We start from the raw sequence: 66,610 nt of genomic DNA on the forward strand, positions 1-66,610 counted from the left end.
ATTTTTGCGCTTACAAAAATCAATGTCCTGTTCCAATAATTAATGTCCTATTCCAATAAATTTATTTTTTTACAATTTACATCCTGGAGACTTTGTTTACAGTCAGTAATATATCTGCTCTCACTGGGTTTATTAAATTCAAAAATAAAACATTACTATCCTCTAACAAATTAAGATTTGTTTGATGAATGAGAAATCTGTTTATTGAAATATTTCTTGCCAGTATATTATTTTTGTCAAACTTTACAATCAATATATGAGCTGCGTCACGACAAAACCAACATAATGGGTTTGCGACCAGCATGGATCCAGACCAGCCTGTGCATCCGTGCAGTCTGATCAGGATCCAAGCTGTTCGCTATCAGTTTCTTCACTTGTAAGAGGCTGGTCTGGATCCATGCTGGTTGCCAACGCACTATGTTGGTTTTGTCGTGACGTGGCTCAATTATGAATACATTCACATACAGTGAAAAGTTTTATTTTTATAATGGTCTTAATTCAGAGGGAATTATTCAACACAGGGATGCCGGTACCTTTTTTTAAAATAATTTCTAAATTAAAGTAAATAAAACTTTATGAAAATACTCATACAATTCAACTAATTAAAGGTAACATAAATCCAGAGTCATGGCCCTTTTTTGTACAAAGTAGAATAAATCTAGAGTTATGACCCTTTTTAACAAGTTCAGCATAAACCTAGAGTCACACCCCATTTTTGAAGAAAGCATCAATCAAGTTATTAAACCATTTTTAACAGAAATTTAGTATAAATATAGATGCATGACCCTTTTTAAAAGAATTCATAATAAATTCAGAGTCATGACCCTTTTTAAAACAGATTCATAATAAATTTAGAGTCATGGCCCTTTTTTTAAACTATCAATGTGATAAACTACAAACAACCCATGTATATAATACATGTTATATAATAATTTATAAACAATCACTGAACAAGCACTATATCTTGCTTTTACCTTTAGTTTCATTAACAAAATACATATAACACAACTTTTCAATTTGAAATTCTCTGTTAAACAACAAATATTACAAATAAATATATAGGTTTGTCATTTATTACAACCGAATAAAAAACATATGTAAGAAATATATGTATCATTTCCCTACTTTGTTAACGCACATCCATGATTATTTAGAGGATATTTGTTTGTTTTGCATGTAAGATTGAAATATAATTTCACTGAGTGAACACCAGATGCAATATTTTCACAAGTGGCGTAGCCACGAGTGAAAATATAATAGCTGATGTTCACGAATGAAATATATTTCAATCTTATATGCAAATCAAATAACTTTTCCTTTTATTTCATGCTTTTTAATTGATTTTAAGTATTATTTACTGATTTTGCCACTTAATGTCGCGCATTTCTTTTGACGTCATCACATCATGACGTCACATCATCAATTTTAAATTGTAGTTCTGTTAAATTTCTCTTACTTTGTTACATTTTTAACATGATGTATGGTGACATCGCCTTTATTTTCTTAAAGAAGCAAAATTTACGTATGACGGCATTTATTTCTGCCTGTTATTCCATTTAGTTTGATTTTCTTTTCATCCGCAGGCTACAGTGAAAATTATATTTTATAAATTTCACTAGTGGTTTATCAGAATATAATTATCTGATATATTACAATAAAACACTGGAAAGCATGAAATAAATGGTATTAACTGAACACAAATCAATTGAAAAATTGGTAAGAATAAACTTTGACCTTTGCTAAATTTATGTTAATAATTTGCTAATTTTAAATCAGACCCGCACTGAATAAGTCTCAGTGTTAAGGTTTTGTTAGATTTTATGTCAGACTCACATCATGTAAGTATTATTATGATGATTTTTCTAGCTTGATTGGCAGAGGAAGACCTTAGGTGCCACTTTTGGCGCCACTTTGTGCATTATTCATGGCATAAGCAGGCATCGGATTAGAATTATTGACCTTCAATAGGACAGCTCAATATCTTCCTCAAATGAAGGAATTCTAAATACCTGACATGATTCAAACCAACAGTGGTGAATTAGGGCAAATGTTTTGAAGTCAGTGAAATATCCATGAAGGCCCCCAGATTTGTTATGCCCCATTATGCACCTCCCTGTCCTATGGACACATTTTTTTAGTTCTTAGTTCTTCATTGAAATAAATCTGTACATGCACATCATTTATAAGGGATATCAATATCAGAATTTGCAAATTATGTTATATCTTGTAGTTCAGGTTTAAAAAGAAATATCACAGAGTTTAAGAAACGTACCTATTTCACAATATGTTCAATCAAATTCTTTCTTTGAAAATCTAAATGTAAACCCCTGCTCTATACCATATGTTCTTCAATAAATTAACATCACTTAGCTGCCTCTTCAGTATATTAAGCAATTTATATCAAACATTCAAAAATTATTCTTGAAATACATTTATTCATAGTTAATTGGGCAACAAAATATAACGTAACATCATAACTATTAAGTTCATAAAATTATTTACTCTGCATAAACATGTTCCTTTAACATAACATTCTAGACTATTATACAAATATATGACCATCTAAATATATGTGTAATGAAAAGGTTTAGAATGTGCAATTAAATGTTTTCTTTTCATGAAACTAAATTCAACACAGTGTCTTTCCTTGAAATCAACCTATCATCCTTTTCCAATGTAATTATTGTCTAAAATTTTCTAAATATACATAATAATTACGGTGTTGAAAGTCCTTTATTTCATACATGTATAGCTTACTGCAGTTTGCGGTCAACCCTCTTTAAATAATATATATTCATGTTGTTGCTGAAAACCTCTCCCTCTATATACATTAAAAAAAAAAAAAAAAAAAAACCCATTAAGCTTTTATTCTATGAAATGGAATGATACAAATGCATATGGAATGTAATTCATGCAACCTAGAATGCAAACAAAATACAAGTATATTATTATGGCATTTATTGCGACAAAAAATGTATTAAATAAAGCACCCTATAGTTTGTGTCAACCTAATATATAATTAACAAAATACCACGGTTAAAAGAAGCTATGGTAAACTATTTATTTGCTGTTCACCTGATACTTTACTGAGACTTTAAAGCTGAACAAAAGCAAAACAAGTCTTAAAAAATCAAAACTAAAGTCTTAAAAAAATCAAAACTTAAGTCTTAAAAAATCAAAACTTAAGTCTTAAAAAACCAAAACCTAAGTCTGAAAAAACCAAAACTTAAGTCTGAAAAAATCAAATCTTAAGAAAAATATATCAGAAACATTGAGAAAATTATATATATTCAAAATCCATGTAACATTTTCCATCCAAAACACGCCAAATTTACTATTTCTCTCATCATCAATCTATCCTTTTCCAAATGGAGAAAGGGATACTTCTGCATATCTTAAAACATTTGAGTAAAAAATAGAGAAAGGGATACTTTTGCATTTGTTAAAACATTTGAATAATTTATATGGATTGATAGTGCCTTATGTTAAAATTACTGAATTTGTTCACTTGATATTAATATCACTTAATATTTTCACGATTATAATAATAAGACACTATAAATACCACAAGTATACTTTCATTAAAAATATGAAGTAGCAAGTACCTGGAGATGAGCTGCTTTAAGGTTATATAATTTAAAATATATACCGGGGTATATCAAGATATTATATCACTTCCTTGTTCATTTAGAAACCTGCAGCTATTTTAATGTTTAACATTGGTTATCATATACCAAATTGAAAAATAAATATACTAGCCATTCATCATGTCTTTTATTCACTTTTCATAAAATGAGCCGCATCACGACAAAACCAACATAGTGCGTTTGTGACCAGCATGGATCCAGACCAGCCTGCGCATCCGCACAGTCTGATCAGGATCCATGCTGTTCGCTATCAGTTTCTCTACTTCTAATAGAGTTGGTAAACGAACAGCATGGATCCTATCAGACTGCACGGATGCACAGCTGGTCTAGATCCATGCTGGTGGCAAACGCACTATGTTGGTTTTGTCGTGACATGGCTCAAATAACAAAAGCCAAAACATAAAGTAGAGGTTACATTTTGATATGTTTTCTTATGTAAAACCTTATTTACAGATCTATTTTTCAAATAATATAAAAATAAATAAATCATAAACAATTTATCTCTAATAAATCACAGGTTTATAAACACCAATCAATTAACTATATCATAAACATAACAAGAGGAAAAATACATGAGCAAATATCAGCAAAAACAAAAACATTTGATTTCACAAAACTATTTTGAATATTTGTAAAAAAGGCAACCCATTCCACCAAATAGCAATCTTTAATTTTACTACTGAATATTAGCAAATTGGCAATCTTTGATTGAATGAAACTATTGAATTTTAGCAAAAAAAACCTTACTTTATACAACCTATTAACACAAGAGCTGTCCGTAAGACAGCGCGCTCGACTTTTTTATTGCTTGCCAATAAAAAAAGTTTTTGCAGTAAAAGGCAATACAAGAATCTCTGTATTTTTAAAGTGAACAATGGCCATGAGCATTAAGATATTTAGTGAAGAATTATTTTACTGAATTGTGTGATACCCTTGAACACTGCAGCAAAGTTTGAAATGTTTAAGTCAAAAGAGGGCTGGTAAGAAAGAAAAAAAAACTGAGTTGAGCCTTAAATAAATTTAATAGTATTAAACCCACTTTGAGAGAATAAGGTATTTTTACGTCACTCAGAACACCTTGGTAAATGACATAATAACATAATTTTTCAAGAAATCTATGCCAAGGAAGCAGTATATTTTTGTACAATCAGCATAATATATAGATTTGACAGAATTACCTTCTCCTGGACATGTTTGGGAATCATGATTGTAAACAAGTATTCCAACTTTCAAATTAATATCTCAAACAGTTCAGTCAAAAAGTGGACTGGTACTAAAAACTTAACCAAGATTCTAAGTCGATAAAAGGCCTTAATTTTTAAAACAAATCCTTGACAGAGTTACCTTCTCTTGTGTACAGATGGGGGTAATGATGTGAAATAGCATTAAAAGTTTCAAAGCAATATCTCAAAGGGTTAAGGCAATAAGTGGATTTTACCCATATTCAATGTATTTTCTAAGTCAAAAAGGGGCATAATTCTGTCAAAAACCTTGACAGAGTTATGTCCTCTTGTCTGTTGATGAAGGTCGTGATGGTAAACAAGTATGGTCAGTTTCAAAGCAATACCTCCAATGGTTTTGAAATAAAGTGAGGTGGTACAAAAAACTTAACCAAGCTCAATACACTTTCTAAGTCAAAAAAGGGCCATAATTCTGTCAAAAACCTTGACAGAGTTATGTACTCTTGTCTGTAGATGGAGGTTATGATGGTGAACAAGTATGGTAAGTTTCAAAGCCATACTTGTAATACTTCTGAAATAAAGTGGGGTGGTACGAAAAACTTAACCAAGGTGTGACGCCAACGCCGACGCCGACGCCGACGCCGGGGCGAGTAGGATAGCTCCCCTTTTCATAGAAAAGTCGAGCTAAAAATGTAAAAGACAACCCTTACACTCATTAAACAATTCAATATTAGCACACAGGCCACCTTTGCTTTAACCAAATATAAGCAAATACTTTAACCAAAATACTGAATATAAGCAAAAAAGTAAACTGAAATAGATTTATCTTTTTATTTGACCAATCAGTAGTTCAAATATAAGAGTGACAACACATTGCACTATTTGATATAATTTAGCTTGCACAATGGGTTTAAATTTTTTTTTATAGTAAATGTTTTTTTTTTTGGCATTTTTATAATCACACATGCAGCAGTCTATAATTAAGTAAATACTGGAAACTGTAGCATAACATGCTTGCATATTCATTTATAATAAAAAATCAATTCATATTTCTTTATTATAAATGAAACAGATTCTATACTTTGATAATGGTAAAAAAAAACAGTATTGACAATATGTAAAAAACAAACACAGTTAAAATTTCTTCTTCTTTGTCATAATACAATGAAAATTCAAATACATTCATCTCGGTGGGGGGGAGAGCAATTTTTATTTGTATTGAACAGTCTAAAAACATGTTTTATTATCTTGCTAAAAGAGTAAATACACTTTTTTCCATATACAAATCATCAAGGCTTGACTTAACGTCTCCGTTCTGAGTAAATCATTCAATATTAAACATCAAGGCTACGAAAAAAAAACAAAAAAACTTAAAAACAAGAACACCACAGCCAATGTTTAACTCATCAGCATTAATTCTGAAACATATAAAAAGTCATGCCATTTACTGAAAATCTTGGGATGGCTAAAAAACTGTCTACCGTGAACTGGTAATATAAAATGACCGAGTAAATCAGCTATAACACTAACTTGTCTCGTAAGAAAGTAGACACAATGGTAGAACTTGATGGGCATCAAATATGATATACTCTTGGTTCATTGATGCGTCACCTTGACCAAGCATATGAGTCAAACGACCTGGTGTCTGGAAATAAAAATAAATTTCAAAATGAACATGTATATAAAGAGTTGTCTGAGAAGACATGATTTTTCATAGCTCAACTATAACTCAATAAATGAGCCACGCCATGACAAAGGCAACATAATGCGTTTGCGACCAGCATGGATCCAGACCCTGCGCATCCGCGTAGTCTGATAAGGATCCATGCTGTTCGCTTACAAACCCTAATACAAGTAGAGAAACTGATAGCAAACAGCATGGATCCTGATCAGACTGCGCGGATGCGCAGGCTGGTCTGGATCCATGGTATTCGCAAACGTACTATGTTGGTTTTGTCATTGTGCGGCTCAAATCTAACTGATTAAATATAGGTAAATATTTACTTTTTATTAAGAGTTTGAAGTATTCAATATGTTTCATTAAGAAATTTTTAGAAAAAAGTGGCAATTCAGACAATATTTGGTAAATCAAACAATATAAATGCAAATGAACTTCTATAGCAAAGGGGAGTAACCTAAAACTTACTATGATGCTATCAAATCCTTGTGATGGCACAGTTCTTGTTCTATCAGCCTTGACAACAGTTTCTACATTGCCAATGGCAACCTCAACTTTCAGAAGATTTCCAATCTGTAAAAATATCATAATTGAAATAAACTGATGTTGTTTTTTTCTGAATGATTTACTTGTCATTAAAATCTAGAACTGCAGAATAATAGAAAAATCAACCAATTGAATTGTGATGCAGTAATGGATTATCACTAGAATGTTAACCAATAAGAATCTTACGCTGACTGCCGGTACAGACCAGAATATCTAGCTCAAGGGTATCTGTTTACAGTGGCAATGAGGCTCTGCCGAGTTTCCACTAAACGGTTACCTGAGGGCTAGATATTACGGTATGTACCGACAACCTGTGTTTGATTCTTTTTCTTGCATATTACATATCAATTATTTTCAGAACAGAAATTACGAAAAACTGATATTCTCATTACGCACTTTTTTCTTATAGTAGCGTATGAACTTACAACTTTATTCATAACCGTAAAATGACGTCATGCTAAGAACGCAATTCATTCATTGTGGGCAATGACATCATTTAAAGCTAGCAACTTGTCTTACATGGGAGGTTGTAAGACAGGGTTTTCTAGCACCGGTGTAAACGGTAGATAACCCTGTCTGACATGCAAGAAAATACAATACATAACATGATAAAATCATTGGTCATAGAGTGTTTTTTTGTAGACCAATCAAATAGTCTAATTTAATGAATTTGACATACCTTGGAGAATTGAGCAGCTTTGAAAGGGTATTTTGAGAAATATAATCCTTTCCCATAATCACCACAAGTGAAGTCTGTAAATATAAATTTAGAATAACTTCAGTTATAATATTACAAATATATCAATAAACTAGAATAACATGAAAACAAGAGCGATCAGTGATCACAAGTGTCGCCTCATGATGGCCAATTTCATGTTTGGAAAAGTTTTGTGACAGATGAGCAGACAGATGGACAGTGCACAACTAGACTTGGTACTGATCATTCCTATAAAGTTTGGATAAAATTGCACCAGTAGTTTATGAGGAGTAGTCCGGACAAGCTTTTGTGTATCTGGCAACACACAGAAAAAAACACCTTTTTATCAAAGGGCAATAACTCGGCCAAAAATTATTCAACCGGAAAACCTGTGCAATATGCTCAAAACAAAACCAGAGTTCTGCATGGAATTAAATTCTTTGAACAATTTTTAAAGGTGACCACCAAAGGAACATTCCTGTGAAGTTTGGATGAAATTGGCCGAGTGGTTTATGAGGAGATGTCATTTAAAGTAAAAGTTTACGAATGACGGACGGACGACGGACGAAAAGCGATCACAAAAGCTCACCCTGTCACTTTGTGACAGGTGAGCTAAAAACACCTTTTTATCAAAGGGCCATAACTCTGCCAAAAATCATTCAACCGGAAAACCCGTGCAATATGCGCAATGACTTCAGCTACAGATCAATCCTGAAAAGTTTCATTGAAATTGCATTAGCGGTATAAGAGAAGTAGTCCGGACAAACTTTAAAAATAAAAATTATTAAAGGGCCATAACTCTGACAAAAATCATTGAACCTGAAAATGCTGATAATATGCACAACTAGACTTGGTACTGATCATTCCTGTAAAGTTTGGATGAAATTGCACCAGTAGTTTATGAGGAGTATTCCGGACAAGTTTTGTGATGGACGGACAGACAGACAGACAGACGACGGAGAAGTGATCCCTATATGTCGCCATTACTCCATAGAGGCGACACAAAAATGTAGGCTTTTTAACTGCCAAAAGTCATTTTTCTTTGTCAAATAGCATTTGAAGTGTTTAGACTTCTGTGACATTTAAGGACTCAACTGAGGCCAAACAGGCCTAAAAGATAAAAATTGAGTTTCTTACACACATCAACAGGGGCACTTAAAATGTTAAAATATGCAAAAGATAATGATGAAATATGCTCAGAATTGAATTAAACAAGAGCTGTCCGTAAGACAGCGCGCTCGACTTTTTTAGTGCTTGCCTATAATACAAAACATTGACAGTTAAGGGCCATAATTCAAATAAAATCTTTGACAGAATTACCTTCTCCTGGACATGTTTGGGAATCATGATTGTAAACAAGTATTCCAACTTTCAAATTAATATCTCAAACAGTTCAGTCAAAAAGTGGACTGGTACTAAAAACTTAACCAAGATTCTAAGTCGATAAAAGGCCTTAATTTTTAAAACAAATCCTTGACAGAGTTACCTTCTCTTGCGTACAGATGGGGGTAATGATGTGAAATAGCATTAAAAGTTTCAAAGCAATATGTCAAAGGGTTAAGGCAATAAGTGGATTTTACCCATATTCAATGTATTTTCTAAGTCAAAAAGGGGCATAATTCTGTCAAAAACCTTGACAGAGTTATGTCCTCTTGTCTGTTGATGAAGGTCGTGATGGTAAACAAGTATGGTCAGTTTCAAAGCAATACCTCCAATGGTTTTGAAATAAAGTGAGGTGGTACAAAAAACTTAACCAAGCTCAATACACTTTCTAAGTCAAAAAAGGGCCATAATTCTGTCAAAAACCTTGACAGAGTTATGTACTCTTGTCTGTAGATGGAGGTTATGATGGTGAACAAGTATGGTAAGTTTCAAAGCCATACTTGTAATACTTCTGAAATAAAGTGGGGTGGTACGAAAAACTTAACCAAGGTGTGACGCCAACGCTAACGCTAACGCCGACGCCGACGCCGGGGCGAGTAGGATAGCTCCCCTTTTCATAGAAAAGTCGAGCTAAAAATCATAGTTTTTATGCTATTCTTACCTTGATTTGAGTTAAAAGTGTTCAAACTCTTCATTTCAGGGTTATATTTAACAATTAATATTCTGAAAACACAGACCAAGTGAATGATCTGGAATTTTGCACAAAAGTTATTGGTCATCAAACAGTACATAAAGTTCAAAAATATAATTTCAAGTCATGCCATGTTAAAACTTAACCTGAGTGGAGTCCCTTTATCTCAACTTGACCATGGCGACCTAGACCTGTGACCAACCAACAAGTAAACATGAAAGAACAGTTGCTGACTTAAAACAAAATCTGTTTTATGTTTATAAGATAACTTTGGTTATTGTGCTGAAACTGTCCTAGGAACACACATGTGGCAGTTTGTACCAGTTCAGTTTCATTTTTCAAGTTCTCAGATATTTATTGTCTAAAACCACATGTCACTGTGACCCTGATATTTTGACTCTCAGAACAAATAAGAAGTTAAGTGAATAAAGCAAGGGCAAAAAGCCTATCAAGATTGGCAACTGAAGGCCAATATTGGCAATTATTAAGCACAAATTAATTCAAATAAAAGGTCTACTTTAACACTGATTTTAATTCAATGCCCCGATTATACAGACTGCAGGAAATGCATGTAAATCTTGAAATATTTGGTAAATGCCACTATTACTTTTTGTGACCTTGTCCAATAATATTACCTTATTAGGGACAGTGTTAGGTCTAACAACCTTGGATATATACAAGTCCTAAGCAAGACTGACATGACAAATTTTTGTTTGGAATTTATGTCACTCTGACACTGTTAAGGTCATATGGAAATTTTCCAGTTTTATTGGTAAAGAAACAAGGGTCCATTCATTAATCATTTCTGACATAGTTTCAAGTTTAACTGGTGGAGGAACAGATGTCCTTTCATTAGCTATTTCTGACACAAGATGACATCTGAGTAGAACCACAGACATTTTGTGTGAGCTAGTTCAGATAGCTTCTTCACATAAAGGAATCAAAGCCACGGATGGAATTCAAACCCACAGCAGTAAGTGACAAGTGGATTTAATGTAAGCAACCTTTGCTCCTCTGTGATTGAGAAGTAGTAATGATATATTTGAGCCATTGTCCTCCTCTGTTTATATGAGCCGCGTCACGACAAAACCAACATAGTGCGTTTGCGACCAGCAGGGATCCAGACCAGCCTGCGCATCCGCGCAGTCTGATCAGGATCCATGCTGTTTCCTGTCAGTTTCTCCACTTGTAAAAGAGTTAGTAAGCGAACAGCATGGATCCTGATCAGACTGCGCGGATGCGCAGGCTGGTCTGGATCCATGCTGGTCGCAAACACACTATGTTGGTTTTGTTTTGACGCGGCTCATATGTTTTATGGTAGGAGACAGACAGTTACATTTAGATAGAACAGAAAGGAATCGGTAAAATATGAAAAACATGCTAAACAAGGAAGGATGGTGTTCAATGAATGCAACTCCTACAAGACCCAGCAATGCAGAACCATCGGCAAGGACCCCAGCAGGACACCAAACAATAACGGGAAAGGGCACAAGGCAAAGTATGGACCTAAGTAACTGCCAGACTGGTGTATACTAAAATACTGTTTATTGGTGTTAAACAGAACAAAACATACAAACAAACAAAACAGGTGATTTTGTGGATATAATTTTCAGTTATTGGGGGTCACTTCTTTTCTGAAAGAAATCTTTCTCTGAACACAATAACATAATGACATTTTCAAACTCAATACGAAATTTCTCCAATTGTTGCAACAAAATGTACCCTCCAAGAAATATGAAAAGCTTTATAGCCTCCCTTCCTTAAAGGAGGGTATTTTCAATACTTCTTTCCATTGAAATCTGACAATTTTCTTTTAATATATCAAAATGTCTTGCTAATATTGGTGAATAAATGTTATTAAAGTATTAGATTTCAATGATTCAATGATCTTTTGACACTTCAACTCACTATCAATATCTAAATCTTTTATATTACCTATTTAAATAAGTGACTATTATCATATTTTTTATTAATAAAGTAGGCTTCAAGTTCAGTATAAAATAAAATATGAAATATTAATGGCCTATTTAAATTTCAATTGTCCCTGCACGTAACTAGAACTAGATATATACCAGTGAAATCTTTTCAATCATATTTATAACTTTAAACTTAAAACCTCCCAGATTTCTTTCCCTAAAAATGTTATTTGAATTAATGTTACCGCAGTGCCAGTATTGTTCATTCCTAAGCCTTTGACGTTTCATAAACTACCTACTACATTACTATATTATATGAATATATATGGGAGAATTATGAAAAGTCTGTGCAATGTTTACGTAAACTATTGCCCCAGTTTTTTTGTGTTTTTTTTTTACAAAAGATCTGAAGTTTTTAGCAAGCTTCTAGTGGTAGAATATTCACTTCAATATCAAAAGGTCTCTACATGTAGTTCAAGTCCTTTCAAAAGCAATGCTTATTCCCTTCAGCAAGAAATTTATCCCACACTGCTGATGAAAGGGTGGAATATCTACAAAATGCTTATTAAAGAATGTGTGTTGCCACAGGCAGAGTGAAAGAAAATCTATCCTTTGATGAACACTTAATTTGTATTTTTTTAAAGAAAATTTGTATTGACACTCCACATAAAGGTTGAAGTCTAAAATTCAAGGTACCATCAGATAAAATATTGCATTGGGAGGGAGGGAGGGAGGAAAATATTGCATTGGGAGGGAGGGAGGGGAGGGAGGGAGGAAGGAAGGAAGGAAGGAAGGAAGGAAGGAAGGAAGGAAGGAAGGAAGGAAGGAAGGAAGGAAGGAAGGAAGGAAGGAAGGAAGGAAGGAAGGAAGGAAGGAAGGAAGGAAGGAAGGAAGGAAGGAAGGAAGGAAGGAAGGGAGGGAGGGAGGGAGGGAAGGAAGGGAGGAAGGCAGGGAGGAAGAAGGGAAGGGAGGGAGAAGAAGGGAAGGGAGGGAGGAAGAAGGGAAGGGAGGGACAGAGGGAGGGAGGGACAGAAGGAGGAAGGACAAGGAAAAGAAGGAAGGGCAAGAATGAAGGAAGGACAAAGAAGGAAGGACAAGAAGGAAGGCCAAGTAGGAAGGAAGGTCAAGAAGGAAGGAAGGCGAAGAAGGAAGGCCAGAAAGGAAGGAAAGCCAGGAAGGAAGAAAGGCTGAAAGGAACAAGAAAGGCCAGGAACTATATGACCAATCAAAATGATTTAGGTCAGCAAAAACAATGAAACATACAAATTAAAGATGAAAAAACTTCCTGTGAAAGATTTAAAAAATCAGGGAAACATTGAAAAATGACTTTGAATATTTAAAAGAAACTAATTTCAATCAATTAAGAAACTTTAACATTAAATTCTTAAAAAAATCCAAAATCACAAAATTTTATGAAATAAATACAAAGGCACAAATAGAAAGAATTATTTATAAACTTATCAGTAAGAACATAGCTAATTTTCAGTTTGAATAAGTGATATCAATTTTCAGAGAAAAAGCGTTTTTACAAAGTGTAATAGGTTCACACTACATTGAAGACTCAAAAATTTAGTCTTTGATGAATTTCTGTCTGTCACGAGTATTTTAATTATTCACAAAAAACCTTTTAATAGATGTAAAGAAGTGAACATATCAGATAACAATCTTCATACGCAATGTCATACATCATACATTTATGTTCTAAAAACTCTCAAAAAAACACAAAATTGATCTGGCATCCATGGGAGTCCCAAGGCTGTAATTTTAACATAACTTATAGTTTGTGTGGGGTTTTATAGGTAAAAATTGAAAAATTTTGTAATTTTTTTAAAAGTTATTTTAGTACAATAAATGGACATACAAGACTAAAGGCCATACTTCACCCTATATCCCTAGAAAAAATGGAGTTGGACATTAATAGGAAAACAGACTTTAAAATTTTCAGCACATTAAAATTGACTGATTCAATTATTGGAAAAAGATATGTATAACTAAGTCTAGGAAATATAGAAATAAATAATATAAAAGTAAACGGAAAATAAAAGTAACTGTGACATTGTGCCGAGAATAGTTAGGGAGTGGGTTGACAAGTGATAGATCTAATTTATTACCAAATTATAGTAATTTACGAACTTAGACCTCAAATCATCAATCATTTAAAAAATGAAATGTAAATGTCATCCTAACTTGATATGCATCCATGCAAAACTATAAATAAAAGGATTATTACAAAACATCAGTGTAAGTATGCACCCTAAATGTAAACAATGTTTTTTCCGATTCATAATGGCATGCTGATAAGTAATAAATCATACTTGACTTGTTATTAAAAGGTAACTTTCTATCACAGCATGATCAGGTAAGCTCCTCTTACAAGTGACTTCGTAAATTCAGGAACTACCTTGGTACCATCCACCAAATTACCGGTATTGAAATACGACATTATAACATACTGGTAGGACAGGTACATTGTAAATTGGGATTTTTATAGCAAAGTGACAATTTATTACATTTATCATTTTCCTTCTTTCTCTATGTAAAATATTGAATTTCCCCTTTCCTCTGAAAAAAATAGGGGGGAATTCTCAAAAATATTAGTAAATCCCCCCATCCCCCCTTCTAGAATAGAAACTGGGTTTGTCTACAATTCTAAGAGTTACTGGGCTACAAGTACTGTTTAGGCCATACAAAGTTTTGTGATCATTTTGGTAATACACTAAAGTTAAATGACTTACCACTGCCATAAGTAAATAGATTTAAGAGTTTGGCGCTGGTACCAGCCGTTCAATCTACTGGTACCTGCGTGGTACTTTACACTCTGACTGTTGATAATTCAGTTTTAGTATATTAATACTCAGACATCCCTTAATCTAATAATAGACTGTTGTAAATTTAAATCAGGGAGAGTTCATTGTAATAATCAAGGGAGGTAAAAGTATTGTGATGAGACCAATGGTTAAAGTGGGTTTAAATTGTCAGAAATTACGGTCATAAAACCTGAAAAGATTCCAGCAAGGAAAAACAAGAAATATTTTCCCTTTTCCAAGACTATAAATCACATTATATAATGAAAACAATGATGAACTTGTGTTGTTAACTGTGTCTTTAAACAGGATTTCAGGTTTTGAAATCAAGGAAAAATTCAATAGGCTTTAAATGCAACACCCTTAAATTACAAGCAATAGTTATCTTTTATTATCTACTGCAAAAACTGACTTTGAAGTACATCCTTTGAACAATTCAACTCAACCATAAACTACTTCATACAACAAAACGCGTTTTCCTGTTAAATAAATATTTATTTTCTATAAATATGTTTTTCAATCTGATTTGCCATTGAACTTTCATATTACGTGTTCATTCAAGATCTTAACCACCAAGTGTAGATTTTTTGGTTGGAATTTTATTTAGTCAGTATTGAAAAGAAAATATGACAAATCTCTTTCTTTACACATTTAACAAGGCCTCCTTTTGTGCATTATTTTAGGTTTTAGGAACCAAAGTAGAGCTACTTGTTACCAAAATTAGGAACCAGCTGGATAACTTCCTCACTTGTAAGAAGCTCATGTCCGAATAAATACCCTACACACAGATTCCACATAGACATGGCGGAATAAATACCCTACACACAGATTCCACATAGACATGGCGGAATAAATACCCTACACACAGATTCCACATAGACATAATTATACCAACTGCTTATCATTTTTACTTAAATTTGAATATAAATTTTTGTTGTACCGAAAAATAAACATTATTTCAAAATTCACCATGTGCCATATGAACTTTACAGTGTTGCGGCGAGGCAACCCCCAACCCCCGTAAAAATAAGTAATAAATGACACAAACACACTTTAATAGTTTTCTGTAACTTTTACAAAACTGCTACATCATTAAGTAATAATGATAAGAAAGAGATAGTCATCAAGCTATAATTGTATCAATTGGACTTTTAATCTGCAACTTTTCAAAAAGACATTTGATCATGTCAAGTACCATTACATACAATTAAGCCACCTTCTTTAACTCCTACATAATAAATAAACACCACAACAAAATAAATATACACCACAACAAAGTAACAATCACATTATAATGAGCATCTTTATTATTGAAGTGCCTTGGTTTTATAGACATAAGTCAAAATAATTTGCATTAGCAAACAAATAAATCAATTATTGATGCTGTAAAATGAAACTAGAAGATTTTTTTGCCACAAAAACATCATATTATCATCAATAAGGTGACAATATGTCTCCCCCATATGTACTATTAGGATGGGACAGCTACAAGGTTTTGGCAAGCCTGGTGAAAATACAAATGCAAGTTGCAGTTAGTTTTGACAACTTAAATAGATGAAGTGATTAGGTAATGAAAAAATATTTCATGTTTTATAATCAGAAAGTAAAGATACTGGTTATCTATGGACAAATGGCATTGAATATAAGTCTTCAGAGGTAGTTTATCCTATCAAACACATATTGATTCGGCCTTATGAATTTTTGCCTTCTTTATTCTTAGTAAATCTGTCATATTTAGGGCTAAATTTTGAAATCCACAATCCCTGTTGAGAAACATACTGTCCACAGCTATAAACAACAAAACTATCCACCTCAAATGAGGCCCAAAATATAATACATTAGCCATCTACTTGTTTTAGAATCTTTATTGTCCTGTGTCACCATAAAAATTCTATGTATGATATGGTACTGATCACTCCTGAACTCTGAACAAGATTTTGCTATTTATAGAACTGGCGGCCAATGTGTGGAGCAAGCAGAACAAGTCAATGATTGGGCCACAGTTATCTCAAAAACCATTGAATCAAAAAGCCCTTTCAATATGAATCAGGGCACTAAGTGACAAATGTTCTGTAAAAATTTGTTTGAAAAATCCATATGAAATGTAGGAAGAGTATTTTCCTTTTCAATAACATATGAAAACAAACTACAAAAGGGCCATAATTTCCTCAAAAATGAGATTCACTTTTTATAAAAACAAGAACTGTCGGAGGACAGAAATGCTCGACTATTCGAAAATTTGTCACAAGGGTGTTTCATTGAGTATAATAATGCTTACCTATATGAATACATAAAATTGTCCGAAAAGGTACAAACCCTTCAAGTTTCAATACATTCCCTTCAGTAGTTATGGAGATACAAGCTTACACACAAAAACTTAACCAAGAATTTATGAATCGAAAAAGGGGCATTATTATGCGAAAAAGTAAATCCGAGTTATGGGACTTGTGCCAATCATCTTAGATAATCACAGACAACAAGAGTGTGAAGTTTCAATCCATTCCCTTCAGTAGTTATGGAGATACCAGCTAACACGCAAAAACTTAACCAAGAAATTCTAAGTCGAAAAAGGGGCATAATTATGTAAAAAAGCAAATCAGAGTTATGGGACTTGTGTCAATCATCTTAGATAATCACAGAGAACAAGTGTGTGAAGTTTCAATCCATTCCCTTTAGTAGTTATGGAGATACCAGCTTACACGCAAAAACTTAACCAAGAATTTCTAAGTCGAAAAAGGGGCATTATTATGTAAAAAAGCAAATCAGAGTTATGGGACTTGTGCCAATCATCTAAGATAATCACAGAGAACAAGTGTGTAAATTTTCAATCCATTCCCTTCAGTAGTTATGGAGATACCAGCTTACAACCAAAAACTTAACCAAGAATTTCTAAGTCGAAAAAGAGGCATTATTATGTGAAAAAGCAAACCAGAGTTATGGGACTTGTGCCAATCATCTGAGATAATCTCAGACATGTCAGAGAACAAGTGTGTGAATTTTCAATCCATTCCCTTCAGTAGTTATGGAGACACCAGCTTACACACAAAAACTTAACCAAGAATTTCATAGTCGAAAAAAGGGCATGCGTATAATTATGTAAAATAGCAAACCTGAGTGCTATTATGGGACTTGTGCCAATCATCTTAGATAATCACAGAGAACAAGTGTGTGAAGTTTCAATCCATTTCCTTCAGTAGGTATGGAGAAACCAGCAAACACAAAAACTTAACCACAGGGACGCCGACAAATGGGTGACTGCATTAGCTCGATTATTTCTGCGAATAGTCGAGCTAAAAAACCTGACAATAAGCAGGAATTGGAAGGGGGGTTGAAATTTATTTAGAAACACAGGATGTGCATAATAATAAGCATATTTTTCTACTTATTTAAACAAGAGGGCCATGATGGCCCTGAGGTCGCTCACCTGTATATAGGCCCCCCAACCCCCACCCCCCCCCCAAACGTTGCAAGGCCAATTTAACCAAAGGGCTTTTATTTGCACAAACTTGGTAGACACCCATAAGAAGCTATTTAAAAGAAGATTTTTTTTTAAGTTTTTTACTATACACATATAGTTAAAAAACAATGACACCCCTGGGGCCGGGCCAGTTATGACCCCAGGGTTTTTATTTGAACAAACTTTGTAGACACTTACTAGAATATGTTTCATGCTTAATATCTAAACTCTAGCTATTTGGGTTTTTTTCAAAGAAGATTTTAAGTTTTTGCTATACACATATAAGGAAAATCAATGACCCCGGGGCGGGGCCAATTTTGACCCCAGGTCTTTTATTTGAACAAACTTTGTAGACACTCACTAAAAGATGTTTCATGCTTAATATCTTAACTCTAGCTATTTGGGTTTTTTCAAAAAAGATTTTTTAAGTTTTTGCTATACACATATAAGGAAAATCAATGACCCCCTGGGGCGGGGCCAATTTTGACCCCAGGGCTTTTATTTGAACAAACTTGGTAGACACCTATTAGAACATGTTTGATGCTAAATATCTTAACCATAGCTCTTTGAGTTCTTTAAAAGAAGATTTTTTTAAGTTTTTACTATATGCATATATAGGGAAAATCAATGACCCCCGGGGCGGGGTCAATTTTGACCCCAGGGCTTTTATTTGAACAAACTTGGTAGACACTTATTAGAACATGTTTCATGCTAAATATCTTAGCTCTAACTCTTTTGGTTCTTTAAAAAAGAAATTTTTTAAGTTTTTACTATATGCATATAGGGAAAATCAATGACCCCCTGGGGCGGGGCCAATTTTGACCCCAGGGCTTTTCTTTGAACAAACTTGGTAGACACCTATTAGAACATGTTTGATGCTCAATATCTTAGCCATAGCTCTTTGAGTTCTTTAAAAGAAGATTTTTTAAGTTTTTACTATATGAATATAGGGAAAATCAATGACCCCCCGGGGCGGGGCCAATTTTGACCCCAGGGCTTTTATTTGAACAAACTTGGTAGACACTCACTAGAAGATGTTTCATGCCAAATATCTAAGCTCTAGCTCTTATGGTTTTTTAAAAGAAGATATTTAAAGTTTTTTCTTTCGGTTGCCATGGCAACCAGAGTTCTGCATGGAATTAAATTCTTTGAACAATTTTTAAAGGTGACCACCAAAGGAACATTCCTGTGAAGTTTGGATGAAATTGGCCTTGTGGTTTATGAGGAGATGTCATTTAAAGTAAAAGTTTACGGACGACAGACGGACGACGGACGACGGACGAAAAGCGATCACAAAAGCTCACCCTGTCACTTTGTGACAGGTGAGCTAAAAAGTAAAGAAAAAAACAAAGGGCTATAACTCTGAAAAAAAATATCAAGTTAAAAAACTCTGACAATATGTACAAGTTACACTTAGTAATAATATTTCCTTGAAATCTTAGTTGAAATTTATTGAAAAATGTATGAGATGTTTATCTTCCACCCACCTGCAAACATTCACCAATTTAATTACATGTAATAATTCAGTGTTTCTTTCAGAAAACCTGATTAAAACATAAACTTTCCAAGAAGAACTGTTTATTTTACAGTATAATAAAGCTGTCAACCATCCTGTTGACGATGTAACCAAAAACCTCCACCATACAATATCAAGATTAAAGTATACCTCCATCGTAATTTCAAAAAACATTTCTTCAAAAAATTGCCTACCATTCATTTCTCATAACAATATAATTTGATAACTCAAATACAGACATAACTTCAACTTTCTGAATTATTGCAAAAAAGGAATATCTTTTATGATGAAATAGCGAAGACTCTATCGAGTTACAGTCTAAGATTTATTACTATAATTATATCTACAACAAAAAGTTATCAAATTCTGACAGGTTTATCCATTACCAGCTACATTTAACATCATTAACAATTTGGATTTTGCAGAATGTGACGGGATTGTCAAAATAAATAACTATGTTTCAAATTTCTCTAAAATGAATATAAAATTCTTTAGATAAATAACCACAATTCATATGCTTTTTGTTTTGTTTCTTGATTTCACTTGCAGTAGGCGCAAATTAAACGTTATGTTGAAGTTATTTTATAACCGTACAGTATAGTTTATGTTTTTGTTATTTTTTGGAAGGAGGTGACATGGGTTAGCTGATGGGGAAGGTAAGGTAGGTTTTCAAGTCTCACAGAGATTTTTCACTCGTGGAAAAAAATAACTGTATCCCTGCATTTACTATTTCTGACTGTGACTGTGACTGTGTTAGGTACCTAGGTAGCACCCACGACTTTCCAGACACCTCATTAAAGCTTAATACATCACCAAATACACCTACATACCATCTCTGTATATCAACAAACACATATGCCATTTTCATACATCAACAAACACACCAACAAGTCATCTTTTTTTTTTATTGAGTTTTACATCACACCAACACTTTAAAGATCATATGGCGACTTTCCAGTTTAACTGGAGGAGGAAGACCTCAGGTGCCTCTCTGTGTCTTATTACAGGGCAAAAAACAGGCACCTTAGTAATCATCCATGTTCAGTAAGCTAGCTGGATAGCTACCTCTGATGAAAGAATTCAATGTCCCTTGTGGGATTCAAACCCACAGCAATGAGGGCAAGTGGTTGTAAGGTCTTAAGACCTTTTAGCTACCACTGTAAATCTACAAAGACACCTGCTTGTCACCACTGTAAATCTACAAGTCACCAATAGGCTGCCTCTGTAGTACTGTACTTAGACACCAATAGGCTGCCTCTGTAGTACTGTTCTTAGACACCAATAGGCTGCCTCTGTAGTACTGTACTTAGACACCAATAGGCTGCCTCTGTAGTACTGTACTTAGACACCAATAGGCTGCCTCTGTAGTACTGTACTTAGACACCAATAGGCTGCCTCTGTAGTACTGTTCTTAGACACCAATAGGCTGCCTCTGTAGTACTGTACTTAGACACCAATAGGCTGCCTCTGTAGTACTGTTCTTAGACACCAATAGGCTGCCTCTGTATTACTGTACATAAACAAAGACATCAACATGCCCCCTTAACACCAACCTGCCACCACTGTAAAACTGCTTTAAATCAACTAAGACACCTACATGTCACCTTTGTACATAAACAAAGACAACAAAATGTCAACATCAGCAAATACACCTCCATGCAACCACCCACAATCTTAAGCTTCTTATGTAAAGACTGTACTTTAGTTGCGAGTATACTATACATGGGATTAAAACTTTGGATTTGTTGTCAGACAGTGTTACCAATGAACCACAGCAGCACCCACTCAATGAAATGCAATTTGTTTTCTTTATTATCTATAGATGACTACCAATATTCATTAACCAACTTTATGTGCCCTTAAGGAATTAGATAATTATGTAATTTCAATGCATGGTTAATCAATATCTTAGTACTTAATCTCTAATGTACTTCATTGAACACCTTGCATAAACAACTGACTAATCATCTGTCATCTGTGTTATAATTAGCACAATTTAATTCAACACTCTGTTAGTAATTGTATAGGATCCCATAATAGGTTGTCTGATAACCAAAGACTGGATTGTGCTAGAAATTGGCATGGTGCCAAAAGTTTCACATGCAGCCGGAAGTTTGGCAGGGTAACTGTATGTATGTCGCAACACACAAACTTTGGTCCAAACCAAATGATTTTTCAAAGATAACATGACATCATTTAAGGAAGTTTGGCAATTAAATCCTCTCAGATAATGGATCAGGAACTGATTTCAGGAACTGATTTAACTCTGATTATCTAATTAAACTGACCTGTGCACAATGAAGGTCATACAATTACAAATGGTATCCATCCTACAAAATTTATTTTATTTATGAATTCATTCTACAAAGTGGAAATATTTTCAGACATAGTTCACTTTAACCTTAGTAACCATTCCAAAGGATAAACATTTAATGTGAAACTGGGTCTAGACTTTATAAAGAGGTTTGATCCTAATCAAATTTAATTGGCATACAAAGCCTAAAAAGTTATTTTCTAGCTTTCACTTTTAAATACAAATATCTTTGTAACATAAAAGACAATTCCAACACAAATTTTCCCAAATTTAAAGATCAAAATGTCCATGAAGCAACTTAATTCTATTAGCACTTCTTGGCAGTACTTTTTTCTTGCAAAAATGTTTAATGATACAAAATTAATATACTTGGCATTAGATAACAAGATAATATTGATCTGAAATTATCCTTTTATGTATTTAAATAGTTATTATAATTTGAATGTTTTACATAAAGGGACACAATTAATATTACAACACTTCTTCTTTTTTGATCAGTCTCCAAAGAGTTACTTCCCTTCCTGTAATTTTGTCCACATCAACAATAATTCTACTTTACATTGGCTTATATTTTCCTAGAAGAAAAAACAAATGAGTAATTCCTACCTCTTTCTGTAAAACCTTCTTTGAGAATTTCTTTAATTCTTTCTGGGTGTTCCAGAGTTCCACAGAAATATAAATCAAGCACCATGAGGGGATCTTTCAAACTCTGCACCTTGGCTCTGTAGGCCTTCTTTGTTTTTTCTGGTACCAATGCCTGTATAAAATAAACAGAGAAATAATAACCCAACCATCCCTATGTCATTACATAAGTTAACAAGAAGATATCCAATACAGTTCATACTAACCATTCCCCAGAGGAATTTATGTAATGGGCTTGACCCTGTTTTGAATTTGGAACAGTCCATTTGAGTAATATTAATATTAGGTGAACTGAACTATATGGACAACAGATGGACAGATGGGCAGACAGACAAGGCAGGGACTATATGCTCTGGCATGGAACATCATAAAGGAATAAAAGTGAAATAGGAAAGTTATATCTACTGTCAGCATTAATCTTTTGCCTGCAAATGGCAACATATTTTACAAATAAAAAGGACTAAAGTCCTCCCATCTAAAAACAAGAAACATGGCAATGCCATGAAACCAGGTTTTCAATTATCACCATTGTAGATAAATATGTTGTATTTGAAATACAAATGCACGCAACAAACAATGTAACTATGTGCAATGTAAAACATGAATAATGTAGGAGGAATTGCCACTGAAGAAGTGTTCACTATATATTCTGTATAAGGAAAAAAGAAAGGGCCATAATTAGGTCAAAAATTATCCAATCACAAAACCCCGACAATATGTGCCAGGGAAAGGGCCATAATTAGGTCAAAAATTATCCAATCACAAAACCCCGCCAATATGTGCCAGGCCGCTTGGTGACAAAGCTTCTGTGAAAGTTTGAACAAAATCCGTTGAGAAATGTAGGATGAGTTCAGCACAGAAGAATTTGTTCACTATATATTGATAATTCTGTATAAGGAAAAAAAACAAAGGGCCATAATTAGGTCAACTATTATCCAATCACAAAACCCAGACAATATGCGCCAGGCCACTTGATAACAAAGCTTCTGTGAAAGTTTGGTCAAAATCCGTCAGGAAATGTAGGAGAAGTTGCGCACGATAGAAATTGTTCACTATATATTCTGTATAAGGAAAAAAAAAGGGCCATAATTAAGTCAAATATAATCCAATCACAAAACCCTGACAATATGCGCCAGGGCACATGATGACAAAGCTTCTGTGAAAGTTTGAACAAAATCCCTTGAGAATTGTAGAGGGAGTTCAGCACAGAAGAAATTGTTCACTATATATTCTATATAAGGAAAAAAACAAAGGGCAATAATTAGGTCAAATATTATCCAATCAAAAAAACCCGACAATATGCCCCAGGGCACTTGGTGACAAAGGTTCTGTGAAAGTTTGGTCAAAATCCGTGGAGAAATGTAGGAGGAGTTGCGCACAGAAGAAATTGTTCACTATATATTCTTTATAAGGAAAAAAAACAAAGGGCCGTAAAAAGGTCAAATATTATCCGATCGCAAAACCCCGACAATATGCCCCAGGGCACTTGATGACAAAGCTTCCGTGAAAGTTTTGTCAAAATCCGTTGAGAAATGTAGAAGGAGTTGCGCACAGAAGAAATTGTTCACTATATATTCTATATAAGGTAAAAAAACAAAGGGCCATAATTAGGTCAAATATTATCCAATCGCAAAACCCCGACAATATGCGCCAGGGCACTTGATGACAAAGCTTCTGTGAAAGTTTGGTCAAAATCCATTGAGAAATGTAGAAGGAGTTGGGCACAGAAGAAATTGTTTACGCCCGCCCGCCCGCCGACATACCTCAATCTAATAACCAGTTTTTTCCTTCGGAAAACCTGGTTAATAAAATAGTGGACAACAGCCCTCCCATGAATTTGATATTTGCTATTGGTCCTGCCTGTAAATTCATGGGAGGGCTGTTGTCCATTATGTCATTTTTAAATGGTAGGGTTTTTGTCCTGCATGAGAAGTTCATGAGAGGACTATTGTCCACTAAGCCATTATTAGATGGGAGGGCTTTTGTCCTGCCCTTAAATTTCATGGAAAGGCTATTGTCCACTATGTCTTTCTTAAATGGGCGGGCTTTTGTCCTGCCTGTACAGTTCATGAGAGGACTATTGTCCACTATGTCATTATTAAATGGGCGGGCTTTTGTCCTGCCTGTAAGTTTCATGGAAAGGCTATTGTCCACTATGTTATTATTAGATGGGAGGGCTTTTGTCCTGCCTGTAAAAATATTATGGAAAGGCTATTGTCCACAGCCATCGTTTTACAATATAAACATTGTAAATTTATTAGGGTAAAAGGCCCTTGGTATAAAGCCATTGGTTATACAAAAAATGTAAAATTTGTTGGGGTATAAACATTTGTAATAGGTCCTTGGTTAGCCACTGGTTATATTAAAATTAAAAATTACTTTAAACTATCTCATTGTCCTGCAGAGTTGGTGCTTTTACTAAGTATACAATTATCTTTAAAAGTCCTCACTATTCCTAAGCAGATATGGGGCAAGTTTATACTTGACTGGTGCTTTCTGGTAAATATCTCAGGGTTTTTTTGTTTTTGTTTATAACCAGACATTTAATTTACCTTAGATATTGAGGAGACTTCACATTTCTTGCAGGCCTGTGTGTCAAGCATCATCTCTGTCTTGAACTGTTCTGTAACATCATAGAAGAATGCCGAATCTTTAATATGATCGTAAGGTTCCTCTTGCCCGTTACCTTCGTGTTTACTGAATGCCATGTAACGACTCTCATCTGAAATTTGTAAAAATGTATTTAAAGGGACTACCACTGAGGGTTTTTTGACATAAAGGGACTAGAAATATTTTTCCAAGATTTGTGAACCATTTGATGTAGGTCTAGACCAATCAAAACTTTTGTTTAAATTCTCAGATCATTCTCTGAGTCTTTTCCTGTTTTTCAAGAATCTTTATTTTTACTTGCAAAATAAACCAAAAAATGAAAAGCTTTGCAATGCTTTGACTCAAATTGGTCTAAAAAGCGCACAAAAAAAAAATCAATTTTCAATTCAGTTTTGAGCATATTTCTATATTATTATCCTTTGCATATTTTCTAATTTAATATTGCTAGCTTAACCTACAACTATGATCTCATTGTTATCAAAGCTTGTTAATGTTTTTTTAAGGGAGCTTTCAAGTGAATTTTTTTTATAACTGGTTAAACAAATGAATAAAAATAAAGTTAATTAAAACAAGAGCCACAAGACAGACAATACATTCAACTTTTTACTGTGCTCCATTATGACTGTTTAACAAGAGTTGTTCATAAGAAAGTGCACTTGACTTTTCTCAGTGCAGCTGCTTGACAGTAAGAGAAGGGGCACAACTCTGTTAAAATGTAACTCAGAGTTAAAGGACCTGTATCCATTATTTAAGATAATAACAGAGAACAAATGTGTGGAGTTTCCATCCATTGCCTTCAGTAGTTTTGGAGATTCCAGCTTCACATTAAAACATCACCAAAATTTGACTGTGAAGATAGTCGAGCTGAAAAGGGATCATAAAAGAATTGCCAAAGTTTAAAAACTGGGATAATTTCAAAAGAATTTATGTTCAACTTATGGGTCTATGCTAGTGACCTATTGCTTCCAGGATAATGCCCCTTGTCTTATAACTGCAGCTTGTCATGAAAAGCAAGCATTTTTATTTTCGTGTTAATAACTTTCAACTAATGATTACATAATGGGCTACATTAATGTTTTTGCAAGACTTCAACTTCAACGCAGGGAATATAATTGCTGGACTATTTCTTTGAAACAGTCAAGCTAAAAATGCTTATATAAAATGGACCACAAACATGCAATGCAATAAAACTAAGGATGGGTTTGACTACCAGTATATTAATACCATACATGCCATACCTTGTATTTCACAATAAGTTAATGATATGTTAAAGTATGTCAATGTTAGTAATATGTTAAGAAGGATGTATGTTACCTATGACAGTAAATGATCCGTTAGATTTGTTACTTAGTGACTCCATTAGATCCCGGGAAGAAGTACGTTTGTGTTTCAACTTTAAATCCATCCTATCAACTTGCCGTTGTAATGTGTCTATAAGTTCTTTGGTAGTTCTTTCATCCTCATCTAGACATGGGTAAAAATACTTCAGTGAATAACCTTACTATGTCATAGTTACCCTAAAACACCTCTAAATATCTTAAATGGACTTGTCCATCTTTCAATCAGGACAAATCCATTTATCTGTTTTACGGGGAAATTTTGAAATTGTGAAATTAACCCCTCTAAAGATCTTTAAAAGACTCGTCCATCTTTAAATCCGGACAAATACATTAATCTTTTTAGAGAAAATTTAAAAATTGTACTATTGTATAACAACCGGTGCAGACCATGATCAGATGGCACTGATGTGACGGCTGATCTTTAAGTCTGCGCTGGTCACATGGGTAGAACCTGTTGCACACAGCAGACAAATTTTAGGTTAACAGTAAAAGCATTAATTTTATCATCAGGCCTAAGGTTATTATATTTATATAGAAATTTTTTTTTTCACAAATTGATAAATGTTTTTTTTTCATGTTGGATTTAAGTCACACTTATACTGTAAAGGTAATATGGCAACTTTCCAGCTTTGAAGGTATAGGAAGACCTCAATTAGACCTTAATTATTTATAATTTATTCTGACAGGTTTGCCAATATATGAAAACATTTCAGTACCCTTTTTTAATTTAATGCAGAATAATTAGCAGAGTAGAGAATGTGTTTTTTTTTTAAATACTTCCCCTTTAACACCGAACAGTAAATGAAGAAGAAAATAGTATATTTTTGTACTTTTTGACTTAATAAATCTTAACTTTCTACATATTTATCTATTATGAAAGCAGATATTTTTTGTTTGACCCCCATATCAAATTCTGTACTTTCAATGACATTTCAGTCAAAACTTTATTCATGTATTAATAATGACTTAAATAGTATATGACAATTATACAATACTTGATTTGATAATTAGATCACTTTTTTATTGGCATTTAAACAATCTCATTTAATCCGGGTATTTAGGTCAGAAAAATGAAGAACTGATTTACTTAACACTTAAATATTTTAAAAATTTAAACTGTTTAAAACAAATGATTTAAAAAAGACCAACCATACATATTTTGAATATTTATTATTATTCAAAAGAGGTATGATTATGCAAAATAAATAACCCAATAGATAATATTTCCTCTTCTTTGACTAAATTCAAGTTTACCTCAAAATTAGTTTAACATACAACATATTTGAGTAAATTAGAGTTCTCCTCAAAATTAATGACACATAAAACCCGAGTATAAATAATCCTTGACAAAAAAAACCCCCAAATATCCTATAGAATAAATCCAAACTAAGTTTAAAATCCAGCCTCACTTTCTGTACCCAACACACTATAATGTCAACTTTGAATATAATAGCTCTCCTACTAAAAATTACTGTACTGAATTACCTACAATAATCAATCAATTAATCAATCAACCTTATTAAATCAAAAATCAATTAAGAAAAGCCCATGAAAATAACCAACATAAACAAACAATATAATGGTCATAACCTGTTTTTCTTTACAGATTTTAATTAAAATCACACCTTTTATTTCTGTTCAATAATTCAGCTTTCATGCACTTCTACTACTGTGAAATTAATTTGTTGTATGGAAATTGGTAAGTAAAATCATAATAACACATGGACGAATGAGTCTGTACAGAATTCAATAAGACGCGTGAAGTGAAACATGACATTAATTGATACGAACCAATCAAATGTCACTATATTATATTTACAGGAGATGAGCGGAAAAAACGCCAAATTTTGGGAGTGTGGGCTTAACAAAAAACTGATTATTTATAATGGTTATCAATTACATAAATTTCCGTTTCTTTTATTAAGAATAATATCTTATTTTATAATGTCCATTTTAACATTTCATAACGTTTTTTAATGGATTAGGAATTTTTTTGACATTAATACAATACATAAAAATATTACACAAACAAAAATGATGAACAAAATATACATGTACACAGAACTTGTATTCACTCATTTTTATCGCAGTACCTTGCTATATCAAATAGAATCAGGGCATTGGTTTCTGCTTTCAAACCAAAGTTTTTGTGTTCAAGCAACATAAATGTCACACCTATGTTTTTTTCATGGATAATCTAAACCAGATAATCCAAGAAGCATACACTTAATACACTTAAGGATTTCAATGATTTTACAAGATTTTTGTAGTGCATCAGTGCAAATGCACTTAAATTTAAAAATCAAAAGTCCTTATATGATTAAGGTTCTATTAGTGCCAATATTGGGAAGAATATCAGTGAGGCAAATAAACCAGTAACATACACATCATCACCTTAGTGCAGTAACAGGTTAAGTCTTTCTTAATTTAAAAAAAGTTAACCAGTTATTGCACTAAGTAGACAAAATATAGTATTTACCTCATAAAAATCAAAAGTGATTTAAAGAAGTTAAACTTATTTTACCATCAAGTCTAAATAAATAATTATGTTTAAATCAAACAACACTAAGACTTTTCACATTTTTTTTTTCAAAGCCTGTAAAATTTCAATTGGTTTCTTTTACCTTCAAAATTTTTAATTATCAAACGGTCATTATACATCAGCAAGTTTTGGCTTTTTTTCCCCCAATTTCTATAAGAGATCTTCTAAACTAAATAAAAGTATTTACTCTTATTTAAATCATGTGAGAAACTGCAAACAGTTTATAGAATAAGATAATCAATTAATAAAAAGAAGTAACTTTTATAACTTGAATTCATATATGCTCAGAGTCCTACAAATTGAATGAAAGGGGTCTAAACTAATTTAAACAAGAGGGCCATGATGGCCCTGGATCGCTCACCTGACACAACCGCATCCAAGCAATGTCTTAAACAAGCATCATGACCAAGTTTGATGCGACTGAGTCAAACATGTGACCTCTAGTGTGTTATAAAGATTTTTCCATATTTGGGCAATGTGACCTAATTTTTGACTGGACACGACCCATATTCAAACTTGACCTAGAAATCATCAAAACAACCTTCCTGACCAATTTCCAGGAAATTTGGATCAAAACAGCAGCCACTAGAGTGTTAAAAAGATTTTTCTATTTTTAGCTCCTGTGACCTAGTTTTTGACCAGACATGACCAATCTTAGCACTTGACCCAGAAAACATCAAAAACAACATTCTTGACAAATTTCCTGAATATTTGAATAAAAACTGCAGCCACTAGAGTGTAAACAAGCTTTTTCTATTTTTAACTCCTGTGACCTAGTTTTTGACCTGAGATGGCCCATCTTCGAACTTGACCTAGAAATCATCAAAACAACCTTCCTGACAAATTTCCAGAATATTTGAATCAATACTGCAGCCACTAGAGTGTTAACAAGCTTTTTCTATGTTCAGCTCCTGTGACCTAGTTTTTGACCGGAGATAACCCATCTTCGAACTTGACCTAGACATCATCAAAACAACCTTCCTGACAAATTTCAAGAATATTTGGATGAAAACTGCAGCCCCTAATGTGTTAACAAGCTTTTCTATTTTTAGCTCCTGTGACCTAGTTTTTGACCGGAGATGACCCATCTTCGAACTTGACTTAGATATCATCAAAACAACCTTCTTGACAAATTTCCAGAACATTTAGATGAAAACTGCAGCGATTAGAGTGTTAACAAGCTTTTTCTATTTTTAGCTCCTGTGACCTAGTTTTTGACCTGAGATGACCCATCTTCGAACTTGACCTAGAAATCATCAAAACAACCTTTCTGACAAATTTCCAGAATGTTTGGATGAAAACTGCAACCATTAGAGTGTTAACAAGCTTTTTCTATTTTTAGCTCCTGTGGCCTAGTTTTTGACCAGACATGACCCATCTTCGAACTTGACCTAGAAATCATTAAAACAACCTTCCTGACAAATTTCCAGAATATTTTAATCAAAACTGCAGCCACTAGAGTGTTAACAAGCTTTTTCTATTTTTAGCTCCTGTGACCTAGTTTTTGACCAGAGATGACCCATCTTCGAACTTGACCTGAAAATCATCAAAACAACCTTCCTGACAAATTTCCAAAATATTTGGATGAAAACTGCAGCCACTAGAGTGTTAACAAGCTTTTTTCTATTTTTAGCACCTGTGACCTAGTTTTTGACCGGACATGACCCATCTTCCAACTTGACCTAGATATCATCAAAACAACCTTCCTGACAAATTTCCAGAATATTTGGATGAGAACTGCAGCCACTAGAGTGTTAACAAGCTTTTTCTATTTTTAGCTCCTGTGACCTAGTTTTTTGACCGGACATTACCCATCTTCCAACTTGACCTAGATATCATCAAAACAACCTTCCTGACAAATTACCAGAATATTTGGATGAAAACTGCAGCCACTAGAGTGTTAACAAACTTTTTCTATTTTTAGCTAAATGTGACCTAGTTTTTGACCGGAGATGACCCATCTTCGAACTTGACCTAAATATTATCTAAGCAACCTTCCTGACAAATTTCCAGAATATTTGGATGAAAACTGCAGCCACTAGAGTGTTAACAAGCTTTTTCTATTTTTAGCTCCTGTGACCTAGTTTTTGACCAGACATGATCCATCTTTAAACTTGACCTAGATATTATCTAAACAACCTTCCTGACAAATTTCCAGAAATATTGGATGAAAACTGCAGCCTATAGAGTGTTAACAAGCTTTTTCTATTTTAAGCTCCTGTGACCTAGTTTTTGACCAGACATGACCCATCTTCGAACTTGACCTAGATAAAATCAAAACAACCTTCCTGACAAATTTCCCAAAAATATTTGGATGAAAATTGCAGCCACTAGAGTGTTAACAAGCTTTTTCTATTTTTAGCTCCTGTGACCTAGTTTTTGACCAGACATGATCCATCTTCAAACTTGACCTAGATATCATCTAAACAACCTTCCTGACAAATTTCCAGAATATTTGGATGAAAACTGCAGCCTATAGAGTGTTAACAAGCTTTTTCTATTTTTAGCTCCTGTGACCTAGTTTTTGACCGGAGATGACCCATCTTTGAACTTGACCTAGAAACCATCAAAACAACTTTCCTGACAAATTTCCAGAATATTTGGATGAAAACTGCGGCCACTTGAGTGTTAACAAGCTTTTTCTATTTTTAGCTCGTGACCTAGTTTTTGACCAGAGATGACCCATCTTCGAACTTGACCTAGATATCATCAAAACAACCTTCCTGACAAATTTCCAGAATATTTGGATGAAAACTGCAGCCTCTAGAGTGTTAACAAGCTTTTTCTATTTTTAGCTCCTGTGACCTAGTTTTTGACCCGAGATAACCCATCTTCGAACTCGATCTGTATTTCATTGAGACAAACATTCTGACAAAGTTTGATGATGATCCAATCAAAACTGTGACTGCTAGACTGTTAACAACCCAATTGTTGACGACGAACGACGCACAACGCACGACGCACCACGCACGACGCACAACGCACGACGACGGACGCCGGACATAGCCCCATCACTATACCTCACCATGACCACTTCGTGGTCAGGTGAGCTAAAAAGTTGGAAAAGTCCTAAGAAAGAAGGCAAATACAGCTAAGTCTTTAAAGAGATGGAGAAAGGGATATGAAATGATTTTTTAAAGGAAAAAGGCATAAAAAAAGTTTCAGAAACTATCAGTGAGATGAAAATTAAAGTGAAGGAAATGGAAATAAGAGTGTAAAATAGCAGAAAGCATTTTGGAAAATTTGAAAAAAAAAAGTATGAAAAATGTTTCAACTTTAGCCTGCTGCAGGCAACTAAATGTACATCTAATCATGGCCGACACTGTTTGTTTTTCAGTCCCTACATATTTTGAAATTTTTGCTAAAAAATGATGAACAGTTTTATTCAGATTAAAAGATGGACTAATCAAAGTCAAGGACGGAAAAGGAATATTTGATTTAGATCAAGATTCAGTTAAGGATAAGAATGATAAGACAATATACAATAATGGTATTAGATAATGATGAGATTATAATTTGTAGAGTTGAAAGTTTTAATGACATCACCAATGTTATACATAATACATATCAAGGTTTTATCGCAACACTGAAAAAAAACTTTTTTAGTTTACCCCAGTTTATTACCAAGTGTCAACAGAGTTGCGACAAAACCTTTCATACATGCAACACCAAACCCAATATTCTCCTTTCCAAATTAATTATTCTGGACTAGTTTACAAATTGCAAGTAGATCTTATGTAAAATATCACAAAATAGCAATTTAACCAATATCCTACAAGATTTTGCTTTTTCTAACCATATTCACTCTCATCAGATCGTTTTCAAAAACAAATTGCAATATGACTTACTTTGAAATGTTCATTTTGAAATTTATTTAAAAAAAACAACAACAAACTTGATAATATGAGCTGTTTCAAAAAAAAAAACACTGTTTCTAACCATTTTCAGTCTAATTATATCATTTCATGAAATCAAATTAACAAGTTTAAAGTCTTAACAAGTTAAATAAAATATCAAAGGCTAGCAGATCACAAAATATATTTCTTTTTCACCCTCTATAATCCTATCACACAGTTTAGTGCCCCTCGTGTAAACAGCTACTTAATCTAAGCCCCTCGTGTAAATAACTAGTTAATCTATATCAATAGCCTACCTTGATCTGATTTTTCACTACCAAATGCACTCTTTACTGTTGACAGTCTGTAGTCCAGTAGTTCTTTCTCTAAAATAATAAAAATATATTTGTACAAAGTCTTTTTTTCTCTTTGAATAAGTTAAACAGAATGTGCTGGAGAAAGAAAAAGTAACTAAACTAATTACATGTATATACACCTGGAAATAAATTAAGCACATCCCGGAAATTTAAAATTGGTTGTGATTGAAAGCATTGTCATGAGAAGACGACTTAATTGAGCTAAGAAATAGTAATTTCATAAGTAACAATACCAATTTAGTAATCATAAATTAACCAAATTATTGAAATTTTTAACGTGTGTAGCACGCAAAGTGCCCTGATGATAGCCTCAACCCTTCTCCTCACACCCGGAATTTTGCCTCAATTTTGACATGATCACAGCTGAATTTTTTTTTTTATTTTGGCAATGGTACAAACCACCTATAGTCAACCTCCAACAACTTGAACATTAGCTCTGCACCAATAATGGCAAAATTTACCTAAATATGGCATTAGATGTCTTACTGGTAGTATGAGGAGAAGGTCATGACTTGTAGACTTCTTTCCAGGATACCTTTCATTTCAAAATTCAAAAGGGGGTGGGGGCAAGGATTCATTGAGATTAGCAAGAAAATTGTTTCTAAAATAACAGACAACCTTGTTTACAGATATTTTAAACTTGCAAATATTATAATAACACAAAATGTCAAAAATAAATGTGGAATGTACTTAGCTATGATTATTAAATTATGATTTTGAAATAATGATTGTAGAACCATGACTTTTGGCACTATGACTTGTACATGATTTTGTCTTTGGATGTGACTTAAAATTTAAGGTCCCATCAAATGGTGCAATTGCACCTGCCATGCCAATGAACCCTTTGTGTGGAACATTTTCATAGGTTCTTAAACTCGTTGACAGTTTATTTTTTCCAGAAGGTAAAATATAAATAATGTGTTGCAAAATAATCTTACAGCATACGAAACGAAATTTTGTTGGATCTTTGTTTCCCACGAATATTTATGATTTTGCAGTAGATCAACATGTACATATAAAACCCACATTCACATAGAAATACTGGTCAAGAATCCCACAAAATGTGACTCAAAAGGACAAAAATACTACTAAAGCAATAACAATGGATTAACCATGTGTAGAGTTTATGTACCCTGGTCAATGAGTGACAATGATATAGAGTACTGTTTTCAATCTCTAAATCTTAAAACAAATACATTCAATTTTATAGTGTTTATAAGTTTATATCATTATCAAAATATAAAGAAACAAAACAACATCCCATCACTGATTTTTTTTCATGAATTTCTGTTTCTACTTGCTTTTAATCTACACTGATCCTTCATTAGCATGAAGATGTTTATGGTGTTTATAAAATGGGTCCTTTTTGTTGTTGTTGTTGTTTTGGGGTGTTTTTGTTTTTGTTTTTTTTTATTCAAATTCTGTATATTAAATTGTTAATGGTTAAAAATATTTTTTCGTAATGTCAAGTTATTAAAAGTTAAAGCAAATACAGTATGAATATAAAGTGTTAAAATATAAATAAAATAAAAACTGAAAAAAAATTTATAATTTATAGATCTATTTCCCGTTTGTATCATAAATAACTGATATAATTGTAATCAAAATCTTACTTTTATCTGTTTTTACACATATCTACATATTATTTGGATACAAAATCAAAATGTTTTACTTACATTGTCAATAACGTAAGAAAATATCCTAATTAAAACACATATACAAAGTAATAACAGATTAAGTAAGTTTAAAAGTCGTATAATTATAGCCAATAAATACTTGCGTCGATTTAAAAAAAAATATTATCAATACCAAGATCTTGATATGACGTATTTTATTCATTGAGAAAGACTTCTATACCATTCAGTTCCAATCACTTTTAATGTTAATGTTCCCCCTTAAACATTAATTTAAAAGCCCCATTAAATTTAATTTTGTTGATTTTAAAACACTACTTTTTGAATTTTAACTACAAAATTTAAACGTAAGAAAAACAGAAATTATACAAAATGCATAAATAAAAACGCTCTAAAAAAATAGATTTTGAGTTATTTAAGAAGGGTCTGAGTTAGAACAGTAACAGGATAAATATTAATATAAAAAATGATAATTTTATTCTATACAAAGTCTTAAATATATTCTCAGATTTTCCATTTTGTCAAAGGCTGAAAACAATTTAAATCAAAATAGAAACCTATCAGTTTATTTTGCACCTAAATAAAATTTTTTATATCATTTTTTAAGTTCAATGGATTGAAAAGAGATTTTTCAGTGGTAAAGTGAATGTTAAAACAAAATCTTGAACACTATTGGTACGTACTCCAGTTAAATTTGTATAGCACACTTACCAGTATGGTCCATAACTATTCAAAGGGGCCGATTATTGCCTTCAGATTATTCTTATATTTTCATTTCTCAAAATCTTTTTATTTTTGGCATTTTGTTACAATTTCCACATTATACTCACTTGCCATATATATGCTTCTTTTTGTCTGTTGGTAATTGTTCTAATTATAGTGAATTAGTATTTTGTATGGAAGTCAAAATACTACTTTGTTTACATTTTGCTATCTTTACCACCAATTACTGCATGCTCAGCGCTATTTTCTTCAGTTGTTAAACATCTTACATACTCTTAATTCATAATTTAAACATTATTATTAACACATGACTGATATTTTTAAATAATTAAAATAAGGATTTCTGAGGCATATTGTACCTTTAAGCAAATAATACCAAATACTGTAATAAAATTAAGTAAACAAGGTGATGTAGGACAGCATGTCAAGAAAACCAGAGTAGGTTTAACCTACTTTATTTATCGACCGATTTTGGTCAAACAATAACCTTCATTATATAAAATTGTGAAGTAAATAATAGAGGCACCTGGTCGGACTGGTTTTTTTGTTTGTCTGGTTTGTTTTTAACACATTTTTACCCATATCTTTGCTATTGGCAGTGAGGATAGGCCTTTATTTGTTACGACTGTTCGCTAGGGTCAGAAACTTTAATTGGGTATAATAATAACAATTTTTTTCTATGCCATATTTTGTTTCACCTCTGATATAAAGAAATACTAGTATAAGAATAGTATGTTATGGAAAAAAATATTAAATCGCTATTCTAAGTAGGTTTTTAATCACTTTTCAATGATTTTTTGTGTCTGTGCCATCCAAAAAAGAAATAAACCAACATATTTCTTATACACAGACATTTTGGAATTAATCTTTTTTGAAAATTTCAAAAAAAAAATTTTGTAGCAGTAATATGGCTTTATACACTTTAAATCAGGATATATGAACAAGCTGGCCATGCTCTATAAATAACACAAACATTTTATGCAGAGCAAATGAATTTAATTTTAAGTCACACTTTTAATGGCCCATTATGCCCCAGAAATTCTTTTTTCTTTCTAAAGAGCTTTTTATTTTTGGTGTACAATACTTTTATTATTTCTAAAATGTTAATACATGTAATTGGCAAATTTCCTGAACCATCTTTATCTTCTCTTGCTTTGTGGCATTAAATATAGTTATAGTGATTAAGTATTTTGTATCTCAGTCAACATACTAATCTGTTTGCATTTTGCTATATTTATGACAAATTATTTCACATTTAGTGCTATAATCTTCAGGTAACAAGTGTCTAACACGCTCTAAAGCCATTTTTTTAATTGCTAAAAAAACTATTTTTTTTTCCTTTTATAAAGAAGTAAAAATGGGTCAAAGACAGAAAAGGCTTGGTTGCATTTGTATACCAAATATCATGAGGCTGTGATGTTACGAAAAATGTTTACCATTGAACATAAATGTCAGTAACGGGATGTGGATGAGCGACAAACCTGAAATCGAACCCCACAATATGGGACCACTAGTTAATGCTGTATGCCAAATATCAAGAGGCTGCGATGAGTAGGTGCTGAGAAAACTGTAAGGAAAATTTCTTACCATTGACCATTAATGTCGAAAATTTAACTAAGTTGGTAAACAGGAAGTGGATGTGCGACAGATTTAATCGAATCCCACACTATGGGATCACTAGTTAATGCTGTATGCTAAATATCAAGAGGCTGCGATAAGTAGTTGCTAAGAAAACTGTTGTGAAAATTTCCTACCACTGACCATAAATGTCGAAAATTTAACTAAGTCGATTAACAGGAAGTGGATGAGCGAAAGCCCTGAAAACAAATCCCACAATATGGGACCATATGTTAATGCTTTATGCCAACTATCAAGAGGCTGTGATAAGTAGTTGCTGAGAAAACTGTTATGAACATTTTTTCTCCAAGCCTTACGCCAGACAGTCACCATACTATGACCCGTGTTTCGACTGTGCAACCCGACCAAAAATTCATTTGTTTCTGAGGCAAAATCTGCCTGTAACATGTCATGTGTGGCAATTTTCCAGCTTTCTTGGTGGAGGAGGACCTCAGGTACCAAGCACGTGCAAGTGGTTGAGTAGATGGGCCGACCTCCCATATGCCAAACTTGGGTGGCTTCCTTACATGGAAAAAAATCTGAATTTTTGGAATTTTAACCTTAAAAAAAAAAGGGGCAAGAGGGCCCCAAAAAGGTTTACAACCACACCAACAGACGGGTCCAGAAAGCCCAAAGGTAAAACCAAAGATTTAAAAAAAAAGAAAGCCAGGCCCCTTTTGGGGGTTTAAAGAATGGGGATACAAAAAAGTTTAATTTAAAATTAAAAATGGGAAAATTATAGAAACATAGCAATATTGTTAACACGGAAAGAAAAAACCAAAAAGGGCTGGGGTTTAAAAAATTTTTTTTTAAAATTCATTTTACAAATGTAAAAATTTTTTTATCCCTGTCCATGATTTATATAATTTTTGGGAGAGGTTTTAAAAAGCCAAATAAACTTAGGGTCTCATCCATTGTATTTTCACAGACCTTTTAAAATTTTGGGTTTTTCCCTAAAAAAGATGCCATGTTTTGGTAACCCCAAGTGTGAGGCCAACTCTGTTGAGACACAACAACTTATAAAAGTTATGAAGAGAACCACCAGATTATCAACCTGCAAAATATCTAACCTCTGGGAATTGTAGTACTTTCTGGGCAAGTTTTTCACAGCTAGTTTTATAAACATTGTATAAGTCAATACAACAAATGTGACCCTGTTGACCCCATTTTTGTACCCAAGGCAATAATTCATGTAATTTTCAAAGACATTCAACAGACTATGTAAAATGCCAAACTTCTTTGATTTTGTCAACAAGAGGGCCATGATGGCCCTGAGGTCGCTCACCTGTATATAGGCCCCTGGAGCCGGGCCAGTTTAAACCCCAGGGCTTTTATTTGAACAAACTTGGAAGACACCCATTAGAAGATGTTTCATGATGTTAAGTTTTTACTACACACATATAATGAAGAACAATGACCTTCACAGCCCCCACCCCCCGGCAGGGCCAATTTAAAACCAAAGGCTTTTATTTGAACAAACTTGGTAGACACCCATAAGAAGATGTTTCATGCTGAACATCTAAGCTCTAGCTATTTGGGTTTTTCAAACAAGATTTTTAATTTTTTGCTATACACATATAAGGAAAATCAATGACCCCCGGGGCGGGCCAATTTTGACCCCAGGGCTTTTATTTGAACAAACTTTGTAGACACTCACTAGAAGATGTTTCATGCTTAATATCTAAACTCTAGCTATTTGGGTTTTTTCAAAGAAGATTTTTTAAGTTTTTGCTATACACATTTAAGGAAAATCAATGACCCCCGGGGCAGGGCCAATTTTGACCCCAGGGCTTTTATTTGAACAAACATGGTAGACACCTATTAGAACATGTTTCAGCTTAATATCTAAACTCTAGCTATTTGGGTTTTTTCAAAGAAGATTTTTAAGTTTTTACTATATGCATATAGGGAAAATCAATGACCCCCTGGGGCGGGGCCAATTTTGACCCCAGGGCTTTTATTTGAACAAACTTGGTAGACACTCACTAGAACATGTTTCATGCTAAATATCTTAGCTCTAGCTCTTTGGGTTCTTTAAAAGAAGATTTTTTAAGTTTTTACTATATGCATATAGGGAAAATCAATGACCCCCTGGGGCGGGGCCAATTTTGACCCCAGGGCTTTTATTTGAACAAACTTGGTAGACACCCATAAGAAGATGTTTCATGCTGAACATCTAAGCTCTAGCTATTTGGGTTTTTCAAACAAGATTTTTAATTTTTTGCTATACACATATAAGGAAAATCAATGACCCCCGGGGCGGGCCAATTTTGACCCCAGGGCTTTTATTTGAACAAACTTTGTAGACACTCACTAGAAGATGTTTCATGCTTAATATCTAAACTCTAGCTATTTGGGTTTTTTCAAAGAAGATTTTTTAAGTTTTTGCTATACACATATAAGGAAAATCAATGACCCCCGGGGCAGGGCCAATTTTGACCCCAGGGCTTTTATTTGAACAAACATGGTAGACACCTATTAGAACATAATTCATGCTTCATATCTAAACTCTAGCTATTTGGGTTTTTTCAAAGAAGATTTTTTAAGTTTTTACTATATGCATATAGGGAAAATCAATGACCCCCTGGGGCGGGGCCAATTTTGACCCAAGGGCTTTTATTTGAACAAACTTGGTAGACACTCATTAGAACATGTTTCATGCTAAATATCTTAGCTCTAGCTCTTTGGGTTCTTTAAAAGAAGATTTTTTAAGTTTTTACTATATGCATATAGGGAAAATCAATGACCCCCTGGGGCGGGGCCAATTTTGACCCCAGGGCTTTTATTTGAACAAACTTGGTAGACACTTACTAGAAGATGTTTCATGCCAAATATCTAAGCTCTAGCTCTTAGGGTTTTTTAAAAGAAGATATTTTAAGTTTTTTCTTTCGGTTGCCATGGCAACCAGAGTTCTGCATGGAATTAAATTCTTTGAACAATTTTTAAAGGTGACCACCAAAGGAACATTCCTGTGAAGTTTGGATGAAATTGGCCTAGTGGTTTATGAGGAGATGTCATTTAAAGTAAAAGTTTACGGACGACGGATGGACGACAGACGACGGACGGACGCCGGACGGACGCCGGACGAAAAGCGATCACAAAAGCTCACCCTGTCACTTTGTGACAGGTGAGCTAAAAATGTGAAATAATTGTGTCAAATTTTAACCAAAGAAATATATTCTAGCATATAAATTTATGTGATGTGATGGTCATAAACACATACTCTTAATTTCAAAACAATCACACAAAGGGCTCAGTGAAATATATGTGCGGTATGAGAACAACATAGGCAAAAAGAAGCATGATTTTGTCAAAATCCATGACAGAGTTATGTCCTCTTGCCTAACAGTAAAGGTGATGCTCATTACCAAGTGTAGTTAGATTAAAAGCAATATCTTGAGGAGTAGGATGGTACAAACGGCTGAACTAAAAGGTAGATGCTGATATGGACCAAATGTTGAATTCCATGCTCAGGTGACTCTTATGCATATGTAATGAACCAGCTAAAAATATTAACTTCTTTTAAGATTTAATATCCTATATAGAAAAATGAAAAGCAAAATTTTTTTGAAATTCCTGTTAAACAATAATCACAATGGTAATGAATTAGACGTTGTGCTCAGGTGAGCTAAAAATAATTCCTATATAACTTTTAAACTTGCTCACAACACTGTCTTTGAATAAATTATTCACGAGTGGATTAAAACCAGCTTTGATATATCTGTCTTTATACACACACACACACAAATAATAATTGATACAGCATAAATATACATGCAAAGAAGCTCCAATTCCTGACCACAGTAATATATAGGTCTATCTGGTTGCTTAAAAGTGCGGGATTGCGGTATTCCCGTGAAGCAGTGTCCCGAATTCCTGCAAAGCAGTGTCCCGGATACCTGCAAAGCAGTGTCCCGGATACCTGCAAAGCAGTGTCCCATAAATCACAATGAGTTTAACGTTAACCTGCTGCAGCTGGAAGTAATTAAGTCTTTGCCACCAATATATAATCAGGCCAATCTGACCAGGCTCTATACTATTGGCTGACAAATCTTCAAAGAACTTTTCTGATGAAAACGCAAGCTCGAGAACAATTCTCTGTTTAGTTCATAATCAGAAATCTATAATCTTGATAAGCATTTCTTTATAAAGCTCTAGCCGGCTAAACAAAGGCTTGTAAGAAGATCATGTGATAAACTGAAATATTACTTCACATTATCTTTAAAGTATTTTAAATAGAATAAACATTATCTTTTAAGTATTTTAAATAGAATAATGTAAGAGTTTCTGTGCTTAAAGACACTCCTCTCTTTAGTTCATGCACAGAGGTAATTTTTAAATTCTTCTTAAAAGCTTTAGCACTGATGCTTAACAAACAGAAGAAGGGACAATCTGAGAATAATATCTTGATATACACATTGCATTCACATACTTTGTAATGTCTGGGAATCTTTATCTGTAACTAAATAGTGGAAACATTCATTTATACAAATCAATACTACAAAACTTAATTTTATTTCAGAAGAATATATATATACACTTAACATATTTGTTTTGAGATATGGGATAATCTTTTGTAAATTTGTAAACCGTTATCCCCACACTATATATGGTATGGACTTGACCAGATAAAAATCTGAAACTAAACTGTTTCCTTTTTTTATTTTAAGGGAATTTAATATTTAAATAGTAAAATACAGCAGCCAACAAAACAGAATCTGTTTACACTGCATAAATGTGCAGACTGGTCTTGCTTTAAATGGGTCAAAGTTTACTGGTTAAAAGATTGCTGGTAAGTATTTCAATGAAAAGGTACACCGTCATTTGGCGAAGATCCAGCTTTACTGGTGGAGGAAGACCTCAGGTGCCCTACCTTGCATTTTTTTTCAGGCATGAACGGGCACCTGAGTAGAACCACCGACATCTGTACGCTAGCTGGATAGCTTCCTCACATGAAAGAATCCAAAGTCCCTGTCAGGGGTTGAACCCACAGCAGTGGGAAAGTGGATTGAAGTCAACAACCTTAACCACTCAGCCACGGCTCCCCCCCCCCCCCCCTTAACACAAGTAACCAGGTAACCAGGACTGGTATACATGCATATTTTTTCAGCTTGTCTGAATTACAGTGGAAGTGTTAAAATTGATTAGAGATGATATTAGAGATTATTGAATAAGATGTCATTGTTGCCTACAATGTGACTATAAAAAGAGTTTATTCCTTTCCTTTGTAACAGAAATGAATATTAATGTCCTTGCATGATTTTATTTTTAGGTACACATCATACTTTTCTACAACTAGCTTAAAGTGAGTTGGTCCATAATGGAAGGTCCTTAGAACCATAAAACTAAAACTCAAAATATCTTCTTTTTTTCAAAAAATATTCTACAAAATTTTTCAAATAATACATATCTATTGTTTCTATCAATAACATAAATTCTTATGGAAAATATGCCCCTTGTAGAGCAATCCACTTTAACTGAAGTCCTTATTTTCAAAGGTAAAGGAAAGGCATATAAGTGTCATCTATACATATTGAAACTAATGAACTTCAGTACATGGTTGTAGTAGAAATCTATTCTAGTATATATGGAAAACTTACCTGCTACCAATTTATCTGTCTTCAAAATCTCATTCTCCTCTACCAGTGCTTTTAAAAACTTGTCTTGAGTAGTCGTCTGTAAGATAATACAATATTCTGTGAATTCACTTAATTTCATGTGCATGGAATTTCGTAGTTTTATCATACAGAGCATTAATTTTACATGGGTTCTTGAAACGTAGACTTTTTATTTTTTCAAAAAGGTAAACTGTAAATAATATAATGCAAAAAATCTTACAGCAAACCATATGAAATTTTGGCATAAGCATTTATTTTTTACTCTGCATATATTGTGTAATAACACACTTGGCTGCGCCTTCTGTTTAATATGGGAATCATGTGAAGCATGTTAGAATTGATTATAATGATCTTTATATTAGTTTCAATTTCTAATTTTCATCATGTTTTACTGTATACTTGATTATAATGAGCATTTTAAAGTGACATTATGCCCACCCAAGTGTCAATGGTGAGATTCAAAACAACTTCTTTCACATTTTGCCATAATTGTGTTCAATTTTATATTTTGCTATACAAAAATAATCAATAATCAGTGTGACTCACCGACATTTCTAAACAAATCATTCGGAATGTATTACCAATGTTCAATTTTTAAAAGGATTGGACAACTGTCTTATAATATATGTAGTTTTTATATTTTAACCTAAAAGAAATTTCAATCATTGGTGACTCACCATTATAATAGTCAATCTCTTGAAACATATTACTAATTTAACCCAACTTAACAGTGAAAAAATGAGCATAATGTTACTCTAAGTTAATCATAGTTTTGATAAAATCTTACTGTATATTTGAGTTGCATCACTTCCTGCTTCATTCTCATCATACATGTGACTTGTTGTTGATAAACTTCTAGTGTCTTTTCTTTCCTGTATAAATAGAGAGTTACATCAAAAATAAAAAGTTTCCATCAAACATATCTGGAAAAGATTGTTTGTGTTGTTCTAAATCTTTAACATATTAGTATGTTTTTAACTCGTTTAAACCCAGTTGAATTTGTTTGGAGGGGGGTGTTGTTTTTGTTTTGTTTTGTTTGTTTTTGTGGTGTTTTTTTTCATGGATCCTCTTTGCTTATAACAATGTTTCCTAGGCTTTGAAAGAAATTCCTTGAAATTAAAACAATTGTTATTATGAACAGTGCCTTCATTTTAAAGTCATTTTAAAGTACATGTACAATATATAGTTTGGGTTTCCATCCTATTTAGCAATTATCTTTAAATGTAAAAAACATCAATTAAAATCTGCATATATATATATTTTTTTGTTTTCTTTCAATCAATAAGAACAAATTTAACAAAAAATTCAAAGTGAATTCAAACAAAATCACCGCAACAATTTGACAAAGACCAATTTAAACACTTACCATTTAAGAAACTCTTGTTCTAGCTCATACATTTCTAAACCTGGAATTTTTATTGATGTCAACAGTCTATGACCTACAAAAAAAAATTGTAATACATGTAGTATTTAAACTATCAGTTTTGACTATCAATAAAGCAGATGTGAAATTTTGTTTGTTGGGTTAAATTTTAAGTCACATTAACACTAATTAAGAAGGTCAAACAGGACATTCCAGCTTTACTAGTAGAGAAAGACCTCAGATGCCCCCCTTGATGAATTATTTCAGGCACAAGTGGGCACCTGAGTAAAAACATCGAGCTGCTGTTACAGTGTGAAGCTTGGATCAATGTTTACCTTAAACAGCATACGGTAAGTGTCACATTTCCTTACAGACTCTTACCTGAATCTGTTGGCATCTAAAATTAATATTTGGACATTGATCTAGCAATGAACAGTTAAAAAAACTATATGGCAAGACTATCTAACAATTTTTTCAGGGTGAAACTTAAACTTTTGTTTAGATTTATGTTACAAATTGACTCTACTTAGAAATTGGGCTTTATCTACATAATATATCAAAGTTAAGACATTTTGATATGTTTATGTATATGTAGCTTTGATATTTTGCATATTAACGCTGAATGTCCCTCAACTATGACATGGGATGCAATAGCCCGACTTAAATATAGCAAAATAACTTCTATATTAAAAGTGAGATTGTCTGAAACAAAACAAGTAATGTATAGAGTAATGCTTTCTTGAAACACTATCTTAAATATCTTTTTTACTTTTTTTATGTAAAAATCACCAACTTATAGACATATCCAGCAAAGTGTAGACTTAACCCTTTCCACACTAAATATCTTAAATGGACTTGTTCTTCTTTCAATCTGGACAAAACCATTTATCATTTTTAGGGAGAATTTTAAAGTAAATTCTGATTAAATTACAATAGCAAGCATTGCAGACTATGAGCACACTGCACAGAAGTGCTTCTGATCTTGGTCTGCACTGGTTGAAAGGGTAAATTCAGTCACACTCAGGGTAAAATTCATTGTAGGCAAAAGAAATTCTTGGTTATATATTTCATAAACATTAGTCTCCCTTTATCTGATATCATGACCTGCACTGTTCACTTTTCTATCACTTCATATTTTGAAATTTTCCCTAAAAATGATGAATGGTTTTGTCCAGATTTAAAGATGGACAAGTCCATTTAAGATATTTAAGGTGGTAAAGGTTAAACACTGCTACAGGACATAGTATCAAACAACTTACCTGAGAATCCTGGAAGATAACACATTAGTGTACAGTTAGTGAACTGTTCTGCTAACTCCCTGAAAATACATACATTATGTTATATTTAGCTTATGTAAAATTGATGAATCTATGCTAGCTGGATAGCTTCCTCACATGAAAGAATCATAGTTGAAACCACAGCAAATAAGAGGTAAAAAGCCTTAACCACACAGTCAGGGAGGCCCGGTAAAGTATTAAGTAAAAGATAAATATGAGACTTATATTGAAAATTAGTTTATAGTTTATTTAAACTTATTTTACATTTTTTTGTGTTGGAAGCAATATAAGCTTATTGGAACACACTTTAATCCGTTCCTGGAACCAACTAGTACTAAGCAATGACTGTCAAGGTTTTTGCTCAAGGAAACAACGACTTGCTTGCCCCTGACGGGCGCTGAAACTACACATCCAGCAATTCGTAGATCACTAGTCAAACGCATTAATCACTTGGCCATGCTGCCTCAAACATTTGAAAACTTTAAATTGGCAAACTAGAAAACAAATATGTTATTTTCAGGGAATAACTTTGTCAACAGTATATTTTATAAATAAACATACTTCCATCTACTATTCAGAACAATATCATCTGAGAATCCAAACTTCTGGAAGAACTCTACAGCCTCATTGTCTGCATGAACCACTACTGCATCGTAATTGCCTACAACCTTTGGCTCTACCAATTGCTGTAAATATAATACATGTACATATGATTGTTAATCAATGTGAAATATACATCAGCATCCTGAATGTTCAACGCTAAACTTGCCAAATTTCTGAAATGGACTTGTCCACCTTCAAATTTTGGACTTATCCATTATCAAGTTTGGGGATGTCTAGATGAAAATTGGTCAGCCATCAGTATAAAGTAAAGTAATTGCATTTTATAGTCTAAGTTTCATGTTTACGCACATTCACCGACTTTACAGCTATTACCCCTGGTCATCGGGCTACTGGTATCTATCTATAAATCTCCCTGGGGAGTCTTTTAACTCCGCTTAGTGCAGCCGACACTTTGGCGCAACGGAATTATACCACCCTCGCAGGTACCCATTTACACCTGGGTGAAGTGAAGCAATCGCAGGTAAATTTCTTGCTCAAGGAAATTACCAGTGCCCCTGGTGGGGTTCGAACCCGGGACCTCTCGATCCCTAAGCGCGCGTCCTACCACTGGACTACTGCTCCTGAATAGAGCCTGGTCAGAAAGCACAACTTACAAAATCTGTCTGTCTTAAAGGGAGTATTTATGGAATCTACCCAACTTTAAGGCAGTATTTATTTACCCAACTTAAAGGCAGTATTTATAGAATCTACCCAATTTAAAGCAGTATTTCTTGAATCTACCCAACTTAAAGGCAATATTTCTTGAATCTACCCAACTTAAAGGCAGTATTTATGGAATCTACGCAACTTAAAGGCAGTATTTATGGGATCTACCCAACTTAAAGGCAGTATTTATGGGATCTACCCAACTTAAAGGCAGTATTTATGGAATCTACCCAACTTAAAGGCAGTATTTATGGAATCTACCCAATTTAAAGGCAGTATTTATGGAATCTACCCAACTTAAAGGCAGCATTTATAGAATGTACCCAACTTAAAGGCTGTATGTATAGAAAGTACCTTTCTAATATACAACAACTATAGAATCCACCCTAATTATAAGTTGTATTAATAATTATTATTTTGTACTCATTAATGTTATAGGAACATTCCAAATTAAACACAAGAATCTCACCCACTTTAAAACAGTATTCACAGAATCATTCCAACATTACTGCACTATTTATAGAATACTTACAGAAAGAAGAAATTTTCCAATACCAAAGTTACGACATCTTTTACGTACACTGACCAATGTTAGATGTATAACCCTATCTCTGTGCTTACTGAAATCACATCAAAATAAACAGATGACAAAATTGTACAATATACTATCTAGCACCATATAAATTTTAGAGGTACAATGTATAGAATATAAAGCAATTTTAGAACATCATCAGAAAGGGTCTGAAGTTTACATTTAAATCAGGTTTATGTGCAAATTAGCATAAAATGCTGACAATTTATAAATTTAACTTCTATTGAAGTGTTATTATAGCAAAATCAAATCCATTTTCAAAACATAGCATAAAAATTCCTAAGAAAAGGCAAAAAGGCTTACAGAATATATTAGTTCCTACAGTATTTTTATTAATTTTTGAGAATTGAAATAAATCACACTTCTAAAAAAGATTCTAAATAGAATAGGATTACCAGATCAAGAATTTTTTTTAAATATAGGTCTTGTTTACAATCAATGTCCTTTTTAAAATATTTTTCAAAGGTCAGTTTCTTTAACCTCAACTTACTGGAACAGAAAGTGATCAACTTTTGCCCCTAGTATAGAGCTAGGCCAGCCTGAACTTCCATTAAGTATGACCAGGGTCTGAGGCTCAAAGTCAGATATCAAGGATTTGATTGGTCAGAAACCAGCTCTGAATATACACTGACCAATGAAAATCATGAGATTTGAGAGAGAGAACTCAGAAAAAAGGTTTTATAAACTTGAGGCCAGGCTTTATACTGTTGGCTGACTCACTTTAAACTTCATTTTGATATCTCCAAATATTGATAATGAACAGTACCAAAAAGGGAAGCTGGAAAAGTCCATTTAAGAAATTTAAAAGATTAAGGGTGAAAATGTGCTTTTTACATGATAAGAATGAAACACAGACAGGGAAAAAATTAAAATAATACAAAAATTTTAACATGAGAGAAGTATCTTGTTAGAATAGGTATCTACGACATAACTTTTATTTCAAAGGGTATATCTGATAGAGGATCTTGTTAGAGGAAAGAACAATTAATCATATAACAACATGTATGAATAAAGCTAGAAAAAGATCTACTTGTATATATTTCAACTAACTTGTAACACTAATAGATAATCAACTGAACAAATAAAAAATTCAACAGCACTGTTGAAAGAGATAAACATAAAACTTTTCACAAAACTCTGTTTGAGTTTAACAGAAAACACATCATCAGTTCTGTGGAAAAAAAAATGTTTTTTATTTTTTTTTTTTTTGTTGTTGTTGTTTTTTTGGTATTTATGACATTTAATCATAAAGTGAAACAAATGATTCTTTCTAAGGGTTAACAGAGAGTGACTTCTTTATAAGGAACCAAAACATAAGGAACAAAACAGTTAACTTAAGACTAAATGTGAATAGATATTTGCACCATAATCTTCATAAAGAAGGGTATACCTGATATAGGATTTTGTTAAAGGAGTGTAGAGGGTAGAGTTAGAGTGTAAACTGTTGCACCTTTTATTTTTTTTAAATCAAACCAAGCCTGCAACTATCACTTTTTACTACACTTATTATTGCTAACAAGGACTCTCCCATTTTGCAATGAATTTTTGAATGATATAAACTTGTTTTTGAATAGCTGGCACAAAAACTAACAGAAATATTCCCACTAGTATGCTAGCAAAATCACATAAATTTCATTACAGAGTCTCGAAAAAAAAATTCAAAAATTCATTCATTTTGTGCAAAAATTATTACTTTTGCTAAATTGTATAATTTAGCTATTCTCTAGCTGTTTTATTTCAAATATCCTACATTAATCTTATCAACTAAAAAAAAGTTTTACTACTGGAATCTTTAAAGCAATTAGGCTAATGACCTCTGTATCCATCCACATGTGCACACATTTCTCTCTTTTTTTTCTTTGAAGTGGGGGTAGGGGGGAGTGTAATGTTTTAAATCACATCAACAAGAATAAATGCTGTTGTTTTCTTATATAAAAGCATTAAATTGTAGTGTACAAGTGATCATACATTACTTATATTCCAATAATACAGATTAAAACTTGTAATGCATAGATTAGACACAGAATAAATAAATAATAATCTTTACAATTTGAATATAATTTGTACAAAGTTAATTGACAGCTTGATATGAGATGGAAAAAAAAACAACAAAAAAAAACATTATATTATATATACATGTATATGTATATGCATATTGAAGAATCATTTGTTACCGAATGATAAAAAAAGTTCTTAAAATCATAGCTGAATATTGAGCTCTGCTATTATGAAACTAAAATCAAAATTTAATATGCACATTCATGTCACAGTGCAAGATTTGACCATACATTACTGACTGGTTAAGGTTACTGACATCAAATCCCTTGCCCCTCACAACTTTGAGTTTGAATCCCTACAGGAATTTTGGGTTCTTTCATGCGCAAAAATATCCAGCCAGTTTTAAGATAATATAACTGAGCCTGAAATAATGCATGATGGGATATCTGAGGTCTTCCTCAACCAGCCTGTCTTGAAACTTGACCATTATAGCTGTTATGTGAATTAAAACCTAACAAAAATGTGAACACACAATACGTAGATAGACAGGAATTCCCTGTCTAAACTAGAACATAAAGGACAATCATTATGTTACCAGTTATTATATGTCATTATTTTCATGTAATTATATATAATTTTAGACCATTTTTGTCAGTTTATTTTCACTTAAACAAAAACATGGATAAAAATGTGCACACATTAGGAAAATAAGGACAAGAGAAAGAAAAAATCAAGTATGACATTCAATCATCAGATACAAAGATTTTTACCTTAAGTAACTTTAAGGCCAAACATTGCTTGTTTCTCTCATAATTTGGTTTTCATCCCAAAATAAAATTGCATTTTGATATATCTAGAGCTAGGCTTAGTGATGATGAGTAAGGAAATAAGATATGCAGAAATCTGACTAATGTTATTTGATGTTGTAAGGAATTCAACACAAAATCTGAAAGACACAAAGCGTAACTTTCATCAATTTATTGAAGGGAGAAAATAAAATGTATTATCCCAACCTTTTTATACGTCCTTGCCTATAGAAATAAAATAATACAAAAAAATTCAAGATTTTCTAAATAATCTAAGAAGTGAAAAAAAATTCTTCAGGGAATATCAAATATCAAAATGAATGGATGATATAGACTGTAAATTTCTAAAATTAAAAAACAAATTTGTCCGGAAGTTAGTACACTATGCCAAATAAGCTTACACACAAGGTCCCAATTAAGACATATCAGCATCCCCTGATATACATTTTAAAAGGTAACAATAACATATATTCAATATTTATGACAAATTCAAGTTTAAAAATTTGGCATTCTGCTAAATGTTCAATATAAAGAAAAACTTACACCAAAATTTAAGGAAAGTAGATTCCTACGCTAGCAACTTAAACATGTATTTAGTGTTGAATATAACTTACACATATTTCTTTTCAAAGGTGGCACATCCTATAATTCTGTTTTCTATGCCAATCATGTCTTTAGTAACTGGTCCCTCTGACGTCTTGCGTGTTTTCCGTCGATCAGAAACTTTAGAAATGAAGGAGTTAATGCCCTTGGAAAAATCTTCTTCCTCGTCTCTGTTAAATGAAAATAACATCTGACTTAATGTATTTCCCATCAAATCATTAAAAAACTAGAACTGTGTCCAAAGGACACGGATGCCCCCACTGACAACATATATATGGTATATAGTGAAAAAATCAACAAAGGGCCATAATTCTGTCAAATTTGGTCACAGCAAAATTTCCTTTCTTTTACTACCATCTACACATTAAGGTTGTTCATCCCTGGAAGTTTAAGCAAAATCTGCCATCCGGTTTAAGAGGAGTTGCGTTCACAAAATTTCTATATGGTATATAGTGAAAAAATCAACAAAGGGCCATAATTCTGTTAAATTTGGTCACAGCAAAAATTCCTTCCTTTACTACCATCTACACATTAAGGTTGTTCATCCCTGGAAGTTTAAGCAAAATCTGCCATCTGGTTTAAGAGGAGTTGCGTTCACAAAATTTCTATATGGTATATAGTGAAAAAATCAACAAAGGGCCATAATTCTGTTAAATTTGGTTGCAGCAAAAATTCCTTCCTTTACTACCATCTACACATTAAGGTTGTTCATCCCTGGAAGTTTAAGCAAAATCTGCCATCCGGTTTAAGAGGAGTTGCGTTCACAAAATTTCTATATGGTATATAGTGAAAAAGTCAACAAAGGGCCATAATTCTGTTAAATTTGGTCGCAGCAAAAATTCCTTCCTTTACTACCATCTACACATTAAGGTTGTTCATCCCTGGAAGTTTAAGCAAAATCTGCCATCCAGTTTAAGAGGAGTTGCGTTCACAAAATTTCTATATGGTATATAGTGAAAAAGTCAACAAAGGGCCATAATTCTGTTAAATTTGGTCGCAGCAAAAATTCCTTCCTTTACTACCATCTACACATTAAGGTTGTTCATCCCTGGAAGTTTAAGCAAAATCTGCCATCCGGTTTAAGAGGAGTTGCGTTCACAAAATTTTTACATGGTATATAGTGAAAAAATCAACAAAGGGCCATAATTCTGTTAAATTTGGTCGCAGCGAAAATTCCTTCCTTAACTACCATCTACACATTAAGGTTGTTCATCCCTGGAAGTTTAAGGAAAATCTGCCATCCGGTTTAAGAGGAGTTGCATTCACAAGATTTCGGGACGTACGGACAGACGGACGGACGGACAAGTGCAACGCTATATGCTCCCACTCTGTGGGGGCATAATAATGTGGCTAATAAATGCACTTTTTACTCTCAGTTACTTAAAATTAATGTACAAAATAAAAACTGGTAAAATACTTAAAAATATACCCCAAGAGCACTAAATAATATGCCCCAAGGCATTTGAAGACAATAGTTTTGATCTGAATATATGTGTGTAAAAAGGCCAAAATTCCACTTAAATAAGTCAAATCATGAAACACTTTGTGCCAGGTCACTTAATTATTGGGGTTCTGTGAAAGTTTTAGATTCTCTTAAAAATGTGAGAAGAGTTGAGCATGTATAGAATTGTTTACACCCGGCCTCCTGCATGCTATTTGAAATTTGCCAGTCAGATAACCAGATTTTTCAAAACCTGGTCAAAAAGGCTTATCATTCAGAATATCAGAAATCAAATCAGGCACAAATAATTCCTAATAACTACTGTTGACCCTTATAGGCAATTATTAAGATTGACATGAATGGACAAAACAGATAACTGAAAACATTATACAAAAGTATAAAACTAAGCAATATTATAATAAATGTTGGTAAGACGACAGTGTCAAAAATATTACAAAATTGCAATAGGGTCTTTCCCATAATTTTCTATGAGAAAAAGAATATGATAAACAAGATCAACAAGGAAAGGCGGCATTCAATGAATGCAACCCCCACACGACCCAGCAACAAGAACCAGCTGCAACTTACATGTCAACTTTTTTTGATGATCAAGCGGGAGATTTTTCTTCAAAAAGAGGTAGATTTTAGAATTTGCAATAAACAAAGAAGGAAGTTTTGACTTCAAAAATACGTATATTTCTTCAATTTGTGAAAATACCCCTTATTTTAAGAAAACTCTTTGAAAATATGGCTGCAGAAAGTGGGAGTCTCCCGCTTAAAGTGGGAGAGTTCACATGTATGCTGCAAGTGCCCAGGAGGACCCCTAAACAAACAAAGTACGGGCCCAAGACAGAGCACAGAGAAAACAACAACAAAAAGAAACTGTTGTCCTACTCTCCCTCCTCCTCCTCCTCGGCCTCGGTATCTGTATCACTGTACACCTCGGCAAACTTGCTCGGCTGTTCCTCGTCCTCCTCGTACACATCCTCGTCAGCCGAGAGTTCACTCCCCTTTACACTTCCCTTCTCACCATCATCATCTTCAATATCTTCTTTCTCCTCTTGCTGCTCTTGAGGCTCATTTTTCCTCCTCTCCTCTAGATCATCAATAGTCTCTGTAAAACAAATATCACACACTTTATTATCACATTGACATGAAATTATCAGAAACATATAGTGTTATTATTTGTTCAATAGGCATCAGAAAATTTAGTAGAAACAATATTTATTTCCAGAATTTCAAACATATATATATATTACAACCAGAAGACATTGTTTATCAAAAATCATGCATTACTGAAATTATGATTTAGAGGTAAACAATGCTAATGACTTTCTCACTTAATTAAATTCGGAGGAGGTTTTGAAAACAAGTTTAATACTCATATCAATTCATTTCCTCAGTGGGTTGGAAAGGATGACGGTTGACTCATCAAAATAATGTGTAATGTTTTGAGATATGAATTTACAAATGAAATGATAAAAGAGTCCCATTCTGAAAACTTGACAATGTGTATCAAAGTTAAATGACAATTATCTGTTAATACCTTTCATAACAATATTAAAACAATCTTATTTTAGGTATTATTTTTTATATATATTGTTCAAAGTTTCTAGTATTTTCTTTTTAATTGAAACCTTTCAAACGAAACTATGATGACTATTTAACATATGAGCTGCGTCACGACAAAACCAACATAATGGGTTTGCGACCAGCATGGATCAAGACCAGTCTGCGCAGCTGCGCAGTCTGATCAGGATCAATGCTGTTTGCTTACAGACCCTAAAACAAGTAAAGAAACTAATAGCGAACAGCATGGACCCTGATCAGACTGCGGGGATGCGCAGGCTGGTCTGGATCCATGCTGGTCGCAAACCCATTATGTTAGTTTTGTCATGGCGTGGCTCATATATAGATGTGAACAGTGGGTCTGGATCCATGCTGGTCGCAAACCAATTATGTTGGTTTTGTCATGGCGCGGCTCATGTATAGATGTGAACAGTGTAGTAATCATGCTGGTGAATAGCATTAGCAGTGAGCAGACAATATGATTACATGTTAGAAAATGTAGTGTTAAAATAAAATTACAAACAAATCCTTTACATGTTAGTCTGCTGTAACAAATATAACAAGGACAGTAACGCTCGACTATTCGAAAAGTTGAGTATAATAATGCTTACCTATATGAATACATAAAATTATCCGAAAAGGTACAAAGGCTTGTTATTAAGATGTTTTATCGAGTTAATCATAACTTTATATTATAAAATGCATAAAATTGTTCAAAAAAAGGCACAAACCCTTCAGTAGTTATGGAGATATTTGTTAACAAGAATTTCTAAGTAGAAAAAGGGGCATAATTATGCAAAAAAGCAAATCAGAGTTATTGGACTTGTGCCAATCATGCTAGATAATCACAGAGAACAAGATTGTGAAGTTTCAAGCCATTCCCTTCAGTCGTTATGGAGATACCAGCTTGTACGCAAAAAAACTTAACCAAGAATTTCTAAGTCGAAAAAGGGGCATATTTATGCAAAAAAAGCAATCAGAGTTATGGGACTTGTGCCAATCATGTTAGATAATCACAGAAAACAAGTGTCTGAAGTTTCAATCCATTCCCTTCAGTAGTTATGGAGATACCAGCTTGCACGCAAAAACTTAAACAAGAATTTCTAAGTCGAAAAAGGGGCATAATTATGCAAAAAAGCAAATCGGAGTTATGGGACTTGTGCCAATCATGTTTGATAATCACAGAGGACAAGTGTTTGAAGTTTAAAGCCATTCCCTTCAGTAGTTATGGAGATACCAGCTTGCACGCAAAAACTTCACCAAAGGGGCGCTGACGACAACGACGACAAATGGGTGACTGCATTAGCTCGATTATTCTGCAAAAAGTCGAGCTTAAAACAACAATTAAAAGTTTAAGGTCAATAAAAAGTGTCTTTCTAATCTATATCATATGACTTGCAGTATGTATATATAGTCACCAACAATTTTTTCTAGGTTTGAACATAATTATATAAATTGAATAGTGAGAATTTACCTTGAATGTCTCTTACAAGGACAATTGTTCTTCCCCATTTCTCACACACTGTTGAATACAGTACATCTGGAGTCATCTCTGACAGGGACACATCATACAGACCGATAACAGCATGAAGTAGATCATTGTTGGATATCTGACACAATATAAAGGATATTTAACAAATAAAGATATATATTATTAAATTTACCTACTTTTTATTATTATCAGTATAACAACCTAAATACTTTGTACTGCTGCATTTATATCACTGAAATATCTGTTACTAAAAACTACTGTGGCACTAAGGTGACATTTGTCCGTTTTTATTTATCTTGTGCGCATGAGCTACTAACTAGTGGCCACAAGTTACTAAGTCATGGCCACGTGATAATGAAGTGGTGCACACGAGAAACTGTTCTGACCATGAGTATCTAAGTCATGGCCATGAAATGCTTAAGTTGTGCGCACATGATACTCTGTCATGGCCATGACATAAACAAGTGGTTACTTAATAACTTGTGGCCCAACATAGTATATCTTGCGCACAAGATAAATAAAAACACTCATGTCATCTCTGTGCCACCGTAGAAAACCCTAAATGTACGAAAAATGTAAGGGGATTTTCTTTCTACCTACATTGTATATATCTAGTTCTTTCACATGACCACAAACATCCTGATCAGTGATAGTAATCATTTGAGAAAAAAACATAAAAACCTCCAAGTTAATAATTTGCAAATATTATATTTTTCATGAGAAGCTGTATAATTTGCATGGTTAATTCTTACATGTAACTAGTGTTGTCCCGTTTGTCTCTGAATATCGATAACTAATCAGACCACCCCATAATCGGCAACAATCGATAGTCCTTTTTAAAAATTGATTATTTTAATGACTCTACCATGGCTGAATTGCCTATGGCGTAACATTTTTACATGCAGTCAAAAAGAAGTTTCCCGACCGAATCTCAGACAATTTTAAAGTATTTTTTTGTATTCAAAACCTATTTAACATGGTAAATACTACTTTAGAAAATTATAGTGTGTATACATCTACATCTACATGTTACTCCCGAACAATCAATTCTGACTATGACTGGGAGGCGCTTGTCAGGAAAACTGTGTTAAAAGAATTAGTGCATACTAAAAGATAAAGATCACAGATAAAAAAGGTGCAGGATAAAAAGAATAGCCTTCCATATCAGGTCAAATCCAGTCCCAGCCTAGATACCTTCAAGGATAGGCTGGCGACAGTCACCTTCTAGTCCCCTCCCAAGTATGTTTTTAATCTTGCACTATTCTTTTTATCCTGCACCTTTTTTATCTGTGATCTTTATCTTTTAGTATGCACTAATTCTTTTTCAGGTGAGTAGGAATTTAGATGATATTGGGTATAGTAACATAACATTATAAACTTATATATCTACTGTAGTTAAATTAGTGATCTACAAATGTCAATACTACTCATTGATATTTTGACCTGTTGACTAGTACTAATATATATTGACTGCCATAAAGTTGTATTTTACAAAAATTGACTGTCACAAAGGGTGTTTGGACTTTACACCTCCTGGACATTTCACCCCTGGACGTTTCACCCTCAAAACCCTGGTCTTTTCACCTCCACTTTTAAAATTTGATAAATATATGAAATAAATACCATTATGGCAGTCTTCACGAAAAACTTTAAAAAGCACAGGACATTTGGGCCAGTAAAATTTCAAATCTTACTGGACCTGGTGATTTTTAGCCGGACCAAATACATAGATAGGTAACAAATTGGAAAGGAAAACACTTTATCATGCTTCCCTTAATTATTTTGAAAGAAGCATAATACTTCTTGTATTCTGAGCCATATGTTGACAGCTTTGAAAAATCTATAAGGCTCAAATGTTTAGGCAAAATTGACTAGCATTGAACAAGAACAACACAATTTGCTTCAAACAAATCACTTTCACACAAAATATTAACTTAACTCAATTATCACAAAATCATAGCTAAATAAAGACCATGATAAACAATGGTTTAATTTCTGTAACTGTACGGTGTGGTACGGAAATTATCCAAGAAAAAAAAGGACGGCCTCCATTACTCAATACAATTTAGACATCTCTAGCTGTGTTTTGAACAATTAGGACAGAACTGATGGGTTTCATTTGCAATTAAAAGGCTAAAATATCAATCTTTTAGAGAACCCTGCCTCATTATTTTTGATGAATTTTTCTTATAATATTTTTTCATGGCCAAAAATCTACTGGCCCGTCGGACCACCAACTTTGAAATAATCACTGGACCGATGCTAAATTTAGTGGCCTTGGGCCTCGGACTGGCGTTAATTTCGAAGACTGTTATGGGTTATAATATTTTATATAATATAACACATACTTGCAAACAATTACATTCATGATATAAAGAAGATTTTTTTGACATAAATATAGTGAAATTTCCCTGGAAAAATAATTATAAATTTGAGTTCTGAAAGTCTACATGTATATATTATTTCATTTTTTTTTGTTATCCAAAAATTAAATACCATAAAAATATTAATTAATTAAAATATGTTTTTATATAACAGTTTTGGGCTAATATAATAGATAAGAACAATTAGAAGTGTGAAATAATTTTAAATAAAGCATTATAAACACTGGTTTATTAATTACTAAATCGATAGTGATTTTTGAGTTCTATACCCAACACTACATGTATCTGTTCTAATATTTTCATGAGGTGGCTGTACAATTTTGTTATCCCATCTGTTCTAATTATCTAGCAAATGAGCTTCTTAAATTTTTCAATAAAATTTTGCAACTTTTCAATTAAAATATTATCACCTTCAATAAAGAATATAGCATTTACATTCTGACATAGATCTATTGTACAGGTCTTGACAAGCAGTTGAATAGTTTTAAAATGACAACAATGAACTTTTGCTGCAAATTGTACTAAATCAAGACTGGTTTTACAACTCTAAAATGATCATTTCATCATAAACTTAGCTACCCCTTGTATTATTCCGTGTTCTTTTTGTAGTTCTTCAGAGTGTCCAATGCTCAACTGTAGCAGTCGTCGAAAATCAACAATAACCGGATACCCACTAATTGTTTGACCTTTCTTATTTGTAAATGTTTGTTTGTCAGATAATTGAGCACCAGGTCTTGTGTATGTTTCATGGTCTAAGTCTACGTGATGATGATTTGTAGAAATATTTTCTTTTTCTTGAAGTTTTAAATCTTCTAATTTCTCTTCCAATATTTCACCTCTGTTCGCCATGATGTAAACAAAACAGTGCCGCACTGAATAATTCAAGGGAAACAACTCGTATCATTTACAATGTGCGCTCTTTTACATGCACGAGAAGACCGTTCTACTCTGGTTTTATGTAGGATAATTATTTAAGTTTTTTGGTCATAAATTTATTTAAGAATAGATCTACTTAAATTGTAAGAATATCTATGTAAGTATTGAAAAAAATCTACTGAGTATCGTTTACTTTTTTTATATAAAAATATCAAAATTAAATTCTAGATATCGTTTACTTTTTTTCTTTTTGGTTTCGTATGTGGATCCTGAGTAACTTTAAATAGGCCTAATGACTTTTGAACCGATCTTCATCCCCACATATGGATACATAATTGAGATGGCAATGGTATAAAGGTTCTATATTTTCCTATTTTTACTCTTGTGTCATTTTTCTAGATGCTATATATAGATTCTATATGCTCTTTCTGTCTTTTTTTTATTTTTAGTAGAAGACTAATGACCAGATTACTGAAGGCGCAGTCCAAAAACGTACATTATGAACATTTTCTTTTCTTTTTTTTGTTTACGTTTTAGTAGATTCTAACGTCATGCCTCTGAAATTTCTTCTTTTTTTCTTGTCAGTTTTGTTGGTGGAGGAAGACCTTAGCATTACATTTCATTTCATTTTTATTCAATAGACAAACTTTTCAAGGAGAAGATTTCTATAAGACTTGTCTTTTGTTCTTTCCATTCTTTAATATTTAGAGTTTACTCATATTTCATTGCAATTATTCAATATTTTAATACATACATGTATGTATAAGGTCACACAAACTATTTTTACATTTGAGACCTAAAACGTTAATACAAAACTGCTTAATTTTTAATATAATGAAAAAACAAAAGTGTTTGGGGAAAAAACTTTATTCACATATAAGACATGATATGTCCATCATTTTACATATATAAATACATTCTCACACAAACAGTTGCAAAATATAAATTTCATGAATCAAATATCGTCATAATGGCAGTGTAAACAGTAAATAACAATAGTATAAACAACAATATGGTCTTTCCTTCAGTTAAAATTGGACTATTAGTAAAATAAATAAACTAATTACTTTTTTTTTTTTTTTTTTTTTATTGACGTATACATATTTGTTCATAGTCACAATAAGAAACACGTAATACATAAATCATAAGTCATGGTACGATCATATTGAAAACAAACATTGTTAAACAAAAGTATATATGGAGAATGTTCTTAAATCCATATTTAAACAATACAAAGTTGGCATTACTCTTACTAAAAAAAATGCAAAAATGACTTTGATATATTTAATATGTAGTGAGTCAACGATTAAAATTACATGATAAATACCATACTGTCGCTTTTTAATGAGCAAAATTACCATGCGCATACTGGTAAAAATAGTCTTTAAATAGTAATATTAATAAGGTCATATCGACGCTTAGTAGCAAAGATGATGTATTTAGCAAGTCCAATTAATTCGGATTTATTTTTTGACTTCAAAAGCTGCAAAAATTTAAACATACTCGGCCTTCTGTAAAAATATGGCTTAATGAACTCCCTACGTAATGCAGTATAACAATTGCAAATGATAATAAAATGAAATTCATCCTCAATTTCTTGAAGATTACATAATTCACATTTTCTTTCAGAACGTGGATTTCTATTAGGACCATACCTCTCTGCCTCTATCTTTAATTTATGAGAAGATAATCTAATACGAGATAAATTTTGTCTGTAGGATTTAATGAATAAATTATCAAGATAAAATGCAGGTTCAAATTTGTCAATCAAATGTACATACAAATTAGACAAAAGTGGACTAGATTGAATGTCTGCATTTACCTTTTGTATAAAACAATCAACTAATCTACGTTTGAATATTTCAACAAACTCTTTTGGGCTGTATTGCAATGGGTTGAGCCATACATCTGTGAATCCATATTCATTTAAAATAGAATGAACCTTAGCTGCCCAGGAGTTATATCCATTATCATGAAGACTTATTGATGAATAAAAAGCAGACTTTAAGATATTATTATTTGAATGAAGAATATGTAACCAGAATCTTATTATTTGAACATATCTTTGAACATAAAGAGGATATCGGCCTAACTCTGAATAAACTGCTGCAGTACATGTACTGTGTTTTACGCCTAACAATGACTTGCAGAATTTCAAGTGAATCCTTTCTATATCCTTAGATTTTGTAAAACCCCATATTGCACAAGAATAATTTAGTGTTGAGGAAACAAACGCATCAAAGAGTTGGAGTGAAACGGAAGGGGTCACATCATATACGAAGTAAAACATTTTGGGCTTTCATAGCTTTTCCTATAGCATACTGATTATGAAGTTGAAAAGACCCCGTATAATTAAAGACTACACCCAAATAGTTGAAGTTATCGACAGTCTCTAATAAAGTATTGTCGTATGACCATTTTTCATTTTCTCTGATGCTTCCCCTCTTCCTAAAAACCATTGTTTTAGTTTTATCTGTGTTGACCTCTAGGCCCCATTTATCACAATAAAGCTTTAAATTATTTAGATTCGATTGCAATTCTTTAATTGACTTTCCAAATATGACCATATCGTCGGCAAAAAGTAAAATAATCATACATATATCATAAAAAGTGAAACCCTTATCGTTATTACTATCATCATTCCTCAAGTATTGTTCCAGATCTTCCAGAAATAAAGCAAACAAAATCGGTGAATTATTTTGGCCCTGTCTTAGACCAATAGAAATATCAAAAAAGTCTGACAAAGTATTACAGTGCTTAACACAGAAAGACACCGAAGAGTACATATCTCTAAAAATCCTGATCAATTTACCATCTAGTCCGAGATTAAAAAGTTTATACCAAAGAGCATTACGATAGATTGAATCGAAGGCTTTTTTAATGTCAATAAAACAACAATAAAGACGTAAATTTTGGGATAGTATTCGTTCCACTAAAGAGTGCAAAACAAAAATTGCATCAACGGTGCTTACACCTGAACGAAAACCGAATTGTGCGTCAGACTGTATATTGTTATCACGTGCCCAATTTTCACTAATGTAGAATCTTAAAATCTTTGTTGAATGCTTGTATGTTTACATTAATTATATGTATAGTATTGGGAATAAATATATTTAACCTCAAGAACTATGTTAGCTTCAGCTGTATTATGTAAATATTCTCTTAAGAAGGGGCGTCCGTGGCCGTTGAATTCAAACCAACTGCCTCTCACCGCTGTAGATAAGAGCCGCGCTACCACCTCTTCGAATTCTTCAGGTGAGAAAGCTATCCAGCTACACGTACCTTACGGAAAGCTGATGGTTCTACTAAGGTACATGTTTGTGCATGAAATAATGTACCCGAGGTCTTCCTCCACCAGTAAAGCTGGAATGTGTTGATGCGACGTTAAACCCAACCTAAAAAATATGTAATGTCATGGTTGTGGGAAAGAAATTACAAAGAGTCAAAAATACATTCTAGACTAAATATTGAAACAGAGGTTACTGTAGTGCTTGATAAAATTCAATGTACGTGATCTGATTCTTTGGCAGAAGACCTGCTAAAATATTAAGCAAATACACGAATGCCAAATATAGAAAAGATTCACTGCCGTAATGCATATGGAGCTAAATTGGTATTGATGCGTATCAGTTGCAATTTTATTAATTTTACATATTTATTCGAAATGACTAACTTGTGCAGATATACGTTTTTAAATATTGATCAGCATCCAAGCAACACTGTACTTCTATATTATGTTTTATTGATTGGAATTGCAATAAGTTGTTTCACTTCAAAATTATAAAATGTGCACTAATAGGCTATAAATAAATTATGGAAAGAAGATCCCCACGAGCAATGGAAGTGCAAAAAAATGAAGATTGCACACTAGGTTTGGTTGGATATCTTGGAGAGGTATTGCAATAGTGCAACATTTTCTCACCCTTCCATCCTTCCATCCCCAACCTAAGCACCAGCACCGACTTAAGCGATATTCGGTCTTCAAACACTAAATGTGCTTGAACCAATGATCACTAATGGCTAGAAAAATATGCCGAGATGAATTACTCGACAGTACATGGCATATAACTGCTGCAAACAACATTTTATATCTGTTCTGAAAATGCAAGTACATTGTATAGGTGCAAACAGACTTCGTCTTCAGTATCTGTTATACATAGCAATACGTCTGCTATTTTATAATCACATATGTGCATATATCTCAAACCCAACATTTATTGTAAATTATATGTTTTTGGAATTTAGTTGCAGTGTTCGTTTGCAATAGAATACGTTTGTCTTACTTATTTGGGCGGAAACCATAGCCTAAAATGCTACTTCATTTACCAGACTGTGTTCATGTTCGAAAATGTGACACTTCTAACCTGTCTTGAATTGTATAGCTGCTTGATAAACCAGGCATGCAGGGGTTTCATTTTATTAGAACTATGCAATTATTGCAGACTGTTTTGTTTTAAAAGAATCTTAAGGTTATAATTAAATTCACAATGAAAATATGTGAAACCATAGTCAGTATATTTTGTCTATTCATCACTTTTATAATTATGTTGTTATCTTATATAAATTCTATTTTCCTTGGAGTTCATTTAGTATGCCTGTGTTTAAATTTTGAAAGAGAATACTTTACAAATCGGCGTTAGGAAGTATACAGAATGCACATTGTGTGCGTGAAAAAAAAATGTTGGCAGTGCACAGTTTCATTATCTCTCAGGATAGACTAAATTAAACCGAGTCTTCAATTTTCTTATGATTTTATTGTTTTTATATCCGACAGATCTCCTTTTTATCAGATTTTTGTACAGCTTAAAACAACAGAATTTTTCATTGCTTTTGATAGGTTCAAGTACATACATTTTTAAATTAACAAATAAATAATTAGGACATTATAGCAGAAACTTTCACATATCTTCATCTTCTGATTACAAATATTGAAAAAAAACTAATATCATAAATACTAGATAGCAATTTTATATGCTTCAAATGAATTCGTTTATGAAATTAATTTCTTGATAAGATATTTATTTGTACGTTATAAATAGAATATTGTTCATGTTAAGACATATTGAATCCATACTTTATATTGGTCCATAAGATTTCAAACGCTCCGGCTTGTTTTATTTACAGTAAATAATCTAATAGTTCTACTAAACTCGTTATTTGGTAACTAGTTTATTTATATAGTTCAAATGAACTTGTTAATTGATTGAAGACAGTATTTCTCTTTTTTGTGTGAAAACTTTATAACATTATCAAATAAAAATATGAACACGAAAGAAGCAAAAGGGGTTATAGCTATTGTCAAATGTTCTTGATGCAGACGTATAATTTCGTCCAAGTTAAACAAAGTAAAAAAATAACAACAGCAACAAACAAACAAACAAAAAAGGGAACAAAAATCGCATTACTTTATTAGTTTATTACTTTGACTTTATAATATGTTAACCCGTTTGCACACTTTTCATTGCAGAACTGCAGTAAATCTTACATGTATATTCCTTTTAACTCACCAAATTAAGAGCTTGTTCTGTTCTGTTATAACGATAACAATAACGAGAACAATATGTATTACGCGAAAACTTTAAATGAGCCGCGCCATGGCAAAACCAACATAATGGGTTTGCGACCAGCATGGATCCAGACCAGCCTGTGCATCCGCGCAGTCTGATCAGGATCCATGCTGTTCGCTATCAGTTTCTCTACTTGTAATAGGGTTTGTAAGCGAACAGCATGGATCCTTGCTGGTGTTTGTTTTGTCGTGACGCGGCTCAAATGCGAAATAACTAAATAGTAAGACTACCAAGTTTTGTCAGGTATGAATTACTTATAAAAATGAATGGTTTTTTTTTGATAAAAGGTATGTATGCTACTGACATTTTATATATTTTATTTTGTTAATAAAAAAAGATAAGCGGACGGAAAGAGATAAAAATCTTTTCAAATTGTCCTTAGTCATATACTAGTACCAGAAGTTAATAAGAAAAATAAGAAATTCGCCACCAAAAAAACGTGTCCAGCCTTTACAAGCTTATAGTAATTGCAGCATTTATTCAATGAATCTTAGATATGGAAATAAACATAGCATAAAGCAGATACAAAATCAATAAATATGTAAATTTTCTACTTCTTCTGATAAAATTGTATAATTATTGAAATAATCTTCTGCTTCTGTAAGTCTTAGATACATATGTATAACAGCGGTTCATTTTTGGTCATTTTGTATCTAAAAATTCAAAACTATATTTATCATAACTTTCAAAACTAATCTGGAAAAATATGTCATGATATTTGATATGGTTAGAGTAGAACATTACTCAAAATAAAAACAAAATAGAACATGTAAAACGGCGTTTAAATTGATAATTACTTGTCATGGTTTTACCAAATTGAAGCACTTTGTTCAAAACTTAACTCAAAACTAGCATTATTGCGGCGTATATCTTATTATTGACAGATGAAATGAAAGAGTTGTTTTATAATGCATATATAATGTAGAATTTTGATTATTGCTGTAATGTGTGGAGTAAAGATAATTTAAGGTATTAAAATACAAATACAAATAAGAGCTGCGAGGATTATTTTAAACAAAACATCACGAATTAGAAATCAAGATATACTGAAATAACTTGGGTGGATGTCGTTCAATGAAAGATGTTATTTTCATACTGGAATTCTTATTTAAAAAAGCTTGTATTAACCTAGCCTCATCTTATATATCTGAATTTTTGACTTTTTTCAGCAATTCACAATTTAAGATCAGCATTACATAATGATATAGTTACACCTAAACACCGCACAAACTATGGTAAAAAGACTTTGTTACAATATTGTTTCATGATATTTTTGTGTTTTGTGTTTCTTTATATTGTTTAGAAGGCCACATGTAAAATAAAAATATGTTATTTGTTTTCTAAGATATTATATCTCAACGTGTTATCTTCTTTAAATAAAGAATATATGAGCCGCGTCACGACAAAACCAACATAATGGGTTTGCGACCAGCATGGATCCAGACCAGCCTGCGCATCCGCACAGTCTGATCAGGATCCACGCTGTTCGCTTACCAACTCTATTACAAGTAGAGAAACTGATAGCGAACAGCATGGATGCTGATCTGTCTGCGCGGATGCGCAGGCTGGTCTGGATCCATGCTGGGTGTCGTGACGCGGCTCATATATCATTAAATTTACTTACTTATATTATTATCAGTATAACAACCTACATACTTTGAACTGCTGCATTTATATCACTGATATATCTGTTTCTGAAATTTCAGTGGCACAAAGTTGTCCGTTTTTATTTATCTTGTGCGCACTAGCTACTTTGTTGTTGCCACAAGTTTGTAAGTCACGGCCAAGTGATAATTAAGTGGTGTGCACGTGATACTTTGTCGTGTCCACAAGTAACTAAGTCATGGCCACGAAATGCTTCAGTTGTGCCCACGTGATACTCTGTTGTGGCCACAAGATAATCAAGTGGTTACTTAGTAACTCGTGGCCACAACTTAGTAACTTGTGGCCACGATATAGTATCTCATGCGCACAAGATAAATTTAATCACTCATGTCACCTCATTGCCACCATAGAAAACCCTCAATGTACAAAAAATGTAACCTTGGTGATTTTCTTTCTACCTACATGACCACTTACATCCTGATCAGTGAAAGTAATCATTTGAGGAAAAAATCCAAGTTAATAGAATTTAATCTAATTTGCAAAAAAGTTTAACTTGAATCTTTACATAATATTTTAGAATATATAAACAAGGCAAATTTTAAAAGATGTGCCAACAAAAAAAAACGATTAGCCCAAGGGAGTAGGCCTATGTAAATCTATAGGCTGAAAATATGAACAACCAAATGTTACAGGATTTCAATGAATGATATGGATAGCCAACCTGTTAATAATGAAAACCCTGGTAGTATGGATAAAATTTGTGTTATATTTTTCATGAGTAGCTGTATAATTTGCAAGGTTAATTCCTAATTGTTCTAAAATTTTCATGAGGTGGCTGTACAATTTTGTTATCCCATACCGTATAAGTACTTATTTCTGCGGGCTTAATATTCTGCGATTTTGGTTAAAATAAGGGGTTTTAAATTTCTGCGTATCTTATTTCTGCGGTGTCATCGTTCTCGCATTGATGTTTTTTATTTCTGCGTTTAAATTAAGATA

The 66,610-nt window shown here is 33.0% G+C and overlaps 1 protein-coding gene across 3 annotated transcripts; it reads right to left on the reverse strand.

Moving 5' to 3' along the window:
* Window positions 1-5,281: 5,281 nt before the first annotated feature.
* LOC132713503 (uncharacterized) lies at window positions 5,282-58,443 on the reverse strand. 3 transcript variants are annotated; one of them, XM_060696129.1, is made up of 18 exons: window positions 58,143-58,443; window positions 55,162-55,297; window positions 53,013-53,232; window positions 50,689-50,847; window positions 50,282-50,299; window positions 47,211-47,298; window positions 45,971-46,095; window positions 45,392-45,450; window positions 44,136-44,208; window positions 43,557-43,641; window positions 42,752-42,827; window positions 33,118-33,186; window positions 26,397-26,546; window positions 25,025-25,194; window positions 22,437-22,587; window positions 7,732-7,805; window positions 6,975-7,079; window positions 5,282-6,473 (listed from the first exon to the last, which is right to left on the reverse strand). In XM_060696129.1, exons 1-18 carry the CDS (start codon window positions 58,410-58,412, stop codon window positions 6,354-6,356), a joined length of 2,148 nt encoding a protein of 715 aa, XP_060552112.1. In that variant the 5' UTR covers window positions 58,413-58,443; the 3' UTR covers window positions 5,282-6,353. The 3 variants fall into 3 exon arrangements, with proteins under 3 accessions (XP_060552112.1, XP_060552113.1, XP_060552114.1); XM_060696130.1 differs by lacking the exon at window positions 50,282-50,299; XM_060696131.1 differs by lacking the exon at window positions 26,397-26,546.
* Window positions 58,444-66,610: the final 8,167 nt, after the last annotated feature.

The sequence above is a fragment of the Ruditapes philippinarum genome, unplaced genomic scaffold, assembly GCF_026571515.1.
Source record: "Ruditapes philippinarum isolate M1 unplaced genomic scaffold, ASM2657151v2 ctg1281_1_1_1_1, whole genome shotgun sequence".
NCBI lineage: Eukaryota > Metazoa > Mollusca > Bivalvia > Venerida > Veneridae > Ruditapes > Ruditapes philippinarum.

Coding starts and splice junctions, on each gene's coding strand:
- LOC132713503 (XM_060696129.1), bottom strand. CDS start 58,412: ATGGCGAACAGAGGTGAAATATTGGAAGAGAAATTAGAAGATTTAAAA. Junction 50,848..53,012: donor GAGGAGGAGGAGGAGGGAGA/GTAGGACAACAG, acceptor TTCATTTAACAG/AGACGAGGAAGAAGATTTTT. Junction 7,080..7,731: donor AAGCTGCTCAATTCTCCAAG/GTATGTCAAATT, acceptor ATATTTTTACAG/ATTGGAAATCTTCTGAAAGT.